We start from the raw sequence: 72089 nt of genomic DNA on the forward strand, positions 1-72089 counted from the left end.
TCAACTTATTACATCAAAACATCATAATCAAGCCAACACATTGTTCCAATCATCCATCAGGAACTTGAAGAGTTCCTTGTGAATTCCTTCCTCCTCTGCCATTTCACCCATAATATTTTTATGGATTAGACATAGGGAGGTCACATAACTATGCATCACTCAAAGGCTAAACTTGGAGATGCTACCCATCTTCTTTTCAAGGTCGAGAATTTTAGCCTTCAACATCGACAATTTAGTTTCCATCGGGTTGAACTCTTTGCCTACAATTTGACAATTTGTGCAACTACCTTTGGTAGCAATCACCTTAACATCCTCCTATTCCATTCTAAATTCACTAGTTGGGTTCAAGCTCAACCTACATTCCATAATAAGCATGGGTGGAGATATTTTTAACTGACTTCTTAGGGTTATCTTCCAAATCAGCCTGCCACCTTCCATTTTTCCTCCTCATCCTCCTTTGAATCATAATCAACTAGTTTTAGCATTTTACCTTTACCAATGCTATGGGAGCCCAGCCTATTAGACCTTCATCTACTCTCATTCTTATTGTTTCTCTCTCTCATCTCATCCTCCTCCTTGATCGATTACTCCCAAGTGGTAATCACTTTACAATGTCCAAAAAATCTGCATTTCCACTTACTAGCTAAAGGATTTTGATCCTTTGGTGCACATAGCTCTGTAATAACCACCAAGGTTGAGGGGGTTTTAGGAGAAGTGGTAATTTTAGGCCCAAGGGAATGAATGTTGGAAACTTGGAGGAATTGATTATGTGTTTCATTGATGTTTTGTCATTGATGGCAACACCGACTGTTTTGGTTGTTTACCGGTTTCTAGTTGGTTCCGGTAGAGTGGTTGGACTATGATATTGATCCAGTATGCTTCGGTATACTTTGGTTAGTGGAATTGATTTGGATATGTCATTCATGCTATTCAGATGCGTATCATGATCAGTTGGTTTAGGATTTGATGACTCAAATACTATCATTTGTTCTAGTAAGCCTTTTGGTCACCGGTAAGAGTTTTATCGATAGAGCTTTGTTGAAAATATTTTGATGCACATGTTAAGTGGTGTTGGTGTGGCTTCTAGATAGATTTTGGGATGCTATTGGTTATCTTGTTTGTGTTCCTATTGATTGGTGTTATTACATTTGGTTTATGACAACCTATTTTGGGTCCAGCGTTATCTAGGTTATGGACCAGTTTATGTAACGTGTTGGAGGATGATCTCGATGCATTACCAGTGGCATTTAATGATTGGTTTATATTATTTTGGGCCTAAGCCAGCTTGGTTGATCATTGGATTGTGAGTTTATTTTATGAATTTATTGTATTATCTTTTAGGTGTCTGACCTAATTATTTAGGTCCCAGGTTGGTATATATATGATGTAAGATCTCTTTGTAGATCATGGGCATATGGGATTATGGTTATGTGATTATCTATGTGAGAATAATGTTGTAATCATATGCAGAGGTTTTGGTCAATCATAGGTGATCAAATTGGGTTTATGTAAGAGGTTTAAGACCTTCGGTATTGAACTTAATAAAAACTGTACTCAGGCATAGGAGATGTTATCTTTGCAGCTCACTCTTCTTTCCAGATTGTAGTCTGGAATTATTTTGTAGTCAGTGAGGCTCCTTTTGTAATGAGAAGTGTTCTCTAAGATTTTGGCCTTCTTGCATGTGCAGGCCCCTCATTTTGTAATCACGTACTTACTATAGAAGTATTATCTGACCATGGGTAGGCTTCCCACCGTGGTTTTTCCCTTTACTGGGTTTTCCACATACATATCTTGGTGTCATGTGTTCTGGATGGATGGTAATTGTTCTTTTATTTATGTTTATGTTTAATTGCTATATCACTTATTTTGATATTTTCTTTATGAATTCTAGTATTGAGTTTATGTGTTTTGGTAATAAGGATTAGAATGCTTAAAGTTCTATAATCCAGTGACAACTGATTCACCACCCCTCTCAATTGTGCTCTAGTTATTTGAGTTGTCTAACAATTGGTATCAGAGCTTGGTCCTTTCTGCAGAAGTTTAACTATTTGAGGAAGATCCTATGGCATCTAGCAGTTCAAGTTCATCAAATATATTTGCAACTATTTTTAAGAGATAAATTCCTAGGCTTGATGGAACAAATTACAGGGTATGGAAGATTCAGATGGAGACTCATCTAAGATGTCTTGTAAAGGAGATTTGGGAGATCATTGAGAAAGGGGTTACACCTTTTAATCCAACATCTAGCAATGCTCCTCCAGTAGGCCTGGATAAGGAGCTTGAGAATGATTGGAGAGATAGAGAAGCCCTTTTGTGTACACTTTCTGAACATCAAATAGTGGGACTAACTGATAAATCAACTGCAAAGGCTATATGGGATAAATTAGAGACTCTAAATGAAGGTGACCCTACTATTAAAATTGCTAAACTTGATGGTTACTGGGTGAGGTATGAGAACTTGAAGATAGGATTACTACTTTTATGGAGAGAGTTAATGAGATTGTTATGGGAATTCAATGTTGTGGTGGATCTCTATGCGAAGATGAAATAGTTTCTAAAGCAATGAGAGATTTGCCACCAACTTATAAGATGAAGGATACTGCAATTAATGAGTTGAGATCTATGACAAACACCTCTGTTAATATGGATACCTTGGCTAGGAAGTTATCTGCTTTTGAATTTGAAGAGTTTGGACCTTCTGGAGTTGTAAAATCAGAACCTAATTTTCATGTATCTACATCATCTATCGGCAAGAGTGATTTGAAAGCTTTATATGTGAAGGAACAAGAGGATATGAAGAAAGAAGATGAAGAGTTTGAGCAACTTGAAGCCTTATTTTCTAGAAGAGTAGCTAAAGGACTGACAGTAAGTAAGTATGAAGGAAAATCACCTTTTAAATGATTTACATGTAATAAGATAGGTCATTTTGCATCTAGATGTCTTGAAAGGAATTTGAGATTTGAAGAGAGAGTTAGAAGATCTTTTAGGCCTAACCATGATTATTAGAACAAGCATAAGTACATGAGGAACAAAGACAAATCATGTTACTATGCTGATGGGGAAGGTGTGACTGATTTTGATGATGAACCAACACAAGATTTAGCCAGTGGATCCGACAATGGAAAGGAATGGGTATTTTTGGCTATTAAGGAAGATGATCCGGTACCTGAAGAGAAGGCCCTTGCTGCTAAAATTGAAGACAAGGGAGGATGGGTAATTGATAGTGGATTTTCACATCATATGACTAGAGATAAAATGAATTTCTTATCTATGTAAGAATTTGATGGTGGTCTAGTTAGATTTGGAGATGACAAAGCATGCATGATCAAGGGAAGAGGAACAATATCATTGGATGGTAAGCATAACACTGATAATGTTTATTATGTTGAAGGTTTAAGGCATAATATTTTGAGTGTAGGATAGTTGGTGGATAAGGGACTTCAGTTACAGTTCAAGGATGAAAAATGCAAGATTATCAACAAATCTGGATTGGAGATTGCAACCGGTACATAGACTAAAGGTAATATATTTCATTTGAACTTCGGTGAGAAGACATGTTTGATTGTAAAAATTGATGAGAGTTGGATATGGCATAAGAGGTTGTGTCATGTGAATTTTTATTGCATTATGAAGATCAATTCTACTAAGGCAATTAGAGATATACCTAAGATTGTAAATCCCTATAATCCGGTATGTAAGGAATGTCAAATGGGAAAGCAAATCAAAACTTTTTTAAAGAGTATACAAGACAAATCTAATGATGTTCTTGATATTATTCATACTGATTTGTGTGGTCCTGCTAGAATCAAAAGCTTTCAGGGTGATAGATATTTCATGCTAATCATTTATGACTATTCAAGAATGACATGGGTTACTTTTCTAAGAGAGAAGTCTGAAGCATTTGAAAAGTTTAAAATATTTAAAGCTGAAGTTGAGACAAAGACATGATTGAAGATTAAATTCTTAAGGTTAGATCAGGGTAGAGAATTCATATTCGCTGAATTTAACAACCATTGTGAGAAGAATAGGATAAGGAGACACTTGTCTACACCCCAGACACCTCAGCAGAATCAAGTTGTGGAAAGGAAGAACATAACTATCTTAGATGTAACTAGAACTATGATGATGGAAGTTAATCTGCCTCATGTCTACTGGAGAGAAACCATAAGAATGATCGTATACACATTCAATAGAGTTCATATCAAAGGAGATACCGGTAAGACAACTTATGAGTTATGGTTTGGCCATACATCGACAATTAAGTATTTCAAAATCTTTGGTAGTAAATGCTATAACAAAAGAGATGATTCCATTGGAAAGTTTGATTCTAGATGTGATTTAAGAATATTTCTTTTTTATTCTAATTAAAGAAAAGCATATAGATTTTATAACAAAAGATTATAGAGAATTATGTAGAGCACAATTGTTAAGGTGGATGAGAAGAACAAAATTCAAATAGGAACTTATGAGAGAGAACCGATAGTGGAAATGATCATAACTAAATCGATAGCACCCACACCGTAACAAAATGTTGAACCAATAACTCTGATAGTATCATAAAATTCAATAGTAACTGAAGATCGAGGTAGAGGAAAAAAAAATCAGAAGACTCCTAGGTATGTAAGGTTGATTCATTCAGAAGATCAGATCATTGGAGACAAAAACAAAGGAGTGATGACAAGAAGAAGGTTGGCAACTGATGAGGTATATTTAATTTCTCAAATTGAACTGACATCAGTAATTAAAGCTTGTAAAGATGAAAGTTGGATGAAAGCTATGGAAGAAGAATTAGATTAGATAGAAAAGAATAACACATGGACTTTAGTTCCCCAAACTAAAAATAAGAATGTTATTGGAACTAAATGGGTTTTTAGGAATAAATTAAATGAAGATGGACAAGTAGTGAGGAATAAAGCTAGATTGGTTTGTAAATAATATTTTAAGAAGGAAGGAATTGATTATGGTGAAACCTTTGCACCGGTAGCTAGGATTGAAGCTGTGAGATTACTTCTTGCTTATGTTACACATAAGAACTACAAAGTTTATTAGATGGATGTTAAGTGTGCATTTCTGAATGGAGATCTTGAAGAGGAAGTTTATATTGAGCAACTTGATGGATTTTCACTTTCAGATGACAAAAACATGGTTTGCGGGTTAAAGGAAGCTTTATATGGATTGAAACAAGCCCCTAGAGCGTGGTATGCAAGACTGGATAAATATATTTTGAAGCTTGATTATACTAAAGGTAATATTGACATTAATTTATATTATAAGATCACTGATGATGACATATTTCTTATTGAAATCTTTGTTGATGATATAATTTTGGAGGTGATGATAAGTTGTGTATGAAATTCTCTAACAATATGAAAAATGAATTTGAGATGTCTATGATTGGGGAGATGAAATTTTTCTTAGGTTTGCAGATTACACAAATTGATAATGGTATTTTCATCTATCAAACTAAGTATGCTAGAGAGTTGTTGAAGAAATTTGGGTTGGAAAATTCTAAACCGGTTGGTACACCTATGGTTACAACTAAGAAATTGATAAAGAAAGATGCATCTGCACCAGTAAATCTTACAAGATACAAGTCTATGATTGGAGGTTTATTATATCTGACTCAAACTAGAACAGATATAATGAATGTAGTTTGTATTGTATCAAGATATCAGAGTGATCCTAGAGAAAATCATGAGAGTGTGGTGAAAAGGATTTTCTAGTATTTGTAGGGAATAACTAAATATGGTTTGTGGTATCCTAAAAATGACGACTTTACATTATGTGCATATATAGATGCAAATTGGGCTGGAGATGTTGATGATCGAAAGAGCACATTTGGTGGAGCTTTCTTTCTTGAAAAGAAACTTGTTTCATGGATCAACAAAAAGTAGTCATGTACCTCTTTATCTACTATTGAAGCTGAGTATGTTGTTGTTGCTACTAATTGTACACAAGCTATATGGATGAAGCAATTGTTGAAGGATATAAAGGTGGATTGTAATTTACCAGTAGTTATTCACTGTGATAACTCTGCTGCTATTGATATATCAAAGAATCTGATATTTCATTCTCAAACTAATCACATATCTATCAAATATAAACTTTTGAAGGAGAAGGTGGAAGAAAATGAAGTCAAACTGGTTTTATGTGAACACTAAAGAGCAGATTGCAGACATATTCACTAAACCTTTGCCTAAAGAATCATTTGAGTACTTTAGAGACACATTCGAGGTTTTTGCCCCTCTGGTAGAGACCTGAGTGATGCTGATTGGCATCAGTCCAGTATACATTATCAGGGCTATTACTCACTCCAGATTGATGTGGTGGTGCTACTACTCAGGGGGAGTAGTCAGCTGTAAGAATAAGAGGATTTATGATTTTTCTTTGATATTTATGTTAGATCTTTGGCATTGATGTCAAAGGGGGAGAGTTATTCTTGTTAAAAATATAAAGGAGAGATATACTCATTAGGGGAGTTTGGTTAAGAGTTTTATTGCTATATAATTTTGTGGGAGATTGTTGGTTGTCTTTCATAGGGGGGGACTTGTTTGGCATTTCTTGGCACTTAGATGTTTTTCGCATCTAGTGTTTCCATCAATGCCAAAGGGGGAGATTGTTGGAAATTTGGAGGAATTGATTATGGGTTGCATTGATGTTTTGTCATTGATGGCAACACTAGCTGTTTTGGTTGTTTATCGATTTCCGGTTGGTTCTAATAGAGTGGTTATATTATGACATTGATCTGGTATGCTCTAGTATACTTTATTTTGTGGAATTGATTTGGATTTGTCATTCATGCTATTTAGATGCGTATCATGATTAGTTGGTTCAGGATTTGATGAATCAGATACTATCATTTGTTCTAGTAAGCCTTTTGGTCACCGGTAAGGGTTTTACTGACAGAGCTTTGTTGAAGATCTTTTGATGCACATGATAAGTGGTGTTGGTGCAGCTTCTAGATGGCTTTTGGGATGTTGTTGGTTATCTTGTTCATGTTTCTGTTGATCAGTGGTGTTGGATTTGGTTTATGGTGACCTATTTTGGGTCCGGTGTTATCTAGGTTATGGACCAGTTTATGTAACATGTTGGAGGATGATCCTAATGGCATTGTGTTGTCATTGATGTCAACCGGTATAGGATGGATACCAGTACAAGAGATGTATATGCAACACTATCATTGATGCATACCGGATGTGATGTATTTGATGTCACCTAGCCCAACAAGTCACCGGTAAAGGAGAGATTATCACCTAGCATAATGGCCATTGGAGTCAACGGTACACAAGTTAGTGTTTGACTTGTGTAGAAGATATGGACAGAAGATTGGTATGATATAACAAATAGTAAATGATGACATCTATAAGAGAGAAAGATGCTGGTCGGTTGATTGCGATGAAGAGGCAGAATGTTATCAAGAATCAAATCAACAATGGAGGAGAAGGATGTATAGGTCACGGGTATGCTGTGTGGATGTCAAGCAACATGAATCCCACCAGATAAAGATGCAGTCACCATTTGAAGAAAATACTGATAGTGAGTGTCCCAAACTAGATCACATGTGCCTATTTAAAGATATGTTTCTCAAACAAGGAAGCCACATTGGTGCATTGCAGAATACAGATGAGAAATATCTACTCCCACCGGTAAGTGGAGCTTATCTCCTATTATGCATGGTGTACATCATAGTCCTCCAAGATAAGAGAGAAGAGTATAAGGCAAGTGATTGAAGGATCACACCGGATCTACCAATGAATCACAAATGGATGCCTCAGGTGCATGCAATCATAGATATACACCAGATCAAAAAGAGTTGGCAGGATGTGCTAATCGGGACAAAGAAGGAAGAGTAAAGATGTGATGGGTTTGTCACCTTGACAAACCGATTGAGATGATGTCTGGGCTGATGATGAAGAAGGCAAGGTTGAGCAACTACAGATAGAGAATGCAACCGATATGTAGATGCCTTAGATGGAAAAAGTTGAAGGTTGATGACATGGTGTCATCAAGGGTGCCTAATGATAAGTATGAGAACTGGTAAGAGAGAAAAAAGGATAAGTGATGTGCTCCTTTTTGATGAAGATGAGAATATGGTGGATTGATATGACTGGAAACCAAAAAAGGTGCTCCATCGGAAGAGATGCCAAGTGCAAGGTGATGGCATACCGATTAGGGTATAATCAACAAGGTTAGTGAGATGGTATATGAACCCAATAATGGAGTTGGTTGGTGATCTCATCCATACCGACATAACCAACCTAGCAAAGGTGGATGCCGACAAAGGGGCCATGTGGAGTTGAAGTGGCATGAATGCACAAGTCAACATGTTGAGTTGGTAAAGTGTCAGGCGATGAGGTAGATGGTGGCAAGTCGACATTTATGTTGATTGCATGATTCAAGGGATGCGTAGTAGAGGTTTGCGTCTTGAGGTCAAACAAAAAAAAAAGATCTATAATAGACTGTTTGAGCAGATTGAGGTAGGTGACGGAAACCACGAAACCATTCTTGGTGATCGACCAAGAAATCAACCGACAAGTTCAATGCAGATTGCTAAATGAGGAAGGCATTTTCTGGAAGACATGACAATGGCGGGATTGATTGATATGTTGCAGTTTATCAATCAAGGTGATCAGATCTGATTGGATTTAGTTTGCCTCGAGGTCAAAGAAGAAACCCTAACCACTTGAAGTTTGAAGTGGTTTTTTGCCGGAAAACCTGCTTATAAATATGCAAGCCAAAATTGATGAAGGTTGTCACTAGATGAGAGGGTATTGCTGCTAAAGAAGCGAAATCAATCAAGTGCTCACCAAGAAGAAGAAGAAGAGACTAAGTGTGAGGAAGAATAGGGTTGAAGTGTTCAACCAACAACATAGAGAGAACCAACAGTCGGCCATTGAATTTGATAGAGGAGTAAACTGGTAGTAACAGAACCAACATACAAGAATTGCAGAAGACTGCAAAGAAGGTAAACAAAGAATCGACAGAGGGTAGTACTGGTGGAGAGAAACAATGTAGTAGATAGAATCAACAGACAACAAAACCAACAGAGAGTAGAACTAGTAGAGAGAGAACCAGGAAGGAGAGAACCAACAAAGAAGAAGAAGAGACTGAACCAGTCAAGGTGCACCAGAGAGTAAGGTTGTAGTAGGAGATAAGGTTGCAGCGGTGAGAGGGTGAGTAGAGAACTGAGAGAGTATTGGAGAGAGGAGAACTGATAGAGAGATTTACAGAAGAGTTACAAAATTCATTTGTAACATGACTATTACTTTTGTAATTGAATATGTTCATTGAAGATCATTGAGTTGGAGCTCGGTGCCCTAAACATTTTAATCAGAGTTTCATTGTGAGGCTGGATTGGAGCAATAGACTCCAACAACATTTCTCACCAAGGTTTTTCCTGTCTTGGGATTTCGTCATATATGCTAGTGTTATGTGATGTCCCTTTCATGTGTGATTGCATTTGTGTTAGTCTCCCCTATAACCGGTAAGTTATCTTTCTATTATATCTGATAACAGATATACACACATAGGATTGTTAAAGGGAAAAAGTTTGGAAACCATTGATTCACCCCCCTCTCAGTGGCACATTGTGTCTAATAGATCTCGATGCATTACTAGTGGGATTTAATCATTGTTTTATATTGTTTTCGACCTAAGCTGACTTGGTTGATCATTGGATTGCAAGTTTATGTTATGAATTTATTGTATTATCTTTTAGGTGGCTGACCTAATTGTTTATTGTCTCAGGTTGGTATATATATGATATAAGATCTATTTTTAGATCATGGGCATATGGGATTATGAATATGAGATGGTTATACGATTATCTATGTGCGAGTAATGTTGTAATCATATGCAGAGGTTTTGGTCGATCATAGGTGATCAAATTGGGTTTATGTAAGAGGTTTAAGACCTTCGATATTGAGCTTAACCAAAACTGTACTCAAGCATAAGAGATGTTATCTTTGCAGTTCACTCTTCTTTTTGGATTGTAGTCTGGATTTATTTTGTAGTCAGTAAGGCTCCTTTTGTAATGAGCAGTGCGCTATAGGATTTTAGCCTTCCTTCATATGCAGGCCCCTCATTTTGTAATCACACACTTACTACAAAAGTATTATCTGACTTTGGGTAGGCTTCCCATCGTGGTTTTTCCCTTACCAGGTTTTCCACATACAAATTTTGGTGTCATGTGTTCTGGATAGATGGTAATTGTTCTATGATTTATGTTTATGTTTAATTGCTATATTAGTTATTCTGGTATTTGGTTTATGCATTTTGATATTGAGTTTATGTGTTTGGGTAATAAGGATTTGAATGCTTAAAGTTCTATAATCTGGTGACAACTGATTCACCCGCCCCTCTCAGTTGTCCTTTGGTTATTTGAGCTTTCTAACAAACAAATACACTGTTTTTTACTAGATCTAGGAGTGTTAGTTATGGTAGAAATAGGGGGGGGCTCAAAATTGAGGTTTCCAGCATCATTATGTTTCTAGGTGGACACAATGCCAAATGGAAAGAATAGAGCCTATAGATAAGACCCTAGTGCAAGGGCACATGTTTTTTGCCTTGATTTTTTGTGAGATCAATGACCTCCTTAACAAAATGCTCCAAGGAATGTAATAAATAGAATGATAAGGAATGTATGATGTCATGGTTTCTAAAATGATTTAGAAGCAGTATGTGATAGAAAAAATAGATTTTAGAATGGCCCTACAAAGTAAAGTATTTCATGATCATCAAACATACATTTTTCCATGGGTTAGGCAGCTCCTCTCTGGCATACTCACCCTATAATTTAATTGAGGCTTCTTCCCCCCTAAATAATATGTTGATAATCTCACTGTTTGCCACATGAATGGTCCTTTTCCACTTTTTTGCCTTTCATAGAAGGACCAATGGCTTGCACAATTACCTCCTCGCTAATTTAAAAACAAAATCCACCCACCATGACTCTTCATTTGTCTTAGGAGGTTGCAAATTGTATATATAACTCCTCATTAAATCCATTCATATGTTCTATGTACTCATCGACCCCTCCCTCCTTATAGATATACCACACAATGCCATCATTTCTAAAATCCATCCAATTTATCAGGCTCATATCGAACTCGATCGCCACCCATTTTAGAAACAATTGTAGGAATAATAGAGAGGCTTCTCCAAAAAACAAGGATTACTTCAAACTACTATAATAAACCAATAGTTAATGAGAAAATAAAAAAATGTACAAACCATCAAGGTTATAATTGCACCTCTGTCCTCTCTTAACTCCCCACTCATGTTGATGGTACAATGCATAGTGTGATGGGATGGTTGGGTTGGCTTCCATGGCCTTCATTCTTTTGGGGATTAAATGATCATTATTACTTTGTCTTGCACACATCTAACTAGAATGATGCCAATGCATCATAACGTGGGAAACCAGAATGATCACGTGATACCCGTGATCCACCCCTTGCCATGTAAGCGAAAGAAAATTGTTATTTTCATCATGACCATTCCAAACCCGTTGAAGAGTCCACATCACTTGAATTTGAGTGCACATCATCCCAATTCTAGTCAACCCCATATTCAAAATTTCCTGAAACCAACTTTTAAACTTACAACCCCATAACCACAACCCAATTATGTGTTGCAGAAGCCATTTCCAGTAGAGGAAAAGATCACCCAATTAGTTTCTAGACACTCTCCTCTCAGGAGTGATTGAACATTGCTTGGGAGAGAATATTTTTTCCTCTAGCATCTCAACCCTTTCATCTGAAGGCCTAACATTGCAATAGAATCAACCACCATGTTACCTTCTCTATAGACATATCTGATTTCAAAGAAAGTTCCAACCCCAAAAGGGATTTGTGAATATCTCTAACTTTCCCTTCAATAGACTAGTTAATCTTATTCAATCCCTTAACAACATCAATTGTGAGTTTAGAATGGCCTTCAATGGCTAGATCCCTCAAACCAATTGAAAGGGAACTTTCAAGCCCCCAAAGTAAGGCCATCCCTTCAACTTGATTGTTTGCATATCCCTTCAAGTTCCTAGAGCAGGTTGCCACTATCTCCCCTAAATGCTTCCTTATAATCCCCCGTCGCCCCGCAACAGCCATGCCCTAAGACTACCTTGCAACACCATCAAAATTAAACTTAGACAAACTTGGTTTAGGTGGACACCACCTAGTGTTCTTCCTCTTCATCCTTTTAGAATGTAGGGGTATAGGATGGGCAAGGACAAGGAGTGATCTAGAGAGATTTTCCATGAGCAGTTTGGAGAAGGATCTAAAAACCTCCTCCATAGGTTTTTCCAACTCATGTAAAATCCTATTGTTCCTTTCTTTCCATATACTCCAACCAAGGTGGAGTTTAATCTTCTTTCGATTTTTTTTGACAAGGGCGTTATGTGAAGGTCCCAACCAATTCATAGTTAATTGTTGTAAGTCTCCATTCATGACCCAAGGAATATCCAACTTCTGCAACACCATACCCCAAAGGATTTTAGTGAAGGTACAATGGAGCAATAAGTGGGGAATTATTTCCTCTTCTTGCTTGCATAAAACACAACGATTAGGGATTTGGAATTCCCTCTTAGTTAGATTGCCTTGAGTAAGAATTTTGTCATGTAAATAGTCCACTAGAAGAAGTTAATTTTGGTTATGTTGATATATTTTTTATACTTTTATTTAATTATTATGACTAAAATACACTTTGTTCATTATAACATACCTCATCTCTATCCCTTATGTTAAGCTATTTGGTACTTGGTTAATTTAGGTAAGGGGAGTTTGATATTATCATGCTCACTTTTCACATGTGGCATACATGAAACAATATTTACTAACCTACAATTTTTTTTCTTAAATCCATGAAATTGTAAACAAATATTGATAAATGTGCATGTTTAGTATTGTGGAGTAAGCATGCTTGTAGAACCTTCGCATGTTGTGCTAGTAACTGTTATATTAATGCTATTACTATGTTCTATTTGGGAAACCCATTTGTGGTATAGGTGATGTAGGTATCGAATAGGTTACTAGTCAAATGTTACATTAAGTTTTGAATGTTATATATTATGTACAATGTTATTTTAAAAAAAAAAGCTAGTCAAGTTTTGTGAATATGGTGGATGTTAGATATGTTGTGTCTTTTCCTTTGAGTGAAATATTTTGGGCATGATAGATATTTAGTATCTTTCATACAAATAGTTGCTATACAAGCTATTATTGTTTTGCAAGTGATTTTTATGCAAGCCATTATTACTATGCAAGTGATTCTTGCCTAAAGAGCAATTTTTATGGAAGTTACTATTACCATGTAAATAGTTGTTATGAAACTTTATTTTTCTATTTACACAATTCTCTATCAAAATCCATGTTGTTATTGTTACATAAGCTGTAATTGTCATAAATGTTAATATTGTGCTCCATATTGTCATAATAATTTAAGTTGGTTCCTAATTGTTGCATTTAGTTGATTTCTATGGTGTACCTTTTTATGTGTTAAAAATCTATGTTCAAAATAAGTTATTCATTTTAAAATACATATGTTGATTGTGTTTTTTTCATATTAGATTGTGAAATTTTTTTCATTTTAAAATACATATGTTGATTGTGTTCTTTTCATATTAGATTGTGGAATTTTTTTTACAGCATTTTCAACTATTCTTACATTAATGACATCTTTCACTCACTTTTATTATTATATAACTCAATATATATATATATATATATATATATATATATATATATATATATATATATATATATATATATAAGGGGAAGAGCATGAACAACTATTATAGTTCCAATAACCAAACATTCCTTGCACACCCAACCCCTCAATTACTAACTTTTAAACCCACACACCCCCCCCCCCCCCAAAAAAAAAAAGACAAAAAAACTACAAGCTCGTTAATACATTTTACATGTACCAGTAGCCACCCATTTGTTAGCATTTTTGGACCATATTTGATCTATTTGTGCACCTTTATTGGTACCCATAGCACACGACTAATGGGGTATTTGTGCATAAGTATGGTCAATTTTAAGTGCGTGATTATTGAGACATCTTTAAGCAGGTATTGGGTGACACTTTGAAATGTGTACTTTTTTATCCTTGTGCACATAGAAGCCAAAACAATAGCTATAAGTAGTTAAGTCACATGCAAAGGTAACAAAAAAAAATGGTCAAAGTCTGATGTATCCTTAAGAATCTATGGGTGTGTGAAGTTAGCTATAACAAATACTAGTATGCTTCCCCTACATCCATTGATTTGTTTTCCTTCTAGGAGAAGTGTGCTATTAGTTGATATAGCTAACTTCACGCACCCACAAAACGTAAATGGTACATCGGATTTCAATGATATTCTTTTGTTATCTTTGTATGTGACTTAAATACTTATAGCTATTGGTTTGGCTTTTGGGTAGTAACGATGCACGTTATGGCATCCGTTATGCATGCAAGGGTCAAAAAATACACATTTCAAAGTGTTGCTCGATACCTACTTAAAGATACCCCAATAACCATGCACTTAAAATTGCCGATACTTATACACAAATGATAAAATTATTAGAACATGCAAGACTACTGATACTCTTCTCCTACTCTCTTATAATGTTTTGTTTTATGCAAAGTAGAAGTGCACCTCAATTGTATGATGTGCCTTATAGTATAGTGTTGGATTAAGTGCAAAAGTCAGCAACTTTTTCACAGAATACATCTCAAGCTTAGCATTTACAGTTCCCACACTTATTGTAGAGGACAAGCAATCCTGCAACATGACAGCCATGACAATATAAGTATGACAAACAGATATCTAGTGCTTTTGCAAGGGTGAGAGTATATGAACATGACTTGACATCGATATATAAATGTCTGTTTGTAAAGATTTCCTCATCAGTAACACTGTACATGGGACGGTGGACATGCATTATTAGCTCAAGTTGGAAATTTAGTACATCTGTAAGGAGTTGTCAGCTTTGATGTTTTGGAGAAACAAACAATTATATTTTTATTCTGACACAAAACATATTAACTACAAGCTACAGCTTAAAACAATTTGATTTTATCTTCTTGTAATGCATTTTACTGATCCGGTTGCTTTGATCTTCTTGATAAGAATCTATAGCAGTTAAAATCTGTTTTCTTAATTGTTAAGAAACATGATCAGTCATATTCCAATGGTGAAATCATATTCCAATGGTGAAATTAGCATACCCATGTGTAGCAAAATAATGGAGTATAAAATTAGCATATCCAAAATAAGAACAATATAAATATGCTTTATTTATAAAATTGGAAGGCAAAACAATGTATTAAGATTTTTCTTTCAAATTTATTTATTTCTATCACTTGAGCTCTATATTTGCTGTAATATTATTGTTTCATGGTGTTGCAGCAGTGTCTTGGTGCTGTAATCAATGATTGTTTGTAAAAATTTATCACTTTTTTCAATTAAAAAATCATTTGAGCTTCTTGTGTTGAATGTGTCTTAAAATTAAGAAAAAATGAGGCAATCTCAACAAAAACATAACAAAACCAACCTATACAACAAATACTCGACCAAGAGCGAGTCCAAGAAGAAACAATTATTCTTAGGCAAATGCAAGAACACAATAAAAATGGAATTGTGAAAGAAGAAATCTTTCTCTAATAAGAGCTAATAGAGTTAGAGGAGTGAAAGGTCAACACCTTCTATTTCTTCTCAATAGAATGAAGTCAATAGGATTAGAATGAATGATTCTCTAGATCATATAAAAATTTAAAAAAAATTCTATTCAAAGTTTTGCAAATGGAAACTCTAAGCACTAACACTCTTCAAACTTAAACCAACATCATAGATAGCCACTTAATACTCCTTCCAAATGATGTGAATGAAAAAAAAAATGAGCTTGATTCAAAAAAATCATAACTTGGTTAATTTATGAGATTCTTGTTTCACATGAAGAGAGCCATCCATCAAATTCTTTATTGCTTGAGTAGTTTTTCATATAAGAGCATAAGTGATTCAATGTATCTCATAAAAAAGGGTGCAATGCACATGCTATTTTTCATTCACTTGAATCACTTATGTGATGAGTCTAATTAAAATATCACATATTTTGGTGAACCAACATGAAGGGAAAAAACTTGTAGATAATCTATTCCTTTAGTAACTATGGTACTCTTTGAATATGTTAATACCAACAATACAACAAGGATATTTTCCCTCAAATGAAGCTAGCTCTTCTTCATTTGGCTAGTATCTTCCCATTGACCCCATGGAACCTAATAAAAATAAGTATTACTATGAGTAAATCAGCCTAGATGGTGGGAGGCTAGGTCACATTTTATGACCTTCAATTACTGTATATGGGATGATTACCAAGGGTCAATAGCACAACCAAACTTGGGCTATTTTAGAGCCCATCATATCCTAGTTTAGTCAAATATCTAATTACAAGAACCTAACTACAAGCTGAATAAACACTTACAATTAAATGATAAGGTTGATCACATTGAAAGAGGATTGAAATAATCATGAGAGGCATGACTAGCTCTTGAGATAACTTTTTAGAGTGAGCAATTCTCTACCCAAAGGGGGATGCTTTAGAATCAAACCTCGATAACTATATATAGAGCTACTTAACCCTTACATATTGAAAAAGATTTACCTCGTACGATTGATAAATGCAAAATAAAAGGGAAACAACATTTGAAGTGTTTACAAGAATAGAAAAGTGTACATAAGAAATACATCTGTAACTTCTCGCCCTTTGAAAAAGTTCAAATTTTATGAGGCTATAGGAGATGTCGATTGAGGATGGGGGGACCCGGTTGATCCCCTAGGAATTGTACTCTAACTCAAGAGATTGTGCTACCTCTATTGCTATGAACATGACCTCCTCAACTTGTGTTGATGCTAACCCCATGTCCCCATGCAACTGCTTAAATCTATTTTTTCTTATTTTTAAGCAGTGAAAGTGTTCCCATGCAATTTCTTAATTAGGGGGAAAGGAAAATTTGGAATTTTTCCTACTTTTGTGGAGCAGCAACTGCTTAATAATTAAAAATAAGCTGGAAAAAAAAGGAGGGGCTGCAATTAAGAAGCAATTGCTTATTGAGAAAAATGACACATGGCTTCACCAATTTTTTTTCCTCTCCTTTTTATTTGCCTTAAATTTTGCTTCTAAATTTTATTTGTAAGAAATATTATTAAAAATTCTTTTAAAAATATCATTTAAGAGGATTGCTTAAAAACAAGCAACCATTTTTTTATCCATGGGGTCACTAGCTCCACAAATTGTTACACAAAAAGGGGAGCAACAACTACTAACCAAAATAAGCTAAGCAACTGCATTGGGACCTTCCCTAAGAAAAAGGCAAATCCCATCCTATTTGATAAAGAGATTGATGATGGCTTACAAGAGAATGTGGATCCATCTAAAGTAGAAACATTTTTTGGAGGGGTGGCTCCCACCTTGTGGGTGGATAAAATCATTCGTAAAACCACTACCATGTAGGTTTGCCCTACCTCTTTGTCAGTCAAGGTTTCATGAGAAGGAATAGAGATTTTGTTGCCTGATGTTTTTATGGATGAAACTACAATGTATCTTTCCTCGACTCTACTTGGTAAAAATTTTTCTTTCAGACCTAATGTGGATTTTGTTAGACATTGGGCTTCTAGTTTGTGGAAGTTGAAGGGTGGTGCTTGATTAGTGCTATGTGAGAAGGGCTATTTATTTTTAAGGGCAGAAGAATGCTCTCTCTCTCTCTCTCTCTCTCTCTCTCTCTCTCTCTCTCTCTCTCTCTCTCTCTCTCTCTCTCTCTCTCTCTCTCTCTCTCTCTCTCTCTCTCTCTCTCTCTCTCTCTCTCTCTCTCTCTCTCTCTCTCTCTCTCTCTATATATATATATATATATATATATATATATATTTGGAAGCCGAGGTTTTGACCCGAAAATGCATTTGGGGAGAGTTTCCTTGGTTTGGATCATTAAATCTAGCATTGCTGATTCTTTTAGATCTATGGTCACAATTGATAAAGCTACCTTACAAAATACCCCACTTGTGTTTGCCAAACTTTGTGCAGTGTAGAAATGAAGAAACCTATAATGACCACCCCTTATTTTTTTCTTTTGATATAATTGGAACAAGATATACTAATGCTAAATGTTAGCTTTAGATTACATGCATGGAAATTAAAACAAAATATGCAATTGCCTTTAAAGATAAACAAACTAATAGAGCGGGGAATGTCTGCACTAGCTCAATTCAGTACAACAACATAAATTAGAAAATGAGCGGGGGTTTGGACCACCAATGTCGCTATGATGAAAGCTTAAGATATGTAGTAAGCATAAAATTACAATGCAACAACCCAACTAGAAACATCCAAATGATGAAAATTGATTACAATATTATATCTAACATAACCAGTTGTAGGTAAGTGAAAATAACATACATGCAACATCAATACCAACAAATGAGGGTTTCCAAACCCTAGCCGCCTACACCAAGAAGAACTCCAAAATGGATAGTTGGAAGCATGGATGAGTAATAGCACCACAAACCAGTTATAAACCTTTGCAAACTCCTTGAAAATGTACAACCAACTTTAGAGGGAATGACCAGCAATGACCAGACCCACAAATATGCAATCAAATTTGCAAAAACTCCTCAATCGAACCTCACAAATGGTCTCTAACACTCTATTGTCTAAAGAGATGAAAATATCAGCACCATTGAAGCTCTGCTACTATCTCTGTGTGAAATCACCAAGTTATCCTCTAGATTGTATTTTTCAACAACATGAAAAATGTTGCCTACAAGGGTTTTCGTCCTCACAAACCAAGAAGAAGAAGCAACAACTCCTTCAAAATCAGAAGTATAAACAATATCCAACTCATCAACAACCAAGCATATTGACAATGAACTCTTAAGAGTCTTTTATAACTTTCCTAGGAGAGCTCACACACTTTTGTAGCCAATGTGAGATAAATAGATACACTTTTCTTTTTAATATTCAAGTCTCCAAGTACTTCTAGTGAAAAGGAACTTTTAATTTTTAAATAACTTTTCCCTTTACTTAAGTTCCCACATTAATAAGTTAAATATTTAATTTAACTTTATAACTTAACTTTATTTCTAAATAAATTAATAATCAGAAGCGATTATTAAAATCTCCTATCAAAATCAACACTAACAACAATAAGATATTATTCCTGAGTTCTTTGTCGATCCAAACCTGGCCTAGTTGACTTACTATAAATAGTAAGTATCCCCAAAACACACCAAAACAACTCAGAATCGCCTGCAACTAAAACTGTCTAGGCCAAATATCCTCAAGATCCCTTAAATGTCCTGGTTAACCTATGGGACCATGGAGAAATAGGCTAACGACTACCTCATACAACATGTGCTAGAAAGGGGACATTACAAAATGCTTGCCCCAATGTCTAACTCTGCACTCCAAGTTTGGAAAAAGACTCCAACCAATTGTTTATGAAAATGTTGGGTTTCTTTGTTAGAATTGCTTTATAATTGGCCTCCTAGTTAATAAATTCAATATCAACAAATCATGGATTTATGCCAATAAAGGGAAGGAGGAATTCTAGGACTCAGTTAACCATATGGCTAGTGAAGGGTGTTTTCATTTTGGGGATAATCCTACTCCTCCCCAACATGGAGTCACCAAAAAAGCTACTCTTATTTCTACTTATATTCTAGAAGGGATTGTTGTCAAGGAAGGTGAGATTATGGGCTCCGATATTCGAATCTTAAAGAAGAATAGTAATGGATTTGTTAACATAGAATTTTTTTTTTCCCTTTTCCCTGATTGACCCCCCCACGAGAATTAGAAGAATTTGTATTTTATGGATATGAACCTAAATATATCTATGTTGATGTGCATGAGGCCCCCTCCCCTCCTTTCAGGCCTACTAATCAATTCCCTAATGGAGTTGTACGAAATTCTACTATAATAAATTGTGCACCTGTACTTTGGGAACTACTACTCCTACTATGAATTTGCAAAACTACAAGAGCGAGGTCCTTACTTGCAATAAAGGAATAACCTTAGTGGAAGTGTTGCTAGACATATAAGAAATTCATAATCTTCACCCTTTCCCACTCAAAATAGTAAATGGAAGATTAGTAATAATAGGAGCAAAAAAACGAAGTGTGAAATAAGAAATTTAATATTGGATCGGAAACAAAATAGGATAGACCTTCACATATAGAGACTAGACAAAGAGAGATTGCTAAGGATATTTCTATAGGAAAGCAAAGCACCCTTGATAATGTTTTAGAGGTGAAAAAAACTAGGAAATGAAGATTCTTATCTTTCAATATCAGAGGGTTAAACAAACCTCACAAGTAATACATTGTGAAGTGTTTCATTTTCAACAATCAAATTGACATTCTGATGCTTTAATAAACTAGGATGTCAGATGTAACATTTGTTCATGTTGTTGATAGACTCTGGCCCAATGCTAAGTATAGTTGTAGATTGGCTGAAGGCACTTTTGGTGGAATTGATACCATGTGGAATCCTTCACTAGTTAGTGGAAACATGATTGATCATTACAAGATTAGTCTAGCAATTACTTTTAATTTGATGTCTTCCTAGTCTCAATGGAATCTTTCAAATGTGTATGCGCCTAATTATAGAGTTGCTAGGAAGGCTCTTTGGGATAATTCAACATCACTAGTCATCTCTCATATGGATAGTAATTAGATGATGGGAGGTGACTTTAATAGCCCACTTTTTTCTTAAAAAAAATTGGGAGGGTTGGAGTACTATTCTAATAGTATGTTGGACTTAGAAGACTTTTTAAATAATATTGGTCTGATGGATGTGAACCTCAAAGAGATTCTTTTTACATGGTTGAGCAGAATGAGCTGATCTAATTCAAGTGAAGCTGAATAGATTTATCATATCTAATGAATGAAACATTATCCCACATCTTACCTTACAGGACCTTCCTAGAACTAGTTTGAACCATAACCTAATCCTATTGCAATGGGATCTATCCCCTAAGAGAGGAACCTTCCACTTTTGGTTTGAAATCATGTGGAAGCTTCATTTAGACCTTAAGGACTTGGTCGAGATCTAGTGTAGCCCTATCTTTGGAACACCCATGTTCGGACTTACCTCCAAGATAAATATCATTAGAACTAAATTTGAAGGCTAGAATAGATGCATTTTTGGTAATGTTTTCTAGAAAGAGAACCAATTGTTGTTGAAGCTTAACGAGATACATGAGCTAGTGGTTGTAACAAATACTAAAATTGAAACTATTCTAAAGGAGATAAAGTTGAGATAAAAGTGGAATGAAGTCCTAAAAATGGAGGAGATTCATTGAAAGTAGAAGTTGAGAATTCAATGGCTCCAAGAGGGAGATAGGAACACCTAATTCTTTCACTAGTCCACCGTAAAACATAGAAGAAGAAATACAATAAGGAAAATTATAGATGGTAGTGGAAATACTTGGGAGGATGAAGAACAAATTATTCTTAGTGCTATTTATTACTTTCAAGAGATGTACAAGGATGTGATAGGAGTCATTAGTCAAGAGGATGAGCTATTTGATGTCATCCCTAAGGTTCTTTCTGATGAGGATTAAAAAAAATGAGGAGGTGTGTCTCAAAAGAAGAGGTCATAAGTGATGTTTTCTCCTTTAATTCTTGTAAGGCCCTTGGGCCTGATGGGTTCTCTCTTGCCTTCTTCCAAGAATATTTGGATATTGTCAAGGATGAGGTGGTGGTGATGATGAAGAATTTCTTCAAGAAAGGAAAGATCCTAAAGTAGATCAACACTACCTTTATTTCCCTTATTCCTTAAAAGGAACATGTGAAGAACTTTACTACTTTTATACCTAGATTGGTTTGTGTAATTCCTTCTATAAGATCATTTCCAAAGTGATTGTTAATCATCTTAAACCCATTCTAACAAGGCTCATTTCCAAGAATCAGAAAAGACTTGTTCAAGGGATACAAATATTGGATTCTATTCTTACTACCTATGAAATTCTACATTCTATGGAGATAAATAGGAAAATAAACATGATTCTTAAACTTGATATTTCTAAAGCCTATGACTACATATCATGGAGCTTTTTGTTTGCTACACTTAAGAAGTTTGGCTTTAATAATGACATCATATATTTCATAAAAGAATGTTTTATAACTTTGAGGTTGTCACCCTGATTAATGGAGTTGCCAAAAGTTTCTTCAATAGTGAAAGGGGTTTAAGATAGGGGGTTACCCTATCCCTATACTTATTTCATCATTTATGCTGAGGTGTTGTGGAGAAATATTAACAAGCTTGTTGTCCAAGATAATATTAAAGAGGTTTACCCTACCTCTTCCCTCTCTCCTATGTTCCATCAACAATTTATGGACATCCGATACTATCCTCTTTGGTATCTCCCGAGTTCATGAAGCTAGACAATAGAATATGATCCTTTATAGATATGCTAGTATCTCGAGATAGCACATTAATTAAAATAAAAGAATACAATATTTATTCAAAACTAATAAGAGACTCCAAGAGAAAGTTATAAATATTTTGGATTGTCAAAAAGATTCTCTCCCAGCAACCTACTTACGTCTTCCCCTGACCACCAAAAAACTACCACATAACTATTGGTTTGGAATAATGTAAAGGATCCAGAGAAAACTTGCAAGATGGAAGAGTAAGATACTTCCCCAGGTAGGTTATATTCAATTATTGAAAGCCACTCTCCAAAATATCCTACTATATTACCTGCCACTATTTAAAATTCCATCTTTCATCGCTGAAAAGATTGAATAGATACAAAAAATGTTCCTTTGGAATAGGGTTGAAGAGAAGAAAATATTATCTTTGGTCAAATGTGAGACAATGTGTAAACTTGAACTTATAGGAGGAATGGACCTACAAAGAATTCAACCCTTCAATACAGCCCTTATTGCCAAGATAGGTGGGAAGCTTGTTTCCTCATACAATGATTAGATTAGAATTGTGTAGGCTAAGTATCATATGGAGCATAATTTCATATGATCCTCCCCCCTAAAGGGTCAGAGATTTGGAATAACATCATCAACTCTAAAAAGATCTTGATCTACTAGGGCTTGAGATGGAGAGTGGGTAATGACCCATCTATAAACTTCTAGGAGGATATATGGGTGGGTAACTCTGCACTTTGTTCCTTACCATATTTTAGAGATCTTATTGAACCTCCAAATCAATACTTTGGGGATAAATTATTTGATTATGTTGAGTGGAGAGAAGTAAGACCTAAATGGAAGACTTTTCCTTGTCAGGTTCTCCCAAGGGGAGAAATAAGAGATTTGTTTCTTGAAGCTATAGGAGATTGCCAGTTCTTCAACCTCCCAAGAAGGGATGAAGCTATTTGGTCCCTTAAGAAGACAACTTCTCTTGACCTACTCTATGGGAGATCAAATTATCAGGCCTAAGGGTTTTTATTGGAAACTAGTTTGGGATCCAAATTTTATTCCTTAAATTTCTCATTTTTGGTGGACATATATCTATGACAAGATCCTCACTAATGATAATCTTGTTAAGAGGGGTTTTCATCTTGTAAATAGATGTATTCTCTATTAACAGGAGGAGGAGTCAGTGGACCACCTATTTGTTCACCATGGATATTTGGAATGAGGTGTCAGTGGCTTTGCATACCAGTTGGGTGCTCCACAAAAATATTAGAAGTCTAATTGAATCTTGGAAGAACAAATCTCCTTTTAGACATCTAATTCTTAGGAACCTACAGAATTAGATTCCCCCCTTCCTAGTTTGGCATGTCTAGAGGAGAGAAATAATCAAATTTTTAGGGAGTCGAGAAGTAGCAATGAGGTCTTCCAAATTACGAAAAGTGTAGTTAAAGAAAACATCAACTTAATGAAACATGAAAATGCTACCAAACTGTTATAATTTTGGAACTACTTGTCAGAAGGGGACGGGGGTTGACTTGCAGAACGGAAAAAAATAATGTTAGCAAAAAATTTCTAAGGAATCATGTCCAATGGAGGAATCTTGGGTTAGATTGGGTCAAATTAAATTTTGGCAGTTGTAGTAAAATAAACCCTGGTGTGGCGGTGACTTTTATTGAAGAGTCAAAGGGAAAATTAAAAGAAGGAATTAAATTTAACGAGTGGAAGTACTACACTAATGAGAGAGGGGTTCTTAGCCACATAAAAAACATATTGAGTAATGATATATATAAAGGGTTTGTTGATTATGCAAAGTAAGAAAATGCTTGTGTTGAAGGCTATTGTGATTCTGACATGGACTGCTATTGAGCACTATGAGTTGAGGTGTTGAAGGATAAATGACATGATTCGGTTGAGCCTTAACACTTTGGAAAGCTATGCCATATGTTTTGAAAAGGATTGCAGATGTGACAATTTTTTTCTCTTGGTAAATAAAATGGTGATTTTTTTAATCAAACAAGAAAAATGTACAAGTAAACTAGGGAAGGACAAATTATAATAATTACCATTTATGGAGGGGCAAGGTTGCTTTAGCTTGAAAAATGGAATTTATTACAATATCAATTCTCTCGTGCATGGCAATAGGAAATGGGTTTTGTTGGTGTATTTTAGTCTTTATCTTGTTTGTTCTCTAGAAAGATCTATCATTAGATTTTCTTTCCTGGTTTTGGGTCTTGCTAGTGCTTGCTTTACTTTCTAAAGAAGAAGAATTGTTGCCATGGGAGGCTAGAGATTCAGGGTTGAGCCTTAACATCTCTCAAGAAGAACATATAGGTTTGGGATATATTCGACAAGGGTGTAATAACCCCTTTTTTCAAAATTATGAAGGGGAGAAGTGAAGATTTATCCTCATAGTTTATGAATAATTGGAAGAATGATAGAGTGGTGGTTGGGGTGTTAAGATGGGAGTATCAGATGAGCTTATTACATAGGTCATGAGACTTAAGTGTGAAGGTCAAATGGTTCCTTGGTTAAGCCAAAAATAGGCTTATGAGGATTAGATTGCACTCTTTTTGGAGGAAGGAGAACAACTAAAGAGGCACCTGAATGGGTTTAATAGGAAATAATTGCCTCGACAATGGGTGTTGAGAGCTACTGCATTATCAAGTATTACACTTTGGAAGGGAGATTTTCTATAGTTCATGACTACCACTTTTCCCTCCTAAATCACTTGAGGCATTAAAACCCAATAAGTTACCCATTCTTTCTTTTCTCTTTGATGGGTAAATGTGTTGTTAAAGGGGTTTACCCCCCATTGCATCAAGGTTTAATTTATGTCATTTACAATTATTATTTAGACAAAACGCCTCTGGTAAACCCTACCTCTCCTTGTAATTTCCTTGCTAACCAAGATCAAAACCCTTCACCACCATGCAACTCCAAAAAATGAATTTATTTTAAGGATGAAATGTCATCCTCCTCGCATGCCATTTCCCTTCATAAAGCCCTACTATGCTCTCCTAAGAAGAAAAAATTCAATCTTAGCTGTGATACTCCTCCCTTGATTATATATATTGGACCAAAAGTCACCCTGGATAAGGGTAAGAAAACTGTGACAAACCCTGATACTGGCTGACCCAAGTTTATACGTGTAAAAGATAAAGAAACTTGCATGTCTCCAAAGAACAACCTAGTTATTTACCCCTCCCCTGTTATCAAAATATTTGACAGTGAGCTTGCTAAGGATAATGCTACTAACTCTAGGGAGCTTAGATTTGCTAGACTTGCTAAGTTGTCCGGGGATACTAAAATTTTGAAAGCTATTTGGAAGAACCCTCCCAAGGAGAAAAGTAAAGATCAATCAAATTCTACCTTTAATGGCACTAGTACTAGAAGTAGTGAAAAGACCTAGGAAGAACCTTTGAACCGTTTCACAAAGGACTCTCTTTCTCATCCCTTTCTTGATGAAAACCTAGTTTATTGAGGCTCTTGAAGGGATAAATAGCCTCAATAATTATGGGGATGAGGAAGAACAAGAGGTTGGAGGAGGCTTAGGTGAGTATTATGATTGGAAAGCTATGCTAGCAAAGATCAAGGACCTCAATGTCAGAGTCGAGAATTTGTAATTGCCACAAAATTATTTGGGCTATAAACAAAAAAAGGAACTGGTTAAATGGTTGAAGGGTGGTATAGAGATTTTGATCAAGATCAACAGAGGATTGGTGTAGAAGTGTGTGATGGAGGTCATTAGTGTGGTAAAGAATATCAAGAAGAAGAAGAAAAGAAAAAGCCCTTGCTAGGATGGATGATGGATGGGCAAAGGGAAAGAGGAACAACAACCTACTCCATTGGGAGGAGGAGCTAAATGATATATTGGATAGATGTGCCTATATTGCTTAAGGCCCCCTATTGTTTTCCTTTTTGTTGTTCATAGTCTATTTTGTTCTCTAGCTTGTTTTTACTAGACTGCTATGTTTAAATTTATACTCTATAATCTTGGTTAAAATCTTGTTGTTTTTGGTGGGCTTTCTCTCCAAGCCCTAGTTCTTTGGCTGGTTGATGGTTTTTGATTATCACATGTAATGGGTTGGGGCCATTCCCCACTTAATTTAATAAAAACACATTTCAAGTGCTTATAGCTACACTCTTTAATTCGGGGGTGTGAAATTATAAATACATAATCTAGGTCAAGGAGTTGAAAGACCAAAATGTCAACGGTTTTATCCTCTTAAAATAATTGAATAGATCCAAGGATAACCCTACTACCCCTTATGTTTACTTTTACTTATGTAACATGATAGTGAATCTTTCATGCCTACTTTTCCTTCATATGTCAATATGGTGATCTTAAATCAATTAGGGGGGAGAACTATCATATAGATTCAAAGCCAAATAGGCCCACCTAGCTTCTAAAATTTAAATGCAATATTGCCTAGCTATACATTCTATATGGGATACCAACAAGCTAGCATATCCTTGAAATGCAACAAATATGATAAGAACTGCATATGTATATTATATTTGGAGGAACTACTTCTTTCCTCAACATCTCTTTTTGAGGATGCGCCTATAATATCTCAAGGAACCCTTATAAAAATGATTCACAACATAATTTTTTCCACATCCTCTCCCTAAAATACCCAAGTTCAAAGGGACAAAAGATCATGAATCACATACTAAGGCTTCCACCATGATAGTGTAAAAGTTTCTTCTTAAGATGATGTGGTAGTAATAAGTTTCCAAACACCTTGGAGGGTAATTCTTTGGATTAGTATTATCAACTCCTAGATACATTAACCCACTACTTTCAACAACTCATTGATGAGTTTAACACTACTTTCAATATGAACAAGTTAATGAAAACATAAATTCAATAATTCCTAACTATTAAACAAAAATGAGTAAATAAATCAAGTAGAAACTCTTTATCATGTGATGAAGGACAATCCTCTATTCCTCAATTATTGTGTCAAACATGGATCATAGGGAATTATGTGACAGATTCCTACACTCCCTTAATTGTGACACATGGGAGTAAGTTTAAAAAATACTTATAAATAATATGAAAAATATCTTAAGAATTCTTGTAGAATATATTAGGGCATTATCAATAGTGGGAGAAAGGAGTATGGTAGCATTGAAATGTTATTGATAAAATAAACAAATAACAATGAAAACCCCTTTGTCCTAAGAATATTTAATAATGATAATTATAATACAACTACTGATGTGGTTATATTTATTGCTCACCACTAAAGAACAACATTATTTGCAACTAAAAATGCTATGATGGTTGTAATTATATGAATTTGGGAATTGAATAATGTCTGCATTTAATGATATCAAGTTTCCACAATCCATTATAGTTGTTTATCTAGTTTTGGAATTCAATTGTGTAGTGTTTTCTTTATCAATATTTTGGATCACCCTTTGTGATCTATCATCAAGATGAAGAGTGCTAGAGAGGGAATGAATATGTTGTAGACCAAGATAGTAAAAATAAGAGAGTGGGAGGGGAGAGAGTATAGATGGCACGAGAGTGAGGGAGAGGATACAAATTAAGGAAAAAGAATAGGAGTTGAATGATTATGAGAAGGAAAGAAAAAATATAAGAAAATGAGGATAAAAGATAAGAAATTGATAAGATAGAGAATGGGATTAAATGATACATAATAAAGTAATAAATGCCACAAATCAAAAGGTTTAACATATGAAAGTTTTTAAAAACTATAGCCAACCAACAAAGAAAAAAACTATTGATAAAAAATGAAAACCAAGGAATAACAAATTAAAGCAATGAAGTAAAAATAATTTAATTCAAATAATTTAACAATCAAATAAACAAATACCAAAATTATATTCCGAGGAAATAATTTTTATCTTGTTTATTAATAGAGAAAAGTATTATGTTTTCTACCAATTATTTACTTCAAAAATTGGATAAATGTGATGAATAAGTTTTCATTCAAAGAAAAAGTTGATTTATGGATAAATAAAAAGTTTCTAAAATGAGATGGAGTTAATTGTTGAGTGATGAAGGAGTTGACTAAAGAAAAAAAAATGAAATTTATTTGCAAATGCATAATAAGTTTTCATTTAATCAAATTATAAAGCATCATTTAATTAAATGGATAAATTGATGATAATAAATGGTAAATTAATTAGGATATATTTTAACAATGGCAAAAAATAGTAAATTAAGTGATAAATGAATAGAGTTAATAAATGATAATCAATATTATGATACACTAATGTGATTAATTATTAGATAATGATATTATGATGATTAGTGTTAGGTGAGGATTTTAATTTCTACACTAGGTTCAACAAGATAGCACCAAAAGGGTATTGTACATGAACTAATGTAGCTATAATAGTGCAAGAGTGTATTACCATGATATAACTCCTTGAATAAAAGGATAAAGACTTTTAGTAAAGTTGAGTGTCCCCAAGCTTGATCTAACGGGGCTCCCCACCATTCTTAACCCAATGATTATGAGTTTACTTTTAGGGGTTATAAATAACATAGTAAGCAATTAAACAATAGTTTTTATACCTCTAATAGACAAAATCTACATCATCAATAGATAAAAAAAAATTAATATTCTAAATAGTGTTATCATGGTCATTATCTTGTTTGATAAAAACATCCTCTCTCTTTAGCACCATGCTCTTTGTCATTCATAGTGAAACATGCGAAAATAATCTTTAGTCAAATCATATGATAAGACAAAAGGACTAAAAAGCTCCAAATTCTACATCATCAACACATAAACAAACATCAAGATTCTAAATAGCGTTATCATGACCATTATCTTGTTTAAGAAAAAAATCCTTTCTCTCTTTAATACCATGCTCTTTATCATTCCTAATAAAAGATACAAAAAGAAAAAGACAAAAGTCTAACATAAAAACTCTAAATTCATACAAATATAACACCATCAAATTCACAAATCTACATCATCAAATAGAAATTGACAAACATTAGCATTCTAAATAGCGTTATCATAGTCATTATCTTGTTTGATAAAAAAAACATCTCTCTTTAGTACCATGCTCTTTGTCATTCATAGTGAAAGCTGCAAAAAGAATCTTTAGTCAAATGACATGATGAGATAAAATACTTAAAAACTCCAAATTCTACATCATCAACATATAAACAAACATTAATATTCTAAATAGAGTTATCATGATCATTATCTTGTCTAAGAAAAAATTCCTCTCTTTGACACCATGCTCTTTATCATTCCTAATAAAAGATGTAAGAAGAAAAAGACAAATGTCTAACATAACAACTCTAAATTCATATAAATATAACACCATCAAATTCACAAAACACTAAAATAGAGCTCTCTTTAATAACTCTAGACAAAATCTACATCATCAATAGGTAAACAAACATTAGCATTCTAAATAGTGTTATCATGTGGTCATAATCTTTTTTGATAAAAAAATCCCCTTTCTTTAGCACCATGCTCTTTATCATTCACAGTGAAAGTTGCAAAAAGAATCTTTAATCAAATGATATGATAAGATAAAAAGACTAAAAAACTCCAAATTCTACGACATCAACAGATAAACAAACATTAACATTCTAAATAGCGTTATCATGATCATTATCTTGTTCAGGAAAAAATTCCATGCTCTTGCAAAAAGAAAAAAACAAAAGCCTAGCCTAAAAACTCTAAACTCGTACAAATAGAGATTTGTTTAATAACTAAACCTCTCTTTTTAAGAACCCTATAGTTTCAAATTCAACAGATCAAACTACAAGTTAAGCAATTGCTCCATAAAAAGAAGGTTGCGATGGCACAAGGATTAAAGTCTTTTTTCAAGATTGATTTCCGTCCGATTATCTTTTACGTGGCAATCTGCTGTTAGAGCCATTGCAACTTGCTTGGTGGAGCATTTTCAGACATTGTTAGGTGTTTACATTGTTGCTCGCCCACTCTATTTTGTTGGGTTATACATTTTGTAACGACTTCCCTCTTATTGCAGAGTAGTTTTTATACTATCACTTCATTCTCTAGTAACTAAAGTTGTTTATATTTTTGCTTGCTCACTCTATTTTGTTTTTGTAACGACTTCTCTCTTATTGTAGAGTAGTTCTTATACCGTCACTTCATTCTCTAATAACTGAAGTTGTTTATAATTTTTCTCGCCTACTCTATTTTGTTGGGTTATCCATTTTGTAATGAATTCTCTTTATTACAAAATAATTCTTATACTATCATTTCATTCTCTAATTGCTGAAGTTGTTCTTATATTGCAGTCTTAGACTGCAAATTTAATGTTACTGTTACTTATATTGAAAAAAAAAGAGCTAAATTCTCCAAACTATATCAATTTTCCCAAGTACAACACTACAAATACAAACATGGGTTGCTGCAAAAGCAAACATCTTTTCCAATGGAAGGTAGCAAAGATAAAATAATGGTTAAAAAGTAGTGTTCAACATTGTAATTGTGAGAAAGCATGGGCATTTTACATTATTCTGATTCCAACTTGGATTTGACTGATGGCAGTTAGAATATCAAAGACTAACATATATAAAAGCAATCATACAATGCAGAAATACAAAGAATATGAACTACTTGATTATGACAATTATCTTATAAAGATGTCACAAGTCAATTTTAACAGAGTTGGTAATGGAATTCTTTCTCTTGATGGTTGACAGCGCATTATTGCTACACTATTATATTTATTATATATTATATATAAAGACTCATGTGTCTATTAAATTCAGAGATAGCATTGGAGTTTTTATTTATTGATGGAACATTGCTCACATCATCATTGGAATGAATGTTGTATAATAATAGCCTCTACTTAGATAGAATTAAAGACTTTATGTTTTTATAAATTAGCACCTCCAATGAAAATTTGATTTAAGTTTTGATCTGAAATAGTTCAAGTTTCAGAAATAACAAAGAAAGTACAGAATGAAGAACAGTAGATATAAACTTATAGTGTCTGAATACTGTAGGATATAAATTATAGTTCATATACAACCAACTATAACTTCTATCCTACAGTATTCAGACCATATAAGTTAATATCTACTGTTCTTCATTCTGTACTTTCTTTGTTATATCTCATACTTGAACTATTTCATATCAAAATTTAATCTAATTTTAATTGGAGGTGCTAATTTATAAATATATAAAGTCTTTAATTCTATTTAAGCGGCAATGTCTATGCAGGCATCAGATTATATATTTGATTGTATTAATTAATTTAAAAATAACGATTTTTTATTTTTCAGTTTGTAGTGCCCTCTCGGATTCATTTCTTCTTTTCATTCCCTGATGGACCTAGTTAGTCTTACTGATGGTATCTTGATCGATACTTATGACTTTATTTATGTTTTTGATGCTTTTGGTGGATGTTTTGATGACTCTATATGACTTTTCTACTATCTTAGATGGTAACATTAATGTTAGGACTCTATGTGGATTTATGATTACTCGTTATGACTTAGTATGTTTTGGAGATTCATATGGTTGATGATGCTAGACATGCTTTAAGACATATGATATTTGACGGTTCTTATCGATGTTAGCACATAGTATCACCCTATGGAATGGATTTATATGTGATCATTGATCATGTGAATTATATGACTTATGATGGTACTAACTCTATTTTATGATTATGATTCTATGCGATGTTTGATATTATTGTGTGTGACTGTCTTCGTGAGTAGAGATGATGCCATGTCACTCATTGTGAGCGGGATATGTCATCGCGATTCTCTATCACTTGTCTATTTATTATGATGTATATGTATCGTATATGTTGTGTTTAGTCTTTGATGCAGGTTTGCAGGGACCAAACATCGACTCCACCTGGCTTCACAGGTCTGAGCGTGTCTTTATCCCAATGGCAAGTTGTTGGAGATGATATAGTTTCCCTCACACACTCTAGGTCTAAGTTACGCACCTTGTCGATTGCGCCATGACGCAAGTTGAGGTTAGGGTCATGTGTTGAATTCTTTCCTTTGGTGTAAGATGTTTAGAGTCGATGGTTATTTATTTGGTGATGTTAGATTATTTGATTATGTCATATTTATCTTGATAGTTATTTAATTTAATTAATTATTGGATTTAATGATTAATTGGGATTTAATTATCTATGGTTTATTTATTGATTTATGTTATTATTTATCAATTATTTGTTTGTATATTTGATTGTTGTTTATTTAATTTAATTTAATTTATTTAATTGACTGTTTATTTACTTAATTAATGTTCATTTACTTTTATTTATTGATTTTTTATTGAATTGGTATTTAATGAGATTTATATTTATTTAATTATTATTTGTTGGCTTTTATTAATTATATTTGTTTATAATTATTCGTTATGGGCAAGTGATGAATTATTATTTGAGGATTATTATTTATTGGGTGGATAAATGATTGTATCCTTGTATATTGTGTTTATTGGGATTATGATTTTTAGCCTTTATTTAATTCACTATATTATACTTATCCACCTATTTTATTGGTAAAATGCAATGGTAGGTAAATAATATATATATATTATAATATGTGTCTTGTAATGCCCCGCCAGGAAACCCCGAAGGGATTAAGCCATAACATAAGAGTAGAGTGCAATAATTTTTTATTTTTTATTTTTTAAAAGTTACACCACATAAGATACCACAAGATATCAAAGATTCAGATTACATAGCGGAAGACAACAACTAACTCCTAAAGAGTTTCCCAACGAGATTACTTAAATTTTCACAATACACTTAACTCACACAATTAGTCCAAAAGTTGGATATCTTAATAACGAGATAATTCATAAGCAGGACAATTTCTTTCAAAGGATTGAAATGTAAATCACAAGCAAGAATTCATCATTAAGATCCATTCATGATTCTCATTCAAGCTTTTCATTTAAAATTACAAACCATACATCTAACATACTAATACACTAGGATTTTCACCATAAACATAAGAGATCTTTCCAAGCATATTTAAATTTCTTAACAACAACTGAGTATAATTCATTACTCTAAGTTACATTCATTCATATACCAACTTATTGCGTTAAAAGGACGATTTCACACATGCATTACGATAAATCGCATCTCAACCAATTATGCATTCGATCAACAAGGCATTCAAGATAGACTGATTATGAGCATTTTAAGTTAATTCCTATTATCCACTTAACCATTTTACATAAATTAATCATACATGATAAAGCTGAATAAAGGAAACATAAGAGAATACACCACATAACACCATAATGATCTCGGAGTTCACCCCTAATGGGCTACATCTCCGGGTCTGCTCAACTGCAAGACCCCCTCTGATAAATAATAAGGTTAAGAGTACAAGAGGTTACACTGTACAATCCAGCCATCAAGGCGATACATAAATAATATACAAATGACCACATCGGTCCATAATACATAAACGATCCTTACAAGGAACAGGATCCAGCTGAACATGATCAAGCTAATACAAGAGGTCCAAGAGAGCATCCATAAAACTGAGCCATCACCACCCAAGGTCTAGCATGAATCCGACACTCCCAAGGGCAGCGACAAAGGACGACTCACAAAGGTACTCATACAGGACAAACAACAACACACTAGCGAACGTAGGGACAAGTGTCATCACACAACCTGGTATGGATACCATGGCAAGTCTTCATAGGTCCCGGCCCATACACTGGTAACCCTGGCAACCTAATCCGAACTTCCGGCCCATCCAAGCCTCATGTGGACCCACACATCCTCTCGTGAAGACAAGGAAGGTGGTTTGCCATTTCAGGCCTTCTCACAGCATGTCGAGTCTATGCTAGCACTCGTCCCATGTGTGAGGCACATTATCTTATTTAGAGTTTTCATTCTAATCTATTTAGGTTATCACTTATTAGACTCACTTTCGACGGGTTACCCAGCAGCCACTTTGGGCGCGGCCCCCAATCGAAAGCCACTTTCCCATACGACACTAGACTAACTCAGACGAACTCAAACTAGGGAATACACATGGTCTGACAGACGGAGTTCAAGAATAGATACACAATCATCAGGTCAAACACGACTCAAGGGTAATCACTTACTGACGGTACTCTAACTAGAGACCTGACAACTAAGGTTAACCACGAATCATTATTCGACTCACACAAAGAGGATATAACCAACTAAGTCAACATCACAATCCATAGTCAACTCAAAATTCGAGGACTGAAACAAGTACACCAAGTCAATCCATACGACAGGGTCCTATTTAAACAAAGCAAAACATGTCGTTTCATGATTAAAGGCGAAAACATAAATTAAACTCGCAAGACAGTGATCAGAAAAGACAATATTTTCTCAAATTGATTTAATCATTAAAATCGATCAAGTTTTCTACATGATCTAAAATAGATTTCAGTTATCTACCTTGTCAAGGGATAAGTTATTCTTGGTTTTCTAACTCCTAAGTTTCAAAGCATCGAACAGGCAAATTACGCCATAATGAGTTGTTAAACCAAATTCATACTAATTAAACTCAAACAACCATAATCAATTAAACAAGCTATCTAATCTCCAACAAACATCATTAACATACTGGTTCGAAATCAATCTCTACAGATTCATAATTTACAATCCCAGATGCATAATGCGGATCACGGAATATCAATATAAGAAGGAAATCCCAAAGAAGATAATCATTTTCAAAAGCATATCGTTAAATTTCTAATGCCCAATGGTCGATTATTCGTTTCTAATATCTCCAGATGGCTTACAACATTAAAATCTTCAACAATATATTCATTCGTGAATAAGGTATATTTTAACTCAACGAGAATCTCCAATGTATCAATAATTGATCTTTCCCAACTATACCCAATTAAATTTCAGGCTTGCACAATACGTTAACAAAGAAAATCTTCGGCATAATCCATTTATGCCACATTTCTCATCATCACGACTTGATTTACAATCTTCATAAGACAATATTAAAACATTATATGTTTTCTTTTCTTTTAAAAAAAAATACATATAAAAAAAAAACATCTTTAAACACTAACTAAATCTTATCATTAAAATAATATTACAACTATCATATGTCATTTTTGAATAATAAAACAAAAATACATTAAACAAAATGCCTTTTTAAAAACTATATTAACACAACGCATAGAAAGCATTCTAACCCTTAGCGGCGAGGGCGGGCTATGCCCTAACCCTAGCCGCAGGGCATTGCCCAAGCGGCGGCGCCGCTGTGGTGCCCGCAGGCCCGCGGCGCCCTGCGGCCACCGTAGTGAGCCGCGGCCGGAGGCCCTTACACCAACGGAAGACGGGGGGGAGAAAACAACGGAAATGGGTGGAGGAGAAGGGGCGAGCGGGGGACGCGTGGGGGGAAGGGGAGGGGAGCGGGTGGAGCTCCGCTCCCCGCTCTCCCAAACCCCGACCCACAGTTTGCTAATCACAAAAAAAAATGCGCACAGATCGATGATAACAACAAAACGCCCCCCCCCCCCTACTAAAATTTAATAGGAAATTTTGATTAAAAAACGCAGAGGTCCAATAATAAAACAAATCAATGTTTCCATTTCCTTAAAAACACAGTTATAACTGTAAAAACAAACGCCCATTACCGAGCTTGCTAATGGATTCAATTTCAATATAGTTTCGGTTTTAAACGAACTGGTTTAGATATCACATCTTCTTGATGGCATCTTCATTCTATACAAACATCCAAGGGTTTCAAACACCCAAACCAGAATGGAGGAAATACACACCCAAATTAAAATCTCCAGCCAAATCAAGTGGACAATCTAATTAATTTTTCAACAACAAATTCAGGATCCTACCTTAATACGCAATCCTGGAATGGCTGAAGGAGAGCCCACCTGCCAGATCCAGCATCATTTCTTCCCAAAACCTCCAAAATTTCTTCCCAACCAACATCTTCTCCAAATTTGTCCATCCTCCCCAAATTTCCCCAAATTTGGGTTATATGGAAGAGTTGACCCAAAATTTCTATTTTTGGAATAAAAACTCTTATTTACAAAATAACTCTCAAAAATTAATTCTTTCTCCCAAACACAACAAATTAACTTGCCTTTTCAATTCAAAATTCGATTTCTCATTTAAACAAATTTAATCTTTCAAATTTAATAATCCAACAGAATACAATTACGTCTATTGCGATTAAATACCAAATTTTCTTTTCAACAGCATATATAAATGCATTAAATATTCGAAAACGGTTATTTAATCAAACTTACTCCAAATTTAAAACAGGCAATTCATAACAACGAAAATCGCATAACGAATACCTGATTAATTTAATCCATTAATCCTCAATGCACAAACGCATATATTTAAAAGAGAGAAATACTAAGGACTAATTCACCAATTTAACCATGCACATCAAGCACGCAAACCGAGAAGGTCAACCAAACAGACGACTCGCAAACCCAAACAAAAAGGGATTACTGACGACGACTGGCGATGCTCACTTGAGCACGACTAAGGCCGACTAAGGTCTTACGACCACTTAATCCAACTCTAAGGATTAAAAGGTATGCTCAAACCTGCAAAACCAGGTGAAGACGAACCTCGCACTCATGCGACTTCGTACCTGAAATCTCCTGCAACAAAAGATCATACATGCATACATTTATAAAATCTAATGAAAGCGTTAGTCCGATACTAAAATCACGAAATAGGTACACTGAATAACCTGCATACAACTAGTGAGAAACCACATCAATAGCTATGCATTAATTCAAACATCTAACTATAATATAATATTTCGATAAACTAATCCAGATTAAACCAAGGTTAGAGATCGATTACGGTAGGGGTACTACATGTCTTGATTTTTGAAAAGGGTAGGTATAATATATGGTTTATGCCATATTCTGATTGGTTGGCCTTGATTATAGTTTTGAGTTTGATTTTTGTATTAATTTGTCTTCTTGTGCATTCACGGGGGTTGGAAATTTTTGAGAGCTTTGAAGATTTTGATTTGAAGACTTTTGCATTGGATTTGGATTTGTTTGTTGAAGGATTTTTCGTCGTATTTTGGATTGCATCTTCAAATTTCTTCCTATTTCTTCTTATTTCTTCATTTTGCAGGCTGGCTTCATTTTCCAGCACTCTACATTTTTTATTCCCGAAAGATTGTATGTTGTGTTTTGAAAATATTGCTTGGGGAATTCGGAATTGCAGTTTGCAAAAAAGATATTGCTATTTGATAAGGGATTGTTTGGGGGAGATTGCTTTCCAAAAAATTTTATTTTCTGAAATTGATTTGTTGAGAGTTTCCCACTATATTCTCTGTGTTTGAATGTGTTTTAGCTTTTGTGATTGACTTATTTTGGTTTGATGTTGAATTGGTTTATCCCTTGGTTGATTGCTTGAATCACTCTTCATTCTGAGCTTATTTTGATGTCTTAACCTTGTGTGGATGGTCAGAAGTTCTTTGAGACTGCACTGTAGATTGTGCAGACTCTTCCAATCTGTTGCATTGGTTGCATTTTGTCTCTATTAAACTTGTTTGAGTCTCCTTTTGGTGTTTTCAACTTGGTTCTCCTTCTCCCTTGTTGATTTAGTCACCTAAACCCTAGTTTTGGCTCTATGGGAGAAGACTTTCTTGATGCAAATTTTTGCAGTGACTTTGTACTTGAGGTATTTGTTGTCTCAAATAGTAATGGGATGTCTCAGACCTTCTTTATACAATATGAGGGCCATTTTGGACCCCTAAGACTTCTTGAGACCCCCTTCTAAGCCTTATGTCTCAGTATTGTTCAGAGTTCTGCATTTTTACCAAAAATGCTACAAGAACTACCTAGGGCACTAAAATACATACCAAGAGCACTATGCTTCACACTAGAGGCACCATGGCATGCACCCAAGGCGCTGGGAAACATACCATGCGTGCTAAAGCCCTAAAATTGCATTTTCAAGCCTTTTTCCCAAAAACGCTATCTGGGAGGACAAAAACGCTACCATATGGACCAAAAATGCCACCATACCTACCAAAAACACCATAGTACATTTCAAGGGCATCAATCTACATTCCAGGGGTGTTGAGTTGTGTTCTGGGAGCTCCAGACTACTCCAGAGGTCCTAAAAAGTTAGTTTTTGGCCATGTGAGAGTATTGTCGAGGTTTGTACATTCTCTAGAGGCATGGGTGATTTGTTTTGAGCTCCTTTGAGTTATATTTTGATCCTTCACATGAGGTTTTTTTTACTCCGGTAAGAGGATTCCTGCCTTACCGTTGAGGTGTTCATATGCGTTATGTGGCTCCGACGAGAGGGAGAGACCTTTGTTGTTAAGAGATTGATTGTATGAGTCCAATGGGATGTGATATGCCCCATTTTTGAAGATTTGATATGGTTTTGATTCATTTTATGGATTGCATTCATGATTGGCTTCTTCATTGTGTTCATTTGGTGAAGGCTCTCTTCCATGTGTATGGCATTAAGTGCTCTTTCATGAGCGGATTGTTCTCAATTTGTTATGATTGTTTCTATATTATTTGTGAGCCTTCTTGATGTTGTATCATATTATTCAATGTATTTTGTATCCTAAGGCCTAGGAGAAAGGTTAAGGAGAGTGGGCTTCCAAGAGTCTATCGAGGTCAAGAGGAATAGGCTGCTAGGATTCCTTGTGTTGTGGAGTCAGGGTCTAGACCATCTGGATAGCTCATTGGAGGTTTTTTTTAATAATAAGGTGATAACATAATAAATTAATCATAGGTGGGTTGGGTAGAATTAACTCATCTTAATAAGATAAGAAAGTGTAGCGTCGTAAATTGTATGCACTTGCTAGGGTGGTACAATTTCACACCTAGTTTAGCACCCGCCTTGGCGCATTTTGCATCTTGCATTGCATTTCCCCTTTAGCACTTAATTAATTAAATTAATTAGGTCTAAGGTTCTATTTTATCATCTCCCATATCATAGAGTTGGGCTCTTTTCATTAAAGTGTGCCCCTTTCATTTTATTCCTCCAATACATCATTTAATCAAAAACCCTAATTAGGTCCTATTTTGAACTTGGGGGCTTGATTTCAGGGGTCAAAACATCTCAAAATCACTTGTAACTTTGGGATTCTCTCTAAAATCATCATATCTGATGGCCCTGAAAATTTGGTGAAAAGTTGTCGGGACCGTGGCGCCCAGAGTGCACACGGTCCCAGACATTTTTCTCGAAATTTTAGGAGCACGATCCAATCATAAAATAAAGCTTAACCCCAAGATATTGGTAGGAGATTCAATCTCTAGTTCGGCCAAAAGTTGAAATTAAGACCTAGGGTTTCATATATAAGAGCTCTCTTTCTTCATTTGAAAGGAGGGGGAATTTTGGTTTCAAGGACCTTCTATGCAGCGAAAGAGCAGATCTTTGAAGACTTCAACAACATTCAACATCCATCCATCAAGCATCCATCAATTTCATTCATCCATTTAGGGCTTTGAAGGCATTGAAGAACAATAAGGGATAACCGACTGAAGATTGGCTTGTACCCCTCCCTTGGGGTTGGGTATGATTTCATGTTGTTTTCATGTCTATGCATAAGCTTCATAATATCATTTGTATTCATGCTTTAGATCACTTTGCATCTTGATTTGGAGCATTTACATTATCATGTACAAGCAATTAGGGTTTACTTTCTAGGTTGCTCTAGTTTGCTTACTTGCATTTTAGGATCTTGCACACACACAAGGTCTGCACACACGCTACTTTTACAAAACAACTTGGCTATTCGTGGAGGTGGAAATCACCGAAGCGGGGGTTTGACTAAGGCAAAACCCTATATAGCCGTCCACCATACCTTTTCAGATATAAGTGCAGGTTTCGAGATTCGGACGACGCCGCAAGTTGCAGATCCGACGAAAGCAGACGGAGACAGAACTTCACACCAACTTCCAAAGCAAAAGACCAGGACAGGGGCGTGGGGCGCCCTGGTCCTGCCAGGACAGGGACGCTAGGCGCCCTGGTCCCTGGGACAGGGGCGCTGGGCGCCCTGGTCCTCCTGACAGACAACAATTTTTAGCATTTCCGACAGTTTTCCAGGTTGCAAAGTAGCAGTTTCAGGTGCAGTTTTAGGAACAGTATCAGGACAGTGGCACCTACGCCCCCGTCCCGAACATTTTCACTCAGATTTTAACTCCGGGTATGCATTTGCATTCTTGTCTTGTCCTTGTGTTTACAGCTTTCCATTGTTTAACCTTAATTCTACAATCTTGTTATTAGTTCATACTTGCACTTTGGGATTAGGAATTGAACTTGTATCATTTTATCTTTCAATTACAACAAAGGAATAGAAATCCTAATAGGTAGCCCATGGCTCTCTCTTCCACAAAAAGAAGTAGCCAATTGTGTGATACCTCTAGGTTCTTTCGTATTCCACAATGTGTGTCAAAAGGTAGGATTAGGACATGTTAGCCTAGTCTCACTTTTTCCCCTACACAAAAAGATGTGTGTGTTTTCCCATCTCATGATTAGATTGCTAGTGCAGCCGTGCGAGGTGGCAGATCTGGTAACCGGATAAACCAAACTCCCTTGATTTCCTCAAAGGTTGAGATAGTTCTGCATGTGTATCATGGATGTCAGGACTAAGTTATAGGGTATCCTTTGATAGCATGTGATGACACTCTTCCCTACATGAGAGTCCTAGTTTGTTAAGTGTTAATTGGATTGATTTCTCATCTGGAGTGTTTATTGTTGTTTAGCCATGTGATGTGTTTGATCTTTTCTTCTTGATGTCATCATGTGGTTGTCAAGTTGAGTCTCATTGGTTGTTAGGTGTCAACCTAGATTTAGAGTGTGAGTTGGAACCTCATGTCATCTCCTAGCATGGGGGTGGTTCCTATTTGGTTCCACATGGTCGGGTGGTTGAACGCCTTCTTCCATTGGGATATTCCTCTTCGTGGATGCTTGCATGTGTGGATTGGATTATTGGACTCTTCTTTATATGGATATTCTCTTGGAGCTGATTTCTATGTATTAGAAAAGAAGAAATTGTAATCATAATGATTTTTATATGTAAAGAGATTATGTATCTTGTAATTAAGTATCTTTATGTATTTGTGAATGAAAACTGAAATAGGACATGATGCAGAGAGTAGGAGAAATGTTTCTTGATATGAAGGATATTCACTATGTAATATGATTTTTATGAATGTTATGTAGAAGAGAAATGAGATAGCTTATATGTGTTTATGTTGCAATTGTAATGGTGAGATGAAATTATGCAATGTTAACCTATGGTATGAATTCTAGAAAGAGTAGATTAGTTGCATTGACTCTTGTTTGAGTAAATATGAGTCATCTAAATGAATGGTTTAATAGATCTATGATGTGTTATGATAGATGGTAGGAGGTGTGTTTGGAGCATTTGATTAGTGTACTAAATGAACTTAAGGATTGCAATGTAATAAGATGTGCATATGTGTTATGTTATTCTAGATGCATGTTAAGTGAATGGCTAATTGAATAATGAGTAATTATGATGTTCAATAAGGATAGATGTTATGATGTCAAGTAGTGACATTAAGATACCCTAGGGAATAGATGTATTTGCAAGAGTATAATGTAATGAGTTGATTTTTAAATGTTTCAAATTTCACTTGCATAGTGTAGATTCATGGTTATGTACATGATGGTTTATATGAGTATGCAAATAGATAATATGGGATTGATGTATGTAGATGTTAACATAGAGTAATGGGTGTTTAAAAAAAATTGTCTCTCTTTGTTAGTAGATTATAGATTATTTCTCTAGGGTATTTTGGCGAGCAGTACACACTTAATTAATAAATATTGTCAAATTTGCAGTTTGATGGCTGCATAGATAGAGGGAGGTAATTGTATTCTTTATTATTGTCTAATGACAAAGATGTCATTTTTTTTTCTTGACAATTGGTCTCATATTTGAATTAAAAATTGGAAAAATTGACATGTAAATCAGTCAAGTTTATGATAAAATATAATTTATTTATTTTTTAAATACACTCACACCATTGGATTGCACCCTTTGTTGTCATTATAGAATATCTCTTGACATGATTAATTATATTCTGAAAATGAGATTTTAAATAATTTTTTTAATTTAAATTTATATTTTTTCTTTTGTTGCAAATGTAAAGCATGGTTTTTTTAATGTTTATAAATTCAATGGTTTATCTTTCACTCTTATTTGTAAATAAATGAATGGTGGTGAAATTTTTAAATTGAGACAATAGATAAAGTGTGGATTTGTTCTTCTCTCCTCCAATACTATGTAAAGGTAGGTTCTACTTCTCACAAGTTGATCTTGTTGGTTATCCTATTAGAAATATGATAAAGGAGGATTTTGATTTGGTGAAGGATCATTGGTAGATTAGGGATACATCATCTTTTCTCTTTCATGAGGTGGGAAAGGTTCTATGCGTGAATGTTGCAATCATTTATAATTATTTGTGTGGTAGCAAGGAAGGACAACAAAGATAGGTCTTCTCTAGAGTCCCTTACTTTTGGAGGTGATATGGTTCCCAAAGGTTGTCACTATTATGTAAGGAATTTTGGTTGTGATCTTGAATAGATGAGTTAGATAGAAAATATTTCTCAAAAGTTGTTCCTACTTGCTCATGATTGCTTGTCACGCCTATGGTTTTGTATAGTTGTGAGGTTTGGGGAAGCAACACATGAGCTTCAAAATGGAGGCAAATAGAAAGATTACAAAAGCACCTAATCACAAGCAACTTTAAATTAAAAAGCATGAATCTGTATGAGATTTTTTTAGCTAAAGTTGGAACCTTTCTAGTTGAAGTGATGTCAATAATTTGGTTATTATGATATTTAAAGAGAATTAAGAATATGGAGGGACATTGCTGGCCCAAAATTATGGTGGAAAAAAGTTAACTAGAAGGAAAGGCACGTGGATGAAGAAAATGCAAAATGGATGAACAAATGGGGCATAAACATGTAGGAAATCCCAAACAAAAGTATGAAACTTGGTATGTAAGAGAGAAGTTCAAAGATACCATGCAGAGGAATCAACTTGGGAAAAAAAGGGAACATTCTGTTAAATATTTTAATCTGGGCACATACGATCACGACCAAATTCTGTTAAATATTAAGGAGCAAATATAATGACACTAGTTTCAAATTAAGGAGCCAGTTCTTAAGGAGCAAATATACTTGGTATGATGTGAGCCAGTTCAAATTCGATCACATTATCCTCAAAGCATAAATAATGAGTATATTATATTTAGTATCAAGTTTCCTAAATTCTTTACCAAAAGTGCCATAAGTTTGGTAACTTTTATGTTGCTTTTAGGGTCAATAGGAGGGAAAATAACTTATAGGTAAGAAAAGAGAAAATGAACTCCAACTTCCTTAATTAATGAAGAGGTGTTTTTCATGGAGAAGGATAAAGTGATCAATCATAAAAAACGTATAAAGTTAATTATGATATCCAAGTTACAAAGTAGGATTTTCTCTAAATAAAACTTGGTTTCTATTGTTAAGAACAATATGATTGTGGTTGTTGAGGTATAGGATGTTTGTGGTAACCTAGTGGGTCTTGATCATGTAGGGGCTATCTACTTTATCTCTATTCATCATCCATAATTAAAGAATAAAAGGAAAAAATAGAGACTTAGAGCCCACATGGTCCTCTTGGTTTAAGTATTTCTATAAGCCTTAAGAATTTTTTCTAATTTTGGATAATTACTAAAAAAATGAAGGATCAAAGAAGGATTTAAAAAATTAGGTTATCTATCTATGCAATGAATGCTTTCTTGCAAAAAAAATTGTTCTTAGAGTTTATGGTACCTGAAGGTATTTAGTTTGATTTAACTTGACACGATTTGATTGTGCTAAGAATGAATGCATTCTTGTAAAAAAAGGCTAAAAGAGAGTAGTGTAAAATTGCCAATAGGAATATCTTACATTTTTGTATTGTGGGCTTGAAATAACTATACCGAAATTGTTGGAGTGGGTGGGTTAATTCTATGGGAGGTCCTCATTCATTCCACAAGTCTCTTCATGCTTCCAAGCTACATTTTCTAGGGAAATCTCTTAAGAGCCTTGAAAGTAAAATATAAATGTTCCATCTAAATATATAGGTGGATATAGGGTCCATTCATAATAACCTCTATCTATTTTTATCTTCTTGGTAGGGTTTGACCATGATAAGAATGAATGCTCATAGGCCACCTTCCCAAGCCAATAGGGATACTTCATCATTTGGGTTTCAACATTCTCATATTCATGGCTCTAGGTGTGCATACCATGGGTCCTAAGGTTCTCCACATCCTCAACATCATGGGTAGAATCCTTTACCACATGAATATTCCTCTTGGCACCCACTTGTGCATGCTTCTACTCAACAAGAAGAAGATAAGAATAAACATGAGTCATATATGAGCTAGGAGCTCATTACAAATGGCTATAATCTCTCTGATTTTGAGGTCCCTTATAATAGAGATTCCTCTCATCCTGCTAATATAGCCATGGTAGCTTAGCAATTTGATCACTCTTCCCTTTTTGTCTTTTTAGTATTAGCATAAACTTCTTGGGTTGTGATTCTTTTATGCATATATTTTATGTGAATTGTGTGGTATAATTTTTATATCTCAGTTTAAATGTATAACACTCTTCATCACTAAAATAAAAAGATTTCAAATCTCTAAATTTTAACAGTTAACTAAAAATAATTTTATCCAACTTCTTTCATATATTATTTTTCCATTCCTCTAAATTATAATGCTAAGTTATATATGCTATGTATATTAGAAGATTTCACTGAGAATAATAAAAAGAGTTTTCAATTAGAAAGTGAAAATTCTAAATATCATACTTTTATTATAATTGATTAAAAATGAATCTTGTTCAATTTTTGAAAATGTATTTTTTTATATATATTTACTATTCTATCATATTAAATATGATTATACTATAATACTTTTATATCTTATAATATAAAGTAAAGCTTAATTGAAAGATTTTTGACTGAGAATAACCAATGCAAACTTTTCAATTCTATAATGAGAAAATAGCTACCACAATTCAAACCAAAAGTTTTCTAGCAAAAAAACAGCAGCATAACAATCTCCTTTTATCATATCATTCACTTGTAAAAAATAATAAATTTTCCTTAAACAATAGCTGTCTTAGACAAGTGTGCAAAGGCGTTCATGGCAGACAAGCAAAGAAAGAAGAAAAAGAAAGATGGTAGGCAAAGAGATGATAGAACACAAAGTATAATATTCTGTTTGACATTTCTGAGATTTTTCTCATTTATATTCCTCTCTTAGAGGATGTCATATCAAGACAATATAGAACAAGCATTCTAGTATAATACGCAATCTGTTCACATGGGAATTTTAATACCCAACTCAACTTTTTTCCTTTTCCCACATAAAGATATTTTGAGAATGTGAAACTCAAGTAATTTGATTGTGGATTCAACAATATAAATGCAAGTAGTTGACAATGAAATTCAAGAGAGACAATTCAATTTGATCATATCCAATGAAATTCAAGAGAGACAATGAAAGTCTTCTTTAAAATGATGAGGTATCTCTTGCTTTTGATCATATCCAATTCAATTTGCTTACTCTTCTTCAATTTGCTCACTTGAATATCAAAGTCTTTGTAATTGTTTGGAACTCTAATCATATCAAGATTCATTTTTCTTATAATTTTGTTAGTCGGAACTTTTTCACTACCATTCTTGTGAGGCCACCATCTTGAAGTTGTATCGTGTCACCATCAATTTGGAAGCGCTTCCATTCTGACCAAAGTTGTAACTATGTGTATCTCACCTCCACCAAAAGAAGTGAAATTACTGATATGCATAAATTTGGGATGCTCGATTCAAGGCTCGCTTTCATTGGCTTAAAATTATGAATAAGATTTTCAAGAAATTTTTTTAATCCCTTCAAACTTTCCTATTCTGTCAAAAGATTAAAAGCATCAAAGAAAGGAAATAAATTCAATTTAAACTCATTACCCTTCTTGAACCTTTTGTCCACCATTACTAATACATGTTTTGAATTTGATTGCCTTTCCTAAGGTAAGGCAATCTCTTCAGCAATGTGGGATTCTAGTTTCTACAAGTCTCTTAACTTTGGAGCAAACCTATGTGGGATTCTAGTTTCTACAAGTCTCTTAACTTTGGAGCAAACCTTTTCTGTCCTTGCACTAACAAATTTTTGATAAGTGGTGTTCTTTATAGCCAACAAGTCCCTTGGTTGTGATTGATAAAGGAACAAAAACTTTATTAACACTTCAACATTCACACGAAAGATTTTCCTCAATTTTTTCACACCAAGATTATTACAATTGCTTCCAATTTAAAGAGGCCTTATTTGTTACAAATTAGTACAATAAGAAATGATTAATTTGAAAACTAACAAAATATATACCTAGTCTTTATTGGGAGATAGTTGGTCTTAACCTATTATAGGGCTGTAATGAGCCCTTAGATTCATAGGTTCAATAGAAGCTATTGAAAAAAAAAAAGGAAACATCGATTTGATATAGAACAATATTTTTTCTTAGTGGTCAATCACTCTCACTCTCTTCAACACTTCTTATAAGATCATCTAGTCAAAGGTCTTATTTTTTATATTTAATGTTTTCTTCCTCTAATTATTTAGTTAGAGAAATTAAATTTTATCAAAGACCATCATCTTCTATAGGTAACATTATTATTATTTGAGAAGATATGAAACATATTACATTAACAGTAAAAAGCCATCTTTTCAAGATTGACTTTGTGAAAGCCTATGAACAAATTGAGTGGCCTATCATTTTGACCATTCTATATTTACTGGATTTTAGCCCCAACTAAATTTGATCAATTCAGATTTTCTTTAAAAATGCTTCATCATACCTTATCATTAATAACCAACAATCTTTCCTATTTGAGCCATTTTCCTTTGTCAGATAGAGATGCCATTTGGTCGTAGCACTTTATGTCATGGTTGTTGAAGGATTTAGTTGTTTAAGAACTTCAATCAATAGGTAATGTTATTTTTCTTCTTGATTATTCATCTTAGCTTGTTAATGCTCACTTTTTCGTTTATTTATTTTTTAGTCTCTTGGAGAAAGTAGAAAATGTTAATCAAGTCTTGCATATGAATACATTATTCCCTACATTTGGTTCTAGTTGTTGAAGATTGTTGCAAAAATGGTGTTAGCATATTATGTTGTCATTGATGTCAACACTCAGTGTTTTGTGGTGCCATTGAAGCTTGCTCTTGTATGATGATGATGATGTTCTATGTTGTTGAAGTTCATGATTGGATGTCATGCTTTGTATGTTGTTAGCAGTGATGATATCATATTAAGATTAGGATTAAAAGATTTATGATTTTGTGGATATGATGTTGATGGTCTTGTGCATTCTACAAGTTGTTTTTCTATCTCTCTTGTTGCTCCCAAGTGAGCAAATGGTGCTACAGGGATGTTCTGGTCTCCACAAATTGGCGAAGTGTGAAAATGTAGGAAGATGTTTTGAAGACTGTCTGGGAGAATGATCCACATTCCTCTAAGCCTAAAAATATAGTCTTGTGGTTTGGGATTTAGATTGTATGTGTTGTGGATGTTGCACTCCTCGCTTCTTAGGTCTCTTGCGTTGTCTCAAATATTTTTGGTAAATGCAATATGTTGGTAGTTTGGTTGCTTGCAAAGACTGGGTTTAGAAAATGCTCCACATTTCTCCATATTGTTGTTTCTACTCCTCTAGATTGGTGGACATATATCATCTGTGCAATGTCTCAATTCATATTTTAGGTGATGAAGTGTACCGCAAGTATGTTTGATAATGTTCTATCTCATGATTTTTTTTTCTTCCCTTTCAGATATAAATAACTTTGTATCTGCTTGGTTGTGCTAGCTTGATTTGGAATGAAAGTGTGAAAGAAGCATATGGGAATGCCATTCAAAATTCATGCAACAACTCTATGTGGTCCACATGATAGTGGTTGATCTTTTTAGTGCTACATATTGTCTATAGTTGGTTTTTAGGGTGATGTGTGGTTGTCTAGCTGATAGGTTCTATTCTCTTGCTTGCACCATGCATTTGGGAGTTTGCCCCAACATTGTAGGTTTTGATGAGTTGTCTTTGGGTCTTGATATGTCTCAATGTGACCTTTACTATGTAAATTCATTTGGAGGTTGTGTTTTTGGGTCATTTGACAAAGTTTTACATGTTTCATCTACATGTTAACCTATTGTTGACTTGGGATGATGTGGACCGGTATGTTTTTTGTTTGAGTATACATATAAATATGTTATAAGTTGTTTTAGGTCTACTCTATTTCTTGGTTTTGACCATTTTCACTAAAAATATGTTTTGGGGTCAACTTGTTAGGGTCATTGCTTGTCTCCTATTTTGGCCAACCTAATTTGATATTTTTTTTGCTTGTGGAGGATATATTTAGAAGATCATATCAATTGCAATGTTGTCGACAATGTGATTCAAAGTGTGGTGCACTAAAAGTGGGTGGTGGTTTGGAGATGAATTTATTGATGGTTGCTTGAGTTAGTGAGCCAAGGGTAGCTACATTATCAAGAGATTATTGGAGGTTGTGAGCTAAAGGCTTATTCATTATAATTCAAATTTTCATGTATCTTTCTCTGAGATAGTAATCTCTTCACCAAGTCCTTATAGATTGCTCTGAGGTAGTGAACCTCTTCAGCAAGTCCTTCAGGGAATATGAAGCAGTCATCGGCTAGGAGGGACCTCAAAGAGATCAGTCCAGACTGGCCACCAAGAGTAAACACAATAGAAACATAGGGACATGATGGAAGCAATGCAGAGTATATTGAATTATATCATGAAAACTAATTACAACCAACCGGTAACAACCGGGTTACGGAAATCGGCTCATAGGCCTGCTAAAACATGCTCAAAATACAGAATAGGTCACAACTGAGACCTCAATTCTTAAGATCTATCTTCTATGCTCAGTCTAAATTCTTGATTACATTCTAATTCTCTATTACAATAATTTATACAATCCAAGTGGATCTAGTCGGCCCAAAAAAAGGATCAAAACCCGAAGAACAAGACCTAATGTGCAAAACCAACAAGGTCGGCCTCCGCCAAAGAATTTCATCCGAAAAATCCAAAGGATGAAGTGTAGATTGCGAGAAAAGGTCAGCCACATGCTAAGGAACATCAGAATCAATGGCCAGGGCTCCGCAAGCTACGTAAGGGATATGGTAGATCACTAATGCAAATTGGTCCAGGCAACGAGTAACAAAAAACTATCTCAGAAACCAGTAGCAATAACTTGCCAAAAAATAATCCAAATACTCCATGGTTTGGGAATAAGGAAGATGATCAGGTCTTCAAGCAAAATCCAACTCCACAGGTTCCAGTGAGCCAAATTCGTGACACACAGAAAGAAATGCTGAAACTACAAACAAAAAGCAAAACATAAAGGAAATATTTTTGGTTGATGCAAGATTGCTATGAACTGAGGATGCTCCTGCATTAGAATAGTGTGCTTCCTTAGGCACTGAGCCTTAAAAAAAATTATAATCTTGTTCCTATTTGTGAGGTTGGAATGCATGTAAATTTGGCATTCTCTTCTGCATTGGTGTTCATTGTTTCATCTTTCATTGCAATTGATTTGTTTAAGGGTTTTGAATTTGAATTTTGCTAAAATATTTAAGTTTTGAGGATACTGATTCACCCCCCCTCTGAGAATTGGCTGTGTTAAAAAATTGTTATCAGATCCAAGTTCCTGAAAAAGTAGCTTAACCACTTGACGAAGGTCAAGGATGACCAATATGGATCTTAAAAGGCACCTCGGTGTGATGTCAAACAAACTACACATTTTGGAAAGTAAGAATGGAAGCTCATATTTGTCCTCTTTAAGGTTTAGAGTTTGATGCTTATTCAAGGATGGTTATAATGCTCTTGGTACTCCTCCAATAGATATAGGTAAGATTAGGCTCTATGAAAATAATGACAAAGCAAGGAATGCAATCTTGAGTGGGCTAGTAGATTCAAAACTTATGATGGTGATGCACTATGGTACTAATAAGAAGATTCGGGAAAATCTTACCATCATTTATGAAGGAGATGATAAAGTAAAGCAAATCAAGATGCAAAATTTCAAGCGCAAATTTGAGAATTTGAGCATGTTAGAGGATGTCGATTTTTCTTGATTCAACAACACTAAGACCCTCTATTAGTTATGGAATGGGAGACTTTCCACTGCCAAGTACTTTAGAATCTTTGGTAGAAAGTGTTACATTAGGAGAGAATAAGAAGATTTGGGAAAGTTTGATTCAACATCTAATGAAGGGATATTTCTAGGTTATTCAAACAAGAGTGAGGCTTATAGATGCTACACCAAAAGATTGAGGAAGATGGTTGAAAGTACAAATGGTAAAGTAGATGAAGATTTGAATGAAATCATACAAGAACTTGAGGACTGTAGATCAAAAGAACCTCCCTGCATAGAAGAAGAAGAAGAAGAAGAGATATAAGAGAAGGCTCCCAAGACTCTAGCCAAGTATGTCCAAAATAATCATTTAGAAGATCAAATTATTGGTGATAAGAATGAGGGTGTGCAAACTAGGAGAAGACTTGCAAAGCAAGTGAGTAAGTGAATCTTTGTCTCCTATCATTTAGATATAGACCAAGACCTTTGTTGATGCTAGAAAGAATGAATGATGGTTGCAAGCAATAAAAGAAGAGCTAAATCAAATTGTTAATAATCAAACAAAATTACTCACTAGACCTACAAATAAGAATGCCATGGGAATGAAGTGAGTGTCATGGAATATTGTATGAAGAAGGAGAAGTGACAAGAAACAAATAAATGTTGGTTTGAAAAGGATATTCACAAGTGGAAGGAATTGATTTTGAGGAGACCTTTGCTCCAATGGTTAGGATAGAGGCAATCAAAATATTTATTTCTTTTTTCTACTCACAAGAACTCCAAGGTTTATCAAAGGGAAGCCAAAATATCCTTCTTGAATGGTGATTTATAGGAAGAAATCTACATAGAGCAACCTAATTGGTTCCAAATATCAAAGGATCTAGACATGGTTTGTAGACTCAAAAAGGCTTTGTATGGTCTCAAGCAAGTTCCTAGGGCTTGGTATGCAAGGTTGTATAAGTACTTCAACAAGGTTTCAAGAAAGGAAGCATAGATAGCAATATTTATATTGAGGTTGAGGAAGAAAGTTCTTGATAGTTGTATATGTTAATGACATCATCTTTGGTGGAGATGATGGTATGTGTAAGAAGTTTTTAGATGAGATGTAGAAAAAATTTGAAATGTATGTGATTGGTGAGTTGTCTTTCTTCATTGGACTTTGAATTTCTCATCTAGATGATGGTATTTTTATTTCTTAAGCTAAGTATGTTAAAGAGATGTTGAAAAAGTTCGGTATGGAGGATTCCAAACTAGTGAGTACTCCCATTGATTCTAGTTGTCATTTAAGAAAGGATAATGAGTCACCTCAAGTTGATTAGACTCTTTATAGGTCTATGAGTGGAAGACTGCTATATTTGATTGCTTCTATACTTGGTATTATGCATGTGATATGTCTAGTTGCAAGATATCAAGCCAATCCTAAATAAACTCATGAGAAGGTTGTCAAAAGGATATTTAGATACTTGATGGGAACTCCAAACTATGGTTTGTGGTATAAAATGGATGATGACTTCTATTGGAATGCATATACTAATATTGATTAAGTTGGTTGTGTGGATGATAGGAGAAGTACCATTGGTAGTACATTTTTCTTGGGAGATAGATTTTTCTCTTGTATTAGTAAGAAGTAGGACTCAGTGTGCTTGTCAATGGAAAAAGCTGACTACATTGCTACATCTTATTGCACCCAAGTATTGTGGATGAAGAAAACAATGAAGGATATCAAGGTGGTATATGATGAGCCTATTCCTATCTGGTGTGATAATACAAGTGCTATAAATATTTCAAAAAATTGGGTGATGCATTCAAGTACTAAGCATATTCTTATTCGGTATCACTTTTTGAGAGAGAAGGTTGCAGTGCAAGAAATTAGATTGGAATATGTTCCCATAAAAGAACAAATTGCAGATATTTTTACAAAGGAACTTTCAAAGGATAAATTTATGTATCTTAGGAAAAATATGGGGGTTATTTTCCCCCCTTTTAACTAGATGCATAAGATGATGCATCTATCTAGGGGGAGAAATTCAAGGTATATCATTTTTCTCTTGGATTGATGTGGGATACCTCTTAAGGGGAGTAGGTAGTTTTTTGTTTTTGCTAACAGGGGGAGCATGCATGATAGTTTTGGAAGAGAGTGTTGATAGTTAATGGAGACCTTCACCCTTTGTCCTTGTTCTAAAATGGGGGAAGAGTGTAGATGATTGCTAAGGAAAGAGTGCAGATGATTGCTCTATTAGCTAAATGTTTCCATCAATGGAAAGGAGGGGGATTGTTGAATATTGTTGCAAATATGGTATAACATATTGTGTTGTTCTTGATGTCAACACTTAGCGTGTTCTAGTTTCACTGATGCTTGCTCTTATATTATGATGATGATGTTAGATATGTTGTTGAAGTTCATGATTGGATGTCATGCCTTGTTTGTTGTTAGTAATGATGATATCATATTAAGATGAGGATTAGAAGATTTGTGATGTTGTGGATATGATGCTGATGGTCTTGTTCATGCTACAAGCTTTTTTTCCTATCTCTATTTTTGCTCCTAAGTGAGAAAATGGTGCTACAAGGATTTTTTGGTCTCCACAAATTGGTGAAGTGTGAAAATGTAGGAAGGTGTTTTGAAGACTATCTGAGAGAATACTCCACATTTCTCTATCCCTAAAGCTATAGTCTTGCACTATGTTGTGGGCATTTCATTCATATCTTTTCATATGTTTGGTGTTGCCGTAGATGTTTTTGGTAAAGAAGTATCTTGGTAGTTTGGTTGCTTGTCAAGGTTGGTCTAGAAAATTCTCTACATTTCTCCACATTATTGGTGGACATGCTTATATTGTCTATGCAATGTCTTAGTTTAGATTATAGGTGCTTGATAATGTTCTATCTCATGACTTTGGTTTTTGGCCTTTCGAGTATATTTGTTTAGTTGTGCTAGTTGGAATCGGGATGCCAATGTGAATGGAGTGTATGGGGATATTGTTGAGCATTCATGGAACATCTCTATGTGGTCTGCATGATAGTGGTTGATCTTTTTGGTGCTGCATATTGTCTGGAGTTTTTTTTCAATGTGATTTGTGGTTGTCTGATTCACAAGGCCTATTATATTGATAGCACTATGCATTTGGGGGTTTGCACTAGCATTGGAGCTTGTGATGGGGTTCTTTAGGTCTTTCTATGTATCAATGTAAACTATATTGTGTAAATTCTTTTGGAAGTTATTTTTTTGGCCAGTTGGAAAAGTGGTACACATTTCATCTACATGTTACCCTGTTGTTGACTTGGAATGACGTGTTCTAGTATGTTTGTTGTTTGGTTCTGCATATAAAGATGTAATATGCTATTTTAGGTCTACTCTATCTCCTGGTATGGATTGCTTTTACTACAAATATGTTTTGAGGCCAACTTGTTGGGTTCATTTCTCATCTCATGTTTTGGCTGACTTAATTTTATATTTTCTTTGCTTGCAGAGGATATATTTAGAAGATCATATTAGATGCAATGTGGTGGATAGTGTGATCCGAAGTGTGGTGTAAGAAAAGTGGGTGGTGGAAGGTTTGGAGCTAAATTTATTGATGGTTTCTTGAGGAAGTGAGCCAAGGGAAGCTACATTCTCAGGAGATTGTTGGAGGCTATGAATTGAAGCCTTATTCATTATAATTCAAGTTTTCATGTATCCTACTATGAGATAGTGAATCTCTTTAGCAAGTCCTTGTAGCTTTCTTTGAGGTAGTGAACCTCTTCAGCAAGTCCTTCAAGGAGAAATGTGCTTACTTAGGCAGTGAACATTAAAACAATTTGTAATCTTGTTCCTATTTGTGAGGCTATATTTGGACAATAGATCCAAGAAAATTTTCTCATCCTGGTTTTTCCTCTTGTTGGGTTTTCCAGGTAATTCTGGTGTTCTCTTGTGCATTGGTCTTCATTTCTTTATCTCTCATTATTGTTGATTTTTTTAAGGGTTTTGAATTTGAATTGTGGTAAAGGGTTTAAGTTTTGAAGATAATAATTTATGCCCCCCTCTTAGTATTTGATGTGTTCATCACAAGTATCTAGTGGCCAAAAATCATGTTTCTACTATTTTTTTCTTTCCAAACCTACATGGATAGAATCATATTGTTGCAAATGGATGAATAGTAGTGATGTTTTAAAATTTTCAGCCATTCCTCTTTCCTTTAAATCATTGTATGTTATGTTATGTGTGTGGGGGAAAAAGCGACACTAAGCAAACATGCCCTAATCTCACTTTCAATCACACACTTGTGGAATACGAAAGAGCCTAGAGGTATCACACAATTGGCTACTTCTTTTTGTGGAAGAGAGAGCCACGGGATACCTATTAGGATTTCTATTCCTTTGTTACAAATGATAGATAAAATGATGCAAGTTCAACTACTAGCCCTAGAGTGCAAGTATGAACTAATAACAAGATTGCAGAATTGAACTTAAACAATGGAAAGCTGTAAACACAAGGAAAAGACAAGAATGTAAATGCGTACCTGGTGTTAAAATCTGAGTGAAAATATTCGAGACGGGGGCGTGGGCACCACTGTCCCGATTCTGCCCCTGAAACTGCTGTTTTGCAACTTGAAAAGCTGTCAAAAATGCTGAAACTTGCTGTCTGACAGAGGGACCAAGGCGCCCAACGCCCCTATCCTGGCAGGACCAGGGCGCCCCACGCCCCTGTCCTGGTCTTTTTCTCTGCAATTTGGTGTGTTGTCCCGTCTCAGTCTGCTTCCGTCGGATCTGCAACTTGCGGCGTCGTCCGAATCCCGAAACCTGCACTTATATCTGAAAAGGTATGGTGGGCGGCTATATAGGGTTTTGCCTTAGTCAAACCCCCGCTTTGGTGATTTCCACCTCCACGAATAGCCAAGTTGTATAGTAAAAGTTGTGTGTGCAGACCTTGTGTGTGTGCAAGATCCTAAAATGCAAGTAAGCAAGCTAGAGCAACCTAGAAAGTAAACCTTAATTGCTTGTAAATGATAATGTAAATGCTCCAAATCAAGATGCAAAGTGATCTAAAGCATGAATACAAATGATATAATGAGGCTTATGCAAAGACATGAAAACAACATGAAATCATACCCAACCCCAAGGGAGGGGTACAAGCCAATCTTCAGTCGGTGATCCCTTATTGTTCTTCAATGCCTTCAAAGCCCTAAATGGATGAATGGATTTGATGAATGCTTGATGAATGGATGTTGAATGTTGTTGAAGTCTTCAAAGATCTGCTCTTTTGCTGTATAGAAGGTCCTTGAAACCAAAAATCTTCTCCTTTCCAATGAAGAAAGAGAGTTCTTATATATGAAACCCTAGGTCTTAATTTCAACTTTTGGCCAACCTAGAGATTGAATCTCCCGCCAATTTCTTGGGGTTAAGCTTTATTTTATGATTGGATTGTGCTCCTAAAATTTTGGGAAAAATGTCCGAGACCGTGTGCACTGCGGGTGCCATGGTCTCGACAACTTTTCACCAAATTTTCAGGGCCATCGGATATGATGATTTTAGAGAGAATCCCAAAGTTACAGCTGATTTCGAGATGTTTTGACCCCCGAAATCAAGCCCCCAAGTTCAAAATAGGACCTAATTAGGGTTTTTGATTAAATGATGTATTGGAGGAATAAAATGAAAAGGGCACACTTTAATGAAAAGGGCCCAACTTTATGATATGGAAGATGATGAAATAGAACCTTAGACCTAATTAATTTGATTAATTAAGTGCTAAAGGGGAAATACAATGCAAATGCAAAATGCGCCAAGGCGGGTGCTAAACTAGGTGTGAAATTATTATGAAAAACTATTAAGCTACCATATTGCTTTCCATGGTTGAGATATTTTAGATTTGTTCCAAAGTGATTTATACAATTCATGTTTCTTATTCATCCTAGTGGGTATTTTATAAACATTTCTACCAGGTGCTAGAATGACTATTCAGATATTTTCTCTACATCTCCACAGAGAAAGGAAAATAATATCATAGAGTGTTTTTGGAATTCTAATTTCCCATGACAATCTAATAACGCTAGCTCAATTGATATTTTCAAATAAGGGTTGAAAATGTGTGCCAAATTGATCATCTATGCCTTGGAATGTAAATAAGCTTAAAAAGTTTTAATTTGACACTAAGATCGATTCTAGTTTTTTTTTTCTCAATGTAGTACTTGGAATAGTTTGGTTTTTCATATGACCCTCACTGAATGAGGGATGCAATGTGCATCCAAGGTATCTTTATTACCAAAATCATTTTTCATTCATAGAAGGCAACCAAGTCATTGTTTATTTTGATGAAAATATCTTTAGAATTGGTATTTCACTCAACAAACATTGTTATGGTGATCTAAAATCACTTGCTCAAATAGAACCCTTTCTAGAGTTCCCTAGGTCTATTCCTTATGGATTTACAAACATGGGGTTTGTGATATTTGAAACCTTTTTTGTAGAAGCCCTAAGAGATAGCTTTCTTAAGAAGATTTCAAATTTGCATTGAAGTTTGATAACCAAGAATTAGAGTTTTTTTAAACTATCTTGGATGTTTCTCCCCTTGAAATAGTATAACAGATTTCAATCTATTTCATAAAACTATCATGGAAGGACTAAAAGTTGTTCCCAAATGTTTATTTTTGAAGTTTTGAACCTTTCAAGGGGTATTCATGGCATTTCCCCCTTTCCCAATGATTCCCAACCTTAACATAATAATGGATTTTGTGCCCTTTATTCATAATAGTGACATGGATTTCAAATAGTCTACTCCAATTTGGTGTACCTAATTCTATCTTAATTTCTATGTTGTATTATTTACCAAGGCCTCCTTATAGGATCTTATTTGGCTCATTTGGGAGTCATAACTCTCCACTGTCCTTTATATGGCCACATATAAACATTTATTATACTTTTTTCCATGAGCTAAGCTACATGTCTTTGGATCTATAATTTTCTAAATCATTCAAATTAAACACCTTCTCTTGGCATATGATAGTCCAAACTACCAGAAACATACACACAAAATTGGCATGTTTAGACTGGAGATACTTCTCATAATAGGAGATATAGAATTTTTACCATTTTTTTCTTTACTATTGATAATCATTTCTCTATGTGTAACAAAGCTAGTGTCTATTCTACTATTATATTACAAATTAAAGTCCAAGCTAATAATGTGACTCCAGAGGTTACCCATCTATAGAACTTAATTGAGCACTTGATTGATAAACCAAGTATGCATACTCATATGCCATCTTTCCTAGCCACCAAGAATGCTTCATTGCCATGTGGGTGTTGATGTCCTCATGGTCACAACTTTAGGTCTAAGGGTCCCAAGGTTCTCCACATTCTGAATATCATGGGTGGACTCCTTAGCTACATGATCATTCCTCTTGACACCTCACTTGTGCATGCAACTACTCAACAAGAAGAAGATAATGAAGATTCCACTATGAATTGAGAGCCCATTTCTAATTTCTAGGATCTCCTAGATGTCTGGTTTCCCCTAGTAGAGATCTTCCACTTCTACTAATATAGCCTTGACAGGTTAGCAATTGGATTACTCTTTCGTTTTTATCTTTTTCAACATTACAATAAAATTCTTGAAGTGAGATTCTATTCTACCTATATTTTATGTGATTTGTGTATATTTTTGATATCTCAATTTAAACATTAGCACTCTCCATCTTAAAAATAAAATAAAATAAAATTTTATAGTTAAACAAAAATGAAGATTCTAAACATTATATATTTTAACAATTAATTAAAAATACTTTTGTCCAAGTTCATCAATTCTTTTCCTCTAACATATATTACAAAATTATACATTATATGTGGATTAGAAAAAATGACCAAGAATAATTTGTACAAGCTTTGCAATTGAAAAATAAAGATTCTAATTACTACACTCTTATAACAATTGATTAAAGAAAGAATTTTATCAATTTTTTGAACATATATTTTTTTAATATTTCTGTACTCAATTAAATAATATTATAATATAATACTAAATATACTTTATATTTAAAATAAAGGAGGGCTTAAAATTTATTCAAAACAAAACAAGTACAAAGCAAGGGCATCAAACAGTCGTGCCAAGATCCACTAAGTGGTCTAACTGATGAGACAAATCTAGGGGTAATTGACCCTTATCCACGATATACCAATTATGCATGCGCTCAGAAGCCTACTTGGCGAGACAATCAGGAACACCATTCCACTCCCTAGAGATATGCATGAAAGAAACATAAACCAAAGAATCACACAAATGAAAAATCTGGTTAACAACCAAACTCAACTGCCACCATTCCACTCCCTAGGGATATGCATGAAAGAAACATAAACCAAAGAATCACACAAATGAAAAATCTGGTTAACAACCAAACTCAACTGCCAGATAACATCCGTAGAATGCTGTTGAGTCAGCAAATTCAGCACCACCTGAGAATCAGATTCACAAATGAGCCTACTCTAACCAAGAGCACAAACACGCTCTACAGCAAATATACTTTATATTACAAATAAAGTTAAATTGTCTAATACAAACTTTTCAATTGATAAATGGTAAAATAATTACCACGATTCAAACAAAAAAAAGTTAAATTGTCTAATACAAACTTTTCAATTGATAAATGGTAAAATAATTACCACAATTCAAACAAAAAAACTTTCAGAAGAAACTGCAGCATAACAATCTCGTTTACCATATGATTCACATGCAAAAGTAATAAATATTCTATTTTGACAAAGAAAAATTAGCCCAAACACAAATTTTCCTCAAACAATACGTGTTTTAAACAGATAGAAAGTAAAATAAAGGTGGAAGGCAAAGAGTTGACAGATATAACACAAAGTATTACATTCTGTTTGACATTTCTGAGATTTTTCTCATATCAAGACAATATAGAACGATGAATTTCAGTAGAATACGCAATCTGCTCACATCGGAATTTTAATACCCAACTCAACTTTTTTCTTTCTCAAATAAAGATAATTTGAGAATGTGAAACTCAAGTAATTTGATTGAGAATTCAGCAATAATATCTTTTAATTTTGATAGTGAAATTCAAGAGACAGAGAAATTCTTCTTTGAAATGATGACAGTCATCTCATATCCAATTCATTTTGCTTACAATTGAATATTAAAGTATTTGGAACTGTTTGATAATAGTTATACTCTTGACAATTGTGTAATCCATTGATTTTCTTTTTGACTTTGGACATTACTTTATCTTGGGTGTGATATTTTTCCATTCATGGTGTAAAATGAATGGACAGAGAAAGAGAAAAAGAATAGGAAGGAAAGTTATTGTCTGTATATTTCACATTTTTTTACTTAGGATCAATATAATTGGAATCTTGAACCAATTTATAAGTTTGGAAGATGATATTTTGAAGTGCAATTTATTTTAAATAATAAAATCTTTAATCAACATAAAATTTCTCATGAACTTATGAATATTATCAATAAAAATGTTTTCTTTATTTTGTGATTGAGAGTATAATTAATAGAAATATCTTTTTGATTTTGTGATTGAAAATATGATTAGTATAAGTATTTTCATAATTTTGTGAATGTGAAATTAGTTAAAATGTATTCTTTGATTTTGTGCAATCAGAAAAAAAGATACACAATAAGTAAGAAGAGGAGAAAGCATATAAAATATGGGATTATAACATAATAATTGAAGTATAGAATATTAGAATAAACATGATAGATTGGTTATGAAAGTAAACCATAAGAATTTGAGTAGTAAATATGTGACGAGGAAATTAGAGGAAAAAGTAGCAAAGTCTCTCAACTTTGGAGCAAACCTTTTGTAACCAATATCTCATAGTAACAATTCTTTTAGGAGTGCTATTTTGTATGGACAACAAGTCCCTTAGTTTTGATGTCTTCTATGTGAGTTCTACTAGTATTAATAGGACATGATTGGTCCTAATTTTTCATAAGGCTATAATGAAGCCTATTTTATAGCTTCTATAGGAACAATTAAAAGCGAAGGAAACATAAAGTTCATATCTAAGATGGTGATTCTAAGGAGATTTAGAATTAGTAGCCAATCACTCTCTTCAACACTTCTTATAAGATCATAGTCAAAGGTCTTATGCTCTATATTTGATATTTTATTCTTCTAATTATTTGGTTAGAGAAATTATTTTTTTATCGAAGGCCATTATATTCTCGATAAGTAACATTATTTTTTGAGAAGATATGAAATGTGTCAAGCATTCATAGTAACAAGTCATCCTTATCAAGTTTTACTTTTCTAAAGCCTATGATTGATTTGAGTAGCCTATCACTTTGGACATGCTTTAGGTGTTAGGTTTCAAACCTAACTTCCTTTAATTAGTTCAAATGTTCTTTGCAAATACTTCATCCTACCTTAACATTAATTAAGCAACAATATTCCTCATCTAGCCTATTTTACTTCATATGAGAAGCATATCATTTGGCCCTAGTGCTTTATGTCATGGTTGTTGACGGATTTGGATATTTTCTTGCTGATTTGGTTTCTCAATGAACAGGTAAGGGCATTTCTCTTGTTGATTCTTCCTCTTAAGTTGTTAATGTTCTCTTGGCTAATGGTTGATTTTTAGATCTATTGGATGAACTAGATAATGTTAATCAATCTTGCAATTTTTTATTACATTCTTCATAGCCTTTAATTCTAGTATCCAATGGTAGAAAATTGGTGTTATTGCTAGCATTTTCTTTTCAAACCCACATGGCTGGAATTTTATGGTTGGAAATGGATAAGTCATGAGGGTGGGTGAGTTTCAATTTTTAGGAACTTATTTTTCCTCTAGATTTTAAGAAATGTTATTGAAAGATATGATTTCAAGCATTGAAAAGATATTGTAATATTAGGCTAACATATCCCTTTCCTTTATTACAAAATTGTAGATTTGAATTCTAAAGTGATTTCTAGCACTCATGTCTATTATTCATCTTGTTGGGTCCCTTCTAACTATCCTTTCCAAAAACTAGAATGACTACTCAAACTTTTTTCTCTAGGCCTTTTTAGGTAAAGGAAAAAGGATTTTAAAGATTCACTTGGGAATTCTACACTCACATGACACTTTGATGAGTTTGGCTCAATTGAGACATTCAATTAAGCAATATCATTTTGTGCCAAATGGATCATATATTTCTTGGAGAGGCATTCAAAGGTTGGGAATTTTTACTTTGAAACTTAATTTGAGATGTATTACTTGGCATGGCTTGGGTTTTCATAGTACCTTCAGCATGAGGGAGCCAATGTGCATCCAAGGCACCTTTATCACCAAAATATCTTGGCATTCATAGAATGAAACCAATTCATGACTTATTTGGAATTTGAATCTATTTAGAATTGAGATTTCTTTCAACCAACATTCTTTAAGATGGTTTCCTCTAGCCACTTGCTAGGATAGACCACTTGTTAGAGTTTCCTATGTATTTTCTTTAGGGATTTATAAATATGGGGAATATAATATTCTAGACCTTTTGTCTAGAATAACTAGGCCCTATCTTTCTTACCATGTTATAAGTTTTAAATTCATTTTTGATAGCAAGGATATGAATTATTTTCAAATTATCTTGGATTTGGTTTCCCTTGGAATATTATGGAGGATATGAATATATTATATAATGTTTTTGTGGAAGAACTAGAAGTGGTTCCTATATGCTCCTTTTCAAAGTTACACACCTTGCAAAGTTCATTCATGGCCTTCTCCTTATTTCATAATGGCTTCCCAGATTAAATTGTGAAAATGAATCTTAAGTCCTCTACATTTCACAATGGTGATATATATTTCAAATAGTCTAACCTACTTTGGTGTAACCAAAGCTAGCTCATCTTGCTTGATGTACTACTTTCTAGGGCCTCCTTATGGGATCTTATCTAGTTCATTTGGGAGTGGTAGCTCTCCATTGTCATTTATGTGGTCATATGGAAACTTTCAAATATTTTATTGTATTTTTGTCCACAAGCTAGGTTAAGTGGTGTTAGATATATGAATTTTTAAACAATTCAAACTAGATCCCTTCTCCTAGTATATGATAGCCAAAATTTGAATAGACACCCAAATTTGGTATGCTTGATATTGGAGAGACTATAACTGAGTATTGGGCTAACAAATCTTATATGCTTGATCATGTGGCATCTCCCTTAACCACCAAGGATCCTTTTTCTCCATGTCATGTAAATGTGATCATGGTCATAGCTCTAGGTGTGTACACCACATGGGTCCTAAGGTTATTTACATTAAGTGTATTAACGTAAAAAGAAAAAGTCATTCTTAATTGGAATCTTTTTTAGGGGAATAATAATATTTAATCAGCTTATAATATTTCATGAATTTGAGAACATGGTCAGTAAAAATGCTATCTTTCATTTCTTGATTGAGAGTATGATTAATGGAATTATCTTCTTGATTTTGTGATGGAAAGTATGATTTGTAACAATATTCTCTTGATATTATGAATGCAATCAATACAAATATATTCTTTTATTTGGGGTTCTCAACAAAAAAGATACCTCATAAGCAAGGAGAGGGGAAAGAATATCAAACATGGGAATTATAACATAATAACTTAAATATAGAAAATTAAAATGAGCATGATAGATTGATTATAAATAATCTAAGTAAAGCATAACAATCTAAGTAGTAATTATGTGACAAGGAGATTATAGGAAAAAGTAGTAAAGTGTCTTTGCTTTGGAACAAACCTTTTGTAACCAACACCTCACCCTAACAAGTCTTTGAGAAGTGATATTCTTTATGGACAACAACAAGTCACATAGTTTTGAAGGCTTTTTATGTGAGTTTTACTCGTATTTATTAGACATGATTGGTCCTAAATTTTCATAGGACTTAAATAGGTTCTATAAGAGAAATTAATAACAAAGGAAACATAAAGTTCATACCCTAAGCTGGTGATCCCATTGAGTATTAGAATTGTGGCCAATCAATGTCTTTAATACTTCTTATAATATCCTAGTTAAAGGTCTTATGCTCTATATTTAATATTTTATTCCTCTAATTATTTGGTTAGAGAAATTAATTTTTATCAAAGGGCACTATATTCTATAGGTAACATTATTATAATATCTAAGAGCATATCATATGTGTCAAGCATTCATAGTAACAAGCCATCTCTATCAAGATTGACTTTGTTAAATCCTAGGGTCAAACTGGGTGACCTATCACTTTGGACATGCTTGAAGTGCTGGATTTCAACCCTAATTTATTTTTATTGTTTCAAATGTTCTTTGAAAATACTTCATCATATATTACCATTAATAGCCAACAAACTACGCCATTTGTCCTCTTTTACTTCATAGGATAGGCATGTCATTTTGCCCTAGTACTTTATCTGATGGTTGTTGAATGATTTGCCTATTTAATTGCTAACACTATTTCTCAATGAAGAGGTAAGGGGATTTCTCTTGTCAATTCTTTCTCTTAGCTTGTTAATGGTCACTTTGTTGATGATTCTTTCACTATTTTTTGGATGAACTAGATAATGTTAATTAATCTTTACAATGTTTCAATATGGTCTTCTTGCCTCTTTAATTCTAATATCCAATGGTAGAAAACTAGTGTTATTGCTATTGTTTTCTTTACAAAGTCACATGGATGTACTCTTATGGTTATAAATGGATAAGCCGCAAGGGTGGTTGAGTTACAAGTTTTAAGCATTTAATTTTGCATGAGGGTGGGTGGTGATGGTGCTAAACAAAAAAACAAGAGAAAGAAAAAAAGAATAAGAAGGAATGTTATTTACATTTTATATTTCACATGTTTTACTAGAATTTCAGTAGAATATGCAGTAGTTACCAATCACTATCATCAACATTTCTTATAGGATCATAGTTAAAGGTCTTATGCTCTATATTTGATAATTTCTTCTTCTAATTATTTGGTTAGAAAAATTATTTTATATCAAAGGCCACTATATTCTATAGATAACAATATTATCATCTAAGAACATACAAAATATGTCAAGCATTCATAGTAACAAGCCATCTTTATCAAGAAATTGGCTTTGTTAAAGCCTATGATGAAATTGAGTGGCCTATCATTTGGAAATGCTTTAGGTGTTGGGTTTTAACAATAACTTCCTTTAATTAGTTCAATATTTCTTTGCAAACTAATGCGGGAGCATCCAAGCTTACAAGCTATCTTGTGTTACAAAAAAAAAAATTATTTTCATGTTCAAGTTTACCATTTTGGTGTAAAAATATCTAGTTCACTTTGTGTGCTATTTTCTAGTGCCTCCTTATGAGATCTTATCTAGTTCATTTGAAAGTGGAAGCTTTCAATTGTCATTTATGTGGTCATATGAAATCTCTCAAACATTTATTCTATTTTTGTCGATAAACTAGGCTACTTGATGTTAGATCTATGATTTTTTATAATATAATAGCCTAAAATTCCACACCATATTACAAATAAAGTTAAATTTTAGCATTTTTGACTAAAAATAAGTAATACTAACTTTTCAATTGAAAAATGATCAAATAAATAATACAAATCAAACAAAAACTTTCAGGAAAAACTGCAGCTTAACAATCTCGTTTATCATATGATTCACATGCAAAAGTAATAGATGATCTGTTTTGACGAAGAAAAAACAGACAAAACACTATTTTTTCTCACAAATTAGGTGTGTTAAACTGTGCAAATAGAAAGCAATTGCATCATCACAACTGTGCAAAGGCGTTCATGGCAGACAAAAACAGAAAAAGAAAGATGGCAGGCAAAGAATTGACAGATACAACTGTGATACAACACAAAGTATTACATTCTGTTTGACTTTTCTGAGATTTTTCTTATATATACAATGTCATATGAAGACAATATAGAACATGAATTTCAGTAGAATTTTAATACCCAACTCGACTTTTTCCTTTCCCACATATGGATAATTAATTTGACAGTGAAATTCAAGAGAGACAGAGAAAGTCTTGTTTAAAATGATGACAGTCAGCTCATATCCAATTCATTTTGCATACAATTCATTATCAAAGTCTTTCATACTCTTGACAATTGTGAAATCCATTGATTTTGTTTTTGACTTTGGGCATTACTTTATATTGGGTGTGATATTTGTGCATGTGGGTGGGTGGCGATGGTCTAAAATGAATAGACAAGAGAAAGAGAAAATGAATAGGAAGAAAAGTTATTTTGTATTTATGTTTCACATGTTTTATTTGCATTAATTTCTTCTTTTTGGGTCAGTGAAGATCATCATGGGACCCACCATGTGCATGGTTGCATAAATCGGTTTGTTAGTTCGAATGAGGCTTGAACCTGTGTCAATCATCTGACTTTGAGGACAGAAAAAAAATAGCTTGCTTGACCAATATAAAAATATTGATGGGCCCCTACTATTCTAAGGGCTACTCAGATGGGAATAAATCAGCCCTAATTGGGAACCCTATGATTCTGCAAGGTGGGTGGCCCCTATAATTCTATGTGGTAAAGTTCCGGACTATCGAACAACCTGACCAACCAGTCTAAACCTCGAGGTCATAATTGGAAGTACAATTATTGGAAGAAGAGTTTTGAATCGATTTATAATTTTTTATGAATATGAGAATATGATCTGTTTATTTTGTGAATGAGAATATGATTAATAAAATAAATATCTTGTTTTGTGATTACAAATATGATTAAAGTAAAAATATTCTCTTGATTTTGTGGTTGAAAATATGACTAGTAACGATATATTCCTTGATTTTGTATGCTCAACAAAAAGATACACAATAAGAAAGGAAAGGGGAAAGTATATAGAACATGAGTTTATAACACAATAATTGAACTATAAAAAGTGAGGATAAACATGATAGATTGATTATGGATGATCTAAGTAAAACATAACAATCCTAGTATATAAGTGTCAAGGAAATTATAGAAGAAAGCAATGATATTTGAGATACTTATCTATGGATGCAAAATGTAGATGAGGAATGCCCTTAAAGTTTTTTTAATTGGATCAATCATGTAAGAGTGTAACATATAAAAAAACCAAACACACCCCTAAGTGGGATGATAAAGTGAAAAGCATAGAACAACATGAAATCTTACATGCAACAATAAACATAAAGAACTACATATCAAAAGGAAGATATATCATCTAAACTGTTTCCTAAAATGAGGCTATCCTCTTTGAAATCATGAAAAATACGATTAATTAGTGTATTGTTATTCAAGGATATGGCATGTACATTAAAGTTATTTTGATGTACATTTTTTGGATAGGTAAAGTTTGCATGCTTCTAATATGCATCATGTGATGTTTCTTTGGTAATATTACCCACTTAAATGGTTTTTTATATGTATCTATTGTAGTGTCATAAATTGTATCCCTTTACAATTGTCACGGGGGCTTCATTGGCTAGGCAATATTATATCACGTGCATTCATATTGGGGGGTTTAATATCGAAAAAATTGACAACAATATATTGCCTATTTGGCGAAAATAGGGGGGTTTCTATTTCGAGCTATGAAAAAATACAATATTTGGTGAAAATAGGGGGGGTTTAATTTGGGCTATGTATTGGGAGGGGGTGACAATAAAGGAGTTTAGGGAAATATTTTTTTAAATATAGGGGGATTCTTTAGTATGCCATGAATGCACATGATATGACTCAAGCTCACTAAGTGAAGCCCCCATGACAATTCCACACTCCATTTGGAACCTACCTTAGTGTGCTTTATCCTAGATCATTTTAAGCCTATTTGGGTCCTATTCTATGTTAGATCTTTATTATTGTTCCTACAATTTAACTATCCTCAAATACCAAAATTAGGACCATCTATCACATATCATAAACCCTGACACTTTTGTTTCCCTTTCAGAGACCCTATTTTATTGGGACCGAGGCACCTAGCTCCAAAGTCTTGCCAAAATGTCTCGAAATTATTTACATTGCAAGTGTCATCCTTCACAATTCAAAATCTAGTCTCAATTTGGTACTTGACTATTTTATGTTGACTTTTAATCAAAAATACCTTGAAAACCCTATGTAAAGAGCTTCTTATGTTATTCAAAAGGTCTTAGGTTCTAAGAGTAGGCATTCTCTAACTCAATTCAATCAAGAGCAACATTCAACATTCAAGTATGGTTTCATGTTTTTCATGTTTTGTTATCGTGTTATTTCATTAACACTAGCATGACTTCTATAAAGATCATTTCATCACCATCTTTATGTGAAACTCCATGTGAGGTTTTTATACCTAAGGTATAATCATTTCATTTCAATACTTTTATTATTCATTTGCTTCTATCATCCCTAGTGAATCCACTCTTTTACTTCATCATAGCTATTGTGAAGGTGGCAACAACAACATGAGGTTTGATTTAGGAAAGCCATTATATGTACAACACAACCGCTCTTCCTTATTTTCATGTGTGTAGGTTTAGATCTAACTATAAGGAAGTTATAGATGAGCATATTAGACAATGACAACCATTCCTAGATTTTTAATAGGTGAAAATGCCTGGACTAGGGCACCCGACACACATGTTCGAAGCCTTTTGGTTGGATTTTTTGGAATTAGACCTATAGGACCCCTTGATTACATTTGTGCTCCATTTTGTTAATTAGGTGCACCTTAGACTAGGAGACTCAACACACTAGTTTGATACTTTCAAGCTTAGTTTTTAGTCTTGAGTTTCTTTTTGTGTTCTCTTTTCAGTTCCAAACTACTATGTTGGCTTTTTGTTCTATAATTTACTAACCCAGATGTTAAACACACACTTCACAATATCAAATCCACAACAAAAAAAAATCATAAACCCAAGTGTTTATCTCTCTTATTAGTATTGTAGTTGAACCTATTTGTGTTACAATTCTATGCTATGAATATTTGAGAGATCTTAGTTTGCATTCATAGGCCTAGGATCATATTTCCATACATATCACCTTTATAAGAATAGTACCATAAGTATTTCTCTAGTTATATATAGTTGTATACATTCTTTATCTTTTTGTTAATTACGTATGCCATATAATATGTTAGATGTAGATGTATGTAGTTCATACCACCTGACCATGGAATATCCCTTCCTATCATGATGAGGTGTAAACGATAAATGCCTACAACCATCAATATTCTTAACTTGAATCAAATTTTTAATGATAATATCCTAAAGATATTAAAGATCCTCCACGTGATATTGAAATTAATTTGGCAATAATAACTTATGAATTTTCCTTGCATTAAGATCATTCGATACATCTAGACATATGTGAGATTCCACTCAACAAATAAAAGCACACATTATAATTCTTTAAAAAAAATTAGATATATTTACAGACTTTGTGGGAGCCAACTAAATTTTCTTTTCTTGCAAAATATATTTCAATATAGCATGTGGATCATATCTTCTTAACTTACTGAATTTCCCTTGATTCTTTGTCTATGCTTGGAAATCTATGGTGATGATAAATATGTTTTGAGTAATATGTATATATAATGTTCATTTTGGATTCTAATATAAGTATATGAAACTGAATGACAACTACTTGATGTTCAAATATTAGTATCACCATGCAAACACTACTAAGATCTATTTACTTGAAGTGTTCCAATACACACATACACACATCTATATATACATGTATATGTGTATGCATATACATATACATACATACATACATATGTATTTAAGTTTATATATATATACACACACACACACACATACATACATATAACATGTGTGTATATATACAAATACATACATACATACATACATACTGAAAAAGGGGGATTAGTGCTCACTAGTCTAAACATGCAAAACTAGGAATCATTTCCAATCCTCTCATATTCATTATAGAACAAACAATTAGGGATAATTAGGTCTCTTAGGAGAGCTAGGAAATTTATTTGATTGTTCTTATTTGACATTGATATGATTGGATATGATGAAGACAAGAAATTATGTAAGAACAAGGAAAAGTGCTAGGAAATTGACAAGATTCAACATAAACAAAAGGATATAGATTATAATGTTAGACTTGTGTGAATAATATTGTCGTTGATGTCAAACCAGTCTTCTGTTTCTATACCGGATAGTGCTTGCAAGCCTGGATATCAGTTCGGACATTATGGATATTATGGATGATATATGCAAAGGTGTTGCGGTTATGTATGTGCAGTTTAGGTGTTGCAGTTTTTGGTTAGAAATTACTATGCATCATGGACAGGGTTGTATGATGACCTTCTAAGGTCTTATCAAGTTCTCATTGACCGTGGTATCCCGATGTTAGGAATTATGGTTGATCCCAATATCAAACTATCAGTCATGTGTCTCAGTGTCCGTAGTTTGTAGCATTGGTATCTATTAGAAGTATCTCTTCGAGTTTTCTGATTGTGGTTTCCATGGTACATGTGAAGACTACATTTTGAAGTCATTGAGCATGATCTTGTGGCGATAGATCTGTCCTCTTGGGTCCAAATTTCCCTTGGTATTTTTCCAATAATCATGGTATATACATTGGTAATTGGAAGTATGCAAAGGAATAAGCTTATTGGTAACATGTTGTGCTTGACCGACACACTATTTTATATTTGTTTCCTCCAATATATATACACATGTTCATGTGTGATGGATGTGAGATAGTGAGATGAGACATAAATGAGAAGATCGATCAAGTGTGATGTGCTGAAGTTAGTTGGTCGTGAAAGTAGAAATGTATGCAAGTATTGTAGACAGTGAAGGAAGATAGTAGCAAAGTGGTCCTTTATCGGATCTGTTGTGGAATAGTAGTGCAGAGATCTCTAACCAGATCTTCTGTAAAGTCTTGAGTTTTGAATTTGATCTTAAACTTGGAATTGACCTCATTCATTTGTAGATGTAAACTTTCTCAGTTCAATAATGTCTATTGCAGTGAGCATTCTGACAATTAGTCGTTTCTATCTTTTTGTATTTGCAGTGAGCCATTTTGTAATTTGGTAGTGAGCAACCTGACAATGAGACACCTACTTGTAAACACAACTATAAGTAGTTATGTTTTCTTGAGAGCCAACACTCACCATGGTTTTTCCCATTTTGGGTTTTCCATGTACAAAAATCCAGTGTTCATCTTATGGCCATGTTTCTCATGTTTATACTGCATTAACTATTTTGCTTCAGTCAAGTAAGTGTGATGTTTTGAGGATAGATTAAATTGTTAAAAAAGTTTAGTATTTTTATCTTAAGTGGGAATATTGATTCACCGCCCCTTTCAGTATTCTGGTGCTTTCAACCTATTCAACAATTGGTATCAGTCCCTTGCTTAGAAAGCCTGATAGCTTGAAGGAGATCCGTGTTGGTTGATCTATGAAACCTTTGTACTTGGATGAAGTGTTTCAAATGGATGAATAATTTAAGGAAACCTTTGAAGGGTCAGTGCAAGAAGATGAGTCCACTTTTTGGCCAAAAAGTGGAAGTGTTTTCCCTGATTTTCAAATTTTGTCTCATTTGAGCTTAAATTTTGAAACACTTAGAGATTGAATCTTGGAAAAAGTCAGTAATATAAAATATAGTCCTCTGAGTGTACTTTCCAAATATATAATTTATTTTAATACCCACATAATAAAAAATAACTTTTTAAATGGAGTTCTGAAAACTATGTTTTAAAAATGCATATTTCAGGACCATACCATGCATGTGTACGACCCACACTTTTTGACACAATTAAAATTATTTTCTCAAACCGTGTTGGGAAATGGTTTTTAACACACTGAATATTGATGAGCATATTTTTCTGTATTTTTTTTTCTAATATTTTTTTTTAATTAATTTTTTAATGGCTGTAATTATCGTTTTAAAAATTTGACATGTACGACCCACATAATTTGATGTAAACTTAACATTTTTTGATTTTTTTTTTTTAAATACAAAAGAATGTTGTGTAGATTGATGACATATAATTTTTTTTCCAAAATTCTTTAAAATAAAAAAGTTATTAAATTAACAAAATTAGTTAATATTTCAAATTTATGGACCCGATTTAGTATAAATTAAATGAAAAATAGTTAAAATAATCAATTTTTAAATAAATTTACATATTTAGAATCTAGACAGTATAATCTGAAATGGGTTTTAATTTCGTATAAAAATTCTCTGATTAGAGGTGCGTAAACTATTTCTGAAGTTCATATTTGTGCTTTCATTCACGGTGATTTGAATTTGCAGGTCCATGTCTCAGGTGTGACCATCCCAGGCCTATCCCGGGCCTAATCCCGAGCCAAGTGGCGGGTTGTGGAATCAACTTTCACAAAACGGGCCCCTGTTTTCAAACAAGGGCGGCTTGTGGAAAAAAAAGGAAAAATGCCATTTAGAAACAGGGGCCCGCTTTTAAACAAAACGGGCCCCCGTTTCTAAAAAATGGGCCCCCATTTCTAAAAAAGGGGCCCCCGTTTTATTTAAAAGTGGGCCCCTATTTTAGAACAAAATGGGGGCCCGTTTTTTTTGTTGCAGACCTCCGTTACCTTTTGGCTCGGGATCCCGAAACACAAACGGGCCCCCATTTTTTGCAAACGGGCCCCGTTTATAAGAGTGCATTTTCCAATGCGTGGA

Source organism: Cryptomeria japonica, chromosome 11 (genome assembly GCF_030272615.1).
Source record: "Cryptomeria japonica chromosome 11, Sugi_1.0, whole genome shotgun sequence".
NCBI lineage: Eukaryota > Viridiplantae > Streptophyta > Pinopsida > Cupressales > Cupressaceae > Cryptomeria > Cryptomeria japonica.